Source organism: Thermobia domestica, chromosome 8 (genome assembly GCF_964235325.1).
Source record: "Thermobia domestica chromosome 8, izTheDome1.hap1.1, whole genome shotgun sequence".
NCBI lineage: Eukaryota > Metazoa > Arthropoda > Insecta > Zygentoma > Lepismatidae > Thermobia > Thermobia domestica.
The window spans coordinates 119,660,942-119,729,038 of NC_137461.1; the positions used below are offsets into that span (position 1 = coordinate 119,660,942).

Below are 68,097 nucleotides of genomic sequence, written 5' to 3' on the forward strand. Positions count from 1 at the left end.
CTCTATTTATCTATCTATCTGTATACGTATATAACGCTATTTGTGAATGCCATAACCATCCTAATTTTCAGTGGATTGAGACGAAACTTGGCACAAACATTAATTGTTGAAATATCTTGATGAGTTTGTTAACCAGAATAATCAGATGAAAATGTTAAAAATGGCGGCCCTTCAAACTCTTAAAAAGTTCCAAGGGAACCAAATTTCGCCCATAAATAGGTATTTAGAAAATTTGAGTAACTTTTCCTCTTTTACTGAAATATTTGTGTGCAGGGACTTATCCTCTTTCATTGAAATATTGGACCCGATTAACCGCCTAAAGAAGATTCACGCCTTCTCGCTACGGTCTGTTTTTTTTTTTTTTTTTTTTTTTTTGCAGGAGGAGGGTTATTTTCGTATCGGAACAAGATGATTGTTAGTGATGATATGAAATTACACGTTGAAAGTGAAGTAAGTAGTGAAACGTGTTATTTGAAAGAATAATATAATAAATGTGCTTTCCCCTAACAGAGAACTGTAAATCATGTATTTCGCGTTCGGGAGCGTGAATGCGAGGAGTATTATTTGATTTGCTTTTTAGTAACACATTGCATTGCAAATAAAGGTAGGCAAAATTAATGGTAAGTAAAATAATAATAATAATAATAATAATAATAATAATAGGTGTGGTTTGTGGCAAGGGAATATCCTCATCAATTCTTCTTCAAACGTAATGATTGTAACGCCATATCTCCCTTACAAACAAAATATTAGCAATTTATATCGAGAGAACGGGAAACTGTAGAGTGATGGGAGCAACGTTGGACAGTATGCGCTCATAGTACTCAGAAAAATAATCGATTTCAATGCAAAATGAACAAAGAGTCATTGTCATGGGGAGTGATAGGGCCACGGCAGAGCCCTCTTTAGGAAAAATGTCGATAACTTATATCGAGAGAACAGGAGGTGATCGTGGGATGGGACCAACGTTGGACACCGTGCACCCATAAGGCGCATCGAAAAAATTAGGGGGGGGGGGCGCCAGCTAGCCTTACTTATTTTTACATAATAATATAAAATTATATTGTCCAAATACACACGCGAGTTAGCTAGTAATATTTCATATTATTATTATTATTATTATTATTATTATTATTATCAACAGCGTCTTTTCATTATGTGTGCATGTTTGACATGAAACCAAAGAGAAGATCCATCATTCGTAAAAAGAATAAGAATAGCCAGTTACTTTAACTGTGAAGGACGGCGAAAAATACAAAAAGAGTGTAGGGAAAAGATCTGTAGCGAAAACAAACAATACTTTCTTTCAAATGGATAAAAAATCAAGGCGAGATAGATTCGAACTCGCATGGACGGCACGAAAAGCCAGTGCTTTGTCCACTATTTTTTTGGACTGACTCACCGAACGTGTTTCAGTAACTTACTTATTGCTAATTTTACTTGCTTGTGCTTTAACTTGCTTTTTCTAATAACTTATAACGAACGGGACACGAACACAGAAACATCGAGGAGTTAAAAATCATAAATACTCTCCCGCGGAGAATCGAACCCAAATTCGCACGTGCTAGCCACCAGACCAGCGGGGAGGGCAACGCTCACCACCTCTGTCGTTAGGGATTACGACCACTGTATTGCCAGCTATCACTTCTGTGGGTTGTATACTATGATCCCATGTTCCTTCTTTGCTGGAAGAGTTAAACCTACATTCTATGTAATACATGAGGTATTTAGACCTACATGCTCTTCATATATAATGTAATAAAAGGGCCATGCTGGGAATAAGAAAAAGAACATTCCTTGGACAAGACGGAAACTATTGGCATCAGAAATATTTATCTACGAGGCATGCGCAGTAGTATATTTCAGAATAGTTACTGTTTAGTTCAGTAAACGAAGAAAGGGGTATAAAAAAGCAAATATGTCGCGTCAACGAGATCGACCAGAGTTGACAGAGGCGGAAGCAGATGTGTAGTAATACAATAACTTGGTTAAATTGATAATTGGTTCTGTATCCTGTAGTAGATTGTATCACAACTTTACGGGAGAGCAGAGAAAGACTCACTAACTAACACTATCATACAGTAAGCTTTAGTAACACGATCATATAGACACAAATGGATGTAGTTGTGAGTACTACAACTTGGATTTAATGAAAGCCGTTTAGATATTCAGTGGTTTGCAGGGTTGTATAAGACACAAAAAGATAAGACACAATACAATTCTTCATACCTTAGCTTCCAGTAGCTAGATACATGCAATTTCTGATTAGATACTGAAACTCCTGTCGGATTTTAATACATGACGTATTGCAGGATACAAACTGCTTTGCATTACTTGTTCGTTTGTAGACCGCTACTAGCTTAGTGTTCTGAAAGGTTGTGTATAAACTAGGGATAGCCAATTCCGGAATTATTACTTTCCGTACTCCCGAAAGTAAAACCGGACAAATTCCGGAATTCGGAAAATTCCGATTTTGGAATAATTCCGGAATTCGGAATCAGAAATTTCTGATTTCGTTAACATTCCGGAATTCGGAAAATTTCGACACCGAAAGAGAAATCCAGAAACAGCAGGTAAACGGAGAAAAAAGAGTAGAAATTGTTAAAGTGGAAACAAAATACAAATACGAATAGGGATGAGCACGAGTCGAGCCAAAATTCGACTCGACTCGAGTTCAATTCGAGTCGAGTCAAAGGTAATTTTCTTGACTTGAGTTCCGAGCCAAGTCGCTGTTTTCGAGGTCGAGTTTCGAGTTGAGTCAAGTTTGATAATGACTCGCTCGCTCGTTCAGCTCGTTTTGAAATAATGACATGATTAGAGTGGAAAGCGAAAGCCATAAGAAATGTAAGCAGTAATGTGGAATACTTTCAGTCTTGCTCACGACAGGGGTGAATCTCGTCTCGTGATTTTAGTGCATCTCGTGAGGCAATTTTAGTGTATCTCGTCTCGTCTAGATAACGAGAAGACAAGAATTTTTTTTATTATTATTACGAGACAGCCTCAAATGTCGTAACCACCAATATAAGTATATACTGTAGTTCTTAAAATCAAGGCTGAGACCTGCACGGTCGTATTCTTGAGCCCAAGCAGAAGACCAACTCGGGTAGTGATATCAACCAGCTCGGCTCGTATCAACTGAGCGAACAGCTCCAGTCGGATCGGCCCAATTGAGCCGATAACCTGAGCCGGCTCAGTTGGAACGAGCCATCGACTCAGCTTAATTAAACCGATGGCTCGAGCTTTCTCGGTTGGGATGGGTCACCTACTCGGCTCATGAGAACCGGTTCGAGCCAGCTAAGTTGAAACTAGTCCATCGGCACGGTTCGACTCAGCTCAACTAATCCGATGGCTCAAAATTGGCTCGGTTGGGTGAGCTGTTGGCTCGGCTCACTTTTCGGTTCGGTTCGATAGTGAATGAGCTGTAAGCCGAGCCGCCCGAGCCGTTGAGAAGCCTAAACCCGGTCCCAGCTGTTTTGAACATGTTTGGCTGAAGCCTATAACTTTTAACAATTTTTGGCTCGAGCCCGCATACTTGCCCTTTCGGAACTCAAACCCAGAACGTGACCGGTCCTTGCCTCCTGAAGACTTCTCGACGACCGAGATCGACAGTCAATTATCTTTTACTATTCAGATATAAACTACATATCTTTTAAAGATTGTATACGGTGTTGATATAATAATAATAATAATAATAATAATAATAATGGCATTAAAAGTTTTAAACTTGCCCTAAAATTTGGCAAAACTTACTTAAAATTAGAGATTTCGGGGAAAGGGTTCCGCACCTTCAAGACACCTCTGCAACTACCCGAATTTTAAAGTCGAACGTTCCATTCAAGTTTCATGTAACAGTATTCTACTGTGTTTTAAGGAAAATAACTGTAATAAATATAACTGAATATCACGCAACAGTAAGGCATATAATAAACTATTTTTTAGGATATGCAGAGGTAAATATAAAAGCTTTGCTACAAAAATACCTACACAGACCATAATTCAATGATCTCTGAAATACAATGTAACGAAATAGCCTATGAGATTCAGCCTACAGAGCAATTGCTACTTAAAGAATGGACATACACTATTTCGAGAATCGAGACAAGACGGGAAATGTTTACGATACTTTTCGTCTCGTCTCGATTCTCATCTCCAAAGCGAGACGAAAATTTTGAGTTAGCCTTATCCCGTCTCGAATGTAAAATGTTAATTCTCAGGTTATTTTGTTTGTTTTAGAAACCAGATGAGAAATTCCTCTTCTCGTGGACATTAAACCAAACCGAAATATTCTTTCCAAATGTCACGTTTCTGCTTGTAATGGTATGACCTGAGCGATAATTGGCTCCTAGCTTTTAATCTTCTACGAGATAATAATAATTATTAGTTTATTATTATTACTATTATTATTCCTGAAGATTTGATAGTTCAAGTATTGAAACATCCGAGTATTCAAATATCTGAATATAATAAAACGTATGTCATCACCGATCAATCGCCATCAAAAATCCTAAAGTAACAAAACAAAAACAAACAAAAAAATGCGACGTGCATTCGCACAAGCACCTTGACCACTTTTTTTAAAAAAAAAAAAAAAAAGTTAACTGAGCCACCGAACGTGCCTCAGCAACTTACTTGACCTAACTACACTTGATTTGCTTTACGTGCTTTACTCGGTTAACTGGCTTTACCTAGGAACGAAGGGAAACGAACACAGAAATATCGAGGACAATTAAAATCACAAAGGCTCTCCCACCAGGAATCGAACCAGGGGTCCCGTAGACCACTGAACCGCGATCGCTAGGCGGCAAACCAATCGTCTTTAGTCTGGTTACGTTAGGTTTCTTTGTCTCCGCTTCCAAACTTGTATGTCATATTTCTTCGATTCAAAATGTCTTTCGTATTTCTTTTATGATGTCGGCAAAGTTTACATTAATAGCTTGAGTTGTTCTTAAACCGTTGGTTCACAAGTTTGTTTTTTTCTCCACACGAAACTGCAGATATGACAGATTGAATTCTCATACTCTCCATTTCTTTCAAAGCAGTCGCCATTACCTGGTCAAAGTTATTTCCGCCACGGAATTCAGTTAAATTCCGGAATTCAGAAGAATTCCGGAAGTCGGAAACAATCCGGAATTTAGAAAATTCCTGAATTGAGAAAAACTCCGGATTTCGAAAAATCCGGATTTTTCCGAATTCCGGAATATTAACGAAATCAGAAATTTCTAAATTCCAGATTTTTCCGAATTCCGGAATTATTCCAAAATCGGAATTTTCCGAATTCCGGAATTTGTCCGGTTTTACTTTCGGGAGTACGGAAAGTAAAAGTTCCGGAATTGGCTATCCCTAGTTTATACACAACCTTTCAGAACACTAAGCTAGTAGCTGTCTACAAACTAGTGCTCTCAAACGGGTCGGGTCAGGTCAACTCGGATCGGGTTGTCGGGTCGGGTCAGCTCGGGTTGTCGTGTCAGGCTACTCGGGTTGGGTTGTCGGGTCGGGTCAGCTCGGGTCGGGTTGTCAGGTCGGGTCAATCGGGTCAGCTCGGGTCGGGTTAGTCGGGTCAGCTCACGTTGGTCAACTGAGTTTAGGTTGAGCTTAAACTCGGCTGGAGTCGAAAGCTGCTGTTTTTCACTAGCTGCCTAATTAAAAATAGCAATTTTCAATTGATTTTATAGAAGCCGCAAATCTATTTTGAACACTTGCAGCTAGTGTTTTAATGGTAAATGCTTATTTCTGTACTTGTGTGTACTTTAATTTGTAAATGTGGAAGATTGATTTTACCAATCGACTGTAATATTAATATCTACGCCAATATGGAGTCTGGATTTAGAACAAAACTAGAAGTTGTTTAACACGTTGCTGCCAAGGGTGAATTTTGTTGTTCACCGGTAGAGTGCCAAGCGTACTTACTTACATTATTCTTGTTTTGATCATATTTTTAAACATAATATTAATATTGAAACATAATCTAAGGCATGATAGTGAATCCGCGTGCATAAAAGTTGGGGATCCGATCGGACCTACGTGTGTATATTTTGTTTATGGGCAAGGGGATAAATTAGAGTTGAACTGGCAACTCTATTAGAAAGTTATTTGTTTATTACTACATGTGCAGAAGTGAGAAGTGTGGATATATTCATCTTGCTTTTAGTGCTAATAAGTAATATCTTTGTGCAATGAAAAACGAAGAAATATGCGCAGAACTCGATCTCATTAGTAATAGCAGTGTAGTGATCTAGACTTTTCTGAAAATTCAGCAAATGACAGGGACACTGACATCTTGTGAAAATAAATTAGAATAAATAATGAATCCATTGTTAAACTTTTTAACGTCACTGAAAAAGCAAAACATACGTACGATCGGGTCTACAAAAGCAACAAATGGTTGTTACTTGGTATTTAGCGCCCCTAGCGGTGTTAATAATCAATATCAAAGACCAAAACCTACATGTGTAATAAAAACACTACAGTTCAATAACAGTAGAGACAGGATTTAACAATACAAGTACTCTAACGTCAATTCGACGAATTAGAAATTATGGGTCCGACCGGACCTACAAGAACATTTTCTTAGATCACTCCAGTAGGTCCCCGATCGGACCCACATTGCAACTAACGTGTTAAGCAAGGCTAAAAGAAAGATTGGATATCGACGACCAAGCCCAAGCAGGGCTGCGGTGGCTCAGTGATAGAGAGTTCATCTCTGGTGCATGGTGTCCATGGTTTGATCCCAGCTTGTGCTAAGTAGGCTTTGTGGTGGAGAAACGCCGTGTAGTGGGTTTTCTCGGGGTTCTGTTTCCTCCCACTTTCTTTATTCCACCATTTCATTCATTTCTCATGCTCACCGTATCCCTTAGCCTCGGTAGCCCAAGGACATCGATACAAGAACAAGATAAAGATTGGATATGCAAGACGAATTGCATAGTAATCTTGCTCCTGGCCTTGTTTTCGTGATCACCAAGTAGCGATAAGCATATTTTCTTGCTTTCCGTATAGTATGAAAGACTATAATCAAAATCACACTTGGTCTTCATTTGTACCGATGAGCCGAGCATTCCTGGCTCTTGTATAGCATGAAAGACCACCAAAACTACGAAATGCAGGACCAAGAATGCAGTTCTTTGACTGCAAGACAAAGAATAAGACGCAGTATTGATGACCAAGACCCAGGGAGCGAATTGTTTGAATTTCATTTGTTGGGCTGAAAGTGATGAAATAAAATTAGTACTTTGTAATTAAATATCATACTGTATTTTTAAGTTTTAAATTACAAAATTCATATTATGTATCTTCTTACGTGGAATTATATATACTGTAAAATACGTTTTAAGAAAGGAAAATCAAAGTGGCACGGCTCCCGAAATCATAAGAACCTATTTTGAATGAAAGTTGAAGGCTTGGAAAAAATCACAGGTGTTCTCCTGTTTCCTCAACCCTTATCATTGTAGTTAAACGATTTCCTTTTGTCTCCTTCAAGAGACTCTTGCTATTGCCTTCCGAGAAAAACCCCCTGCCGTCCAAGCAGGTGAGAACACTGACCTTGAATAAAAATTTCGTCACATAGAACTAAAGCAAGAAAAAAAATAAACTTCTCCCACGTCGGTCATTGGTATCAGTTATAAAAAGAAATAACCAAACCCCAAAAGTGCCAAATATTCATTAAGATGCATATACAAATTCACCGCTTGATCTAGCTAGTGGTTAACGTGTAAGACTTCGGTACACGTGGTCCGGGTTTAATTCCCAATGGGAGTGCATTTTGGCGTTCACCCAGTGTCGTGACCATAGTGCTCTGAAACGGATCGGGTAAATCGGGTCGGGTCAATCGGGTCAGCTCGGGTCGGGTCAATCCGGTCAGCTTGGGTCGGGTTGTCGGGTCAGGTCAATGTCGGATCATGGTTCGGGTCAGTTGGGTCGGGTCGGGTCGGTCTTCAGCCCGACCCGACCCGACCCGTTGAGAGCACTACTACAAAGAAACAAGTAATGCAAAGCATTTTGTATCCTGCAATACGTCATGTATTAAAATTAATGGTGGGCACAAAAACCGGTTTTTCGGTTTTTAGAAAAACCGAAACCGGGTTTTGAAAATTTTCAAAAACCGGTTTCGGTTTTCTTTTTTTTACCGAAACCGGTTATCGGTTTTCTCCAAAACCGGTTCGGTTTTTTTACCTGGTCCGGTTTCGGTTTTCTTCAAAACCGATTCCGTTTTTTTTTTCAAAATTTGTTCTATTTCTGACCAGAATGGTGCTTCGTTGTTCTCCGGAAACCGAATCCATTTCCACAGAAATAGTTTTATGTGTTTTTCGAAAAGTTTTCACTGAAACCAGTTTCGGTGAAAACCGAACCGGTTTTGGAAAAAACCGAAATGTCGGTTTTTCGGGTTTCGGTTTTTATAGAAACCGGTTTTGCCCGTCCCTAATTAAAATCCGACAGGAGTTTCAGTATCTAACCAGAAATTGCATGTATCTAGCTACTGGAAGCTAAGGTATGAAGAATTGTATTGTGTCTTATCTTTTTGTGCCTTATACAACCCTGCAAACCACTGAATATCTAAACGGCTTTCGTTAAATCCAAGTTGTAGTACTCACAACTACATCCATTTGTGTCTATATGATCGTGTTACTAAAGCTTACTGTATGATAGTTAGTGAGTCTTTCTCTGCTCTCCCGTAAAGTTGTGATACAATCTACTACAGGATACAGAACCAATTATCAATTTAACCAAGTTGTTGTATTACTACACATCTGCTTCCGCCTCTGTCAACTCTGGTCGATCTCGTTGACGCGACATATTTGCTTTTTTATACCCCTTTCTTCGTTTACTGAACTAAACAGTAACTATTCTGAAATATACTACTGCGCATGCCTCGTAGATAAATATTTCTGATGCCAATAGTTTCCGTTTTGTCCAAGGAATGTTCTTTTTCTTATTCCCAGCATGGCCCTTTTATTACATTATATATGAAGAGCATGTAGGTCTAAATACCTCATGTATTACATAGAATGTAGGTTTAACTCTTCCAGCAAAGAAGGAACATGGGATCATAGTATACAACCCACAGAAGTGATAGCTGGCAATACAGTGGTCGTAATCCCTAACGACAGAGGTGGTGAGCGTTGCCCTCCCCGCTGGTCTAGTGGCTAGCACGTGCGAATTTGGTGTATGGTGTCCCGGGTTCGATTCTCGGCGGGAGAGTATTTATGATTTTTAACTATCTTCGATGTTTCTGTGTTCGTGTCCCGTTCGTTATAAGTTATTAGAAAAAGCAAGTTAAAGCACAAGCAAGTAAAATTAGCAATAAGTAAGTTACTGAAACACGTTCGGTGAGTCAGTCAAAAAAAATAGTGGACAAAGCACTGGCTTTTCGCGCCGTCCATGCGAGTTCGAATCTATCTCGCCTTGATTTTTTATCCATTTGAAAGAAAGTATTGTTTCTTTTCGCTACAGGTCTTTTCGCTACACTCTTTTCGTATTTTTCGCCGTCCTTCACAGTTAAAGTAACTGGCTATTCTTATTCTTTTCACGAATGATGGATCTTCTCTTTGGTTTCATGTCAAACATGCACACGTGATGAAAAGACGCTGTTGATAATAATAATAATAATATGAAATATTACTAGCTAACTCGCGTGTGTATTTGGACAATATAATTTTATATTATGTAAAAATAATTAAGGCTGGCTGGCGCCCCCCTAATTTTTTCGATGCGCCTTATGGGTGCACGGTGTCCAACGTTGGTCCCATCCCACGATCACCTCCTGTTCTCTCGATATAAGTTATCGACATTTTTCCTAAGGAGGGCTCTGCCGTGGCCCCATGACTCCCCATGACAATGACTCTTCGTTCATTTTCCATTGAAATCGATTATTTTTCTGAGTACTATGAGTGCATACTGTCCAACGTTGCTCCCATCACTCCACAATTTCCCGTTCACTCGATATAAATTGCTAATATTTTGTTTCTAAGGGAGATATGGCGTTACAATCATTACGTTTGAAGAAGAATTAAGGAAGATATTGCCTTGCCACAAACAACACCTATTATTATTATTATTGTTTTACTTACCATTAATGTTGCCTACCTTTATTTGCAATGCAATGTGTTACTAAAAAGCAAATCAAATAATACTCCTCGCATTCACGCTCCCGAACGCGAAATACATGATTTACAGTTCTCTGTTAGGGGAAAGCACATTTATTATATTATTCTTTCAAATAACACGTTTCACTACTTACTTCACTTTCAACGTGTAATTTCATATCATCACTAACAATCATCTTGTTCCGATACGAAAATAACCCTCCTCCTGCAAAAAAAAAAAAAAAAAAAAAAAAAGCCTGACCCTAGCGAAAGGGCGTGAATCTTCTTTAGGTGGTTAATCGGGTCCAATATTTCAATAAAAGAGGAGAAGTATCTGCACACAAATATTTCAGTAAAAGAGAAAAAGTTACTCAAACGTTCTGAGTACCTATTTATGGGCGAAATTTGGTTCCCTTGGAACTTTTTAAGAGTTTGAAGGGCCGCCATTTTGAACATTTTCATCAGATTATTCTGGTTAACGAACTCATCAAGATATTTCAACAATTAATGTTTGTGCCAAGTTTCGTCTCAATCCGCTTAAAATTAGGATGGTTATGGCATTCACAAATAGCGTTATATACGTATACAGATAGATAGATAAATAGAGACAGAGGGAGAGAGAGAAGGTGTTTTGCTCCCTTCTCGCACCTGTGCTGCGTCAGAACTAAACCGGGCCTCTTTGCAAAATGTATGACCAGCCTAACCTAAACACAAGCCTTTTACTTGCTAACGTAGAAACGTGGTCGAGAAGTGTAAGATATGTAGAAATTGTATTTTAATAACCTTGAGTATGGATTCGAACCCCTCCAGTTCCATGTTTTTTTTTTTTTACTCTTTACAGCTACGTGGAAACGTTCAATTTTTATTCTTCACTAATTGCAAATGGTGTTTACATTCAAAATAAGAGGAATTTTGGTGGCATTTTTTCGGATATTCTTCTCTTTGGAAATGAAGAAAAGAATAAAAGCAATACGCAAAGACAAAAAGTATTATCAGTACTAAACATTACCAATAATAGTTGCCACGAAAAACTAAATACGACCTCTTTTACCATCTCTCATGAGCTGTATGTGTTATTAAGAAAAAAAATTAAAACTACCTTGCCAGAGGTTCGAACTGGCGTCCTTTGCATTTGTGAGCCAGCACCTTAACCACTACACTAAGATCAGGGCGTGGTGAAAGTTTAGTTGTCGGCGTATTTATTGTATATGTGTTTTATGTTCCCACTTCGACAATTCTTTCTCTTTTTTCTGCGTTTAACAGCTGTTTCTGGCTTTCTCTTTCGGTGTCGTACTTTATTTACACTATGCACTATTCGTATTCACAGCTTGTGCCCCTCTGCAATGTCTTATTCAAGTTAAACTTTTCTCTTTGCCCCTCTGTAAACATTTGATTGATTTAATTCTCATACTCTCCACTAATGGAGCGCAGGAATGCCAGAATCGAAAAATAGGTGTACATTTACTTTCCTGACAGATAATACATGGAAAAAGAGATGCAGATTTATTAATTGCACAGACTGCGGTGGAAGTTGCTTGCGAGAAGGATGTTATTGTTGTTGTTGATGATACCGATGTACTGATTCTTCTTTGTCACCACACACATGCTGCCTGTAAGAATATATATATATATATATATATTTTAATTCCAGAACAAGAAAGGGAATGCGCAGTCCATATCAGTGGAATATTCAAGCAATCTAAAGCACCTTGGGAGTCGACGTCATTCAAAATCTTCTGTTTGTACATGCCTTTCAAGGTTGTGACTCTACGTCTGTTTCAGTCCCGGGTTCGATTCCCAGTGGAGCACTCGGTCGAAAGATGTAAGACCAGCCATCCTGAATGAAGTTTTCCTAGATTTGCCTCATTCACACCAGGTAAATGCCGGGATGGTACCTAACATATAGGTCCTACGCCGCTACCTTCCTTGCCCGTCCTTTCTTCCTTCCCTTTCCCCGGATAGTTTGCTCGCCGAGGGACGTCATCCCTCAAAACGTGACGGGCTAAATGACCATAGATGCCAAAAGCCCAGAAATCTAAATCCTAAATCTATATATCAGTCTTTCGGCGCGGGCAAGGGGAAAGGTCCGAAAATGTTAATGAAAGGGACAGCTTTATGCAAAGGTACAGATGTTTTTAATGATCCATCAGCAACTACCAAAGATGTAGCAGCAGGTGAGAAAGCAATAGTTGCAATGTACAACGGTTCAGAATCAGACACTCTTGATGTGCTCCGATTTAAATGTTTTAGCGAAAAAGTTGTAAGAAATACTTTTTAATTAAGCCGCAGTCCCTTCCACCAAGGTCTGCAGCAGCCAAGTTCCACAGTATGATAGCTCACTACTAAACTCAAGTATGGAGGGGAAATGATCGGCTGCTACCAACAGAATGCGGATGGTCCATTGACGATAGACAACTACTCCCAATACTAATAGATTTACCTCCTGCACCTAAGGATGTATTGGAAATGGTCCGTTGTAACTGTAAGACAGACTGTCAATCAGGTCGCTGTTCTTGCCAAAGCCATAATCTGGACTTTTCACCTGCATGTGGAGAATGTTAGGGTTCAGCGTGCTCGAACAGCACACATGAATACGACATTCCGCATGAGTTCGAAGATGAAAATCAAAGTGACGATGATTTCCAGTAAGGATGAGAACATATTAAATAATGAACGTTTATTATTTACTGATAATATTCTAATCATACACTACTGTATATACACCAACTGATCATTTTTTAATTCCTAGTATCTCTTTCTTTTCTGTTAATCTCATTGGCAGTGGCGTATTTAGGGGGTGGTTATCGGGCTCAAGGCCCCCGAAATAAATTTGTTATATGCACAACTTAATTAAAATTTGTCGGCCCACAAAAGGAAAAATATAAGTGCTTATTCACGTTTTGTGCATAGTCCCTCCCGTAGCAAAATCCTAAATACGCCACTGTTCATTAGCATTCAGTAGACTTCGTTGATTCGATACTGTGCATTATATATATAGTTGTGTGAAATTCTTAACTTGTTGATTTCATTTGAAACACTGTACAGAAGAATACTGTGAACAATACAACCACTAATATTTTTACTATATTTATCGCTACCTTTCATTATAATGACACTTTCGTCACATAACATGGTCTAGCTCGCTTAGTTTCTAAGACAACGATACCATTTGAAAAAAAAATGAAATCTGAGAGTTTTACGTCCCACGATTATGCCGGTTACGCTAAAGGAGACGGTGATGATGAGTAATGAATGAAATGAAGAAAGTGGGAGGAAACGGGAGAACCCCGAGAAAACCCACGCACACGGTGTTTGTTTACCACAAAGTTCACTTGGCGGGGGCTGGGATCGAACCCGGGACCCCAAGCACCAGAGGTGAACGCTCTACCACTGAGCCACCGCGGCCCCAACGAAACCATTTGAATATCAATAGAAAGAGCAGATTCTACTCTACAACTTTTATTAAGGATGAGTTTTTGGTATCTACAACGGTTTCATAGTTATGTGCAATTTCTATAGGTAACAAACTGAATGTAACGAAATTTTGAGAACAGCCGCCATATTTAAGTATGGCGGCGTCATTGTAGGACTTTACCAACTTTCTTCACTTTTATGATCTATTACCATCAATTTGACGTAAGAACGAAGTTCCTATCTTAATTCTGTGAGAAGATATACCTGCTGTTTCAAAGCAAACTGTTCAGTTCCAATATCCAATATGGCGGCTCAAAATGGCAGAAAAATACACGTGAGATTTTGCTACACTTTTGATATGTTGTTTAGATTGCTTTTCTCTACCATAAAATCGAAACAGAGTCTCTGTTACAATTTGTTCTGGGTCAAATCATATTTTGACTGGACTAGTAAGATTATCGTTACAGTAATCTCCTGACCTGACCATCAATACATGAGGATAGCATATGGAGAAAAGTACATGTCACTTGCATGGTGTTGACAGTTAATTCTTTTATTTTTTCAATATAAGTTCTACAAGTAGTCCAACCTTCGATTACGACACTTTCTCGCAAGTTAATTGATATGCATTTAAACAATACAATAAACACTAAAGACAAGAAAAAAAAAAAAAAGACAAAATAAATTGTAGATCACTACATTGAATTGCTGTAGCCACGAGAAAATAAAACATTCACACGGGAAGAAAATAGCCTTCTGAATGGGGAGCACTTTTGACAATTTTTTTTTCTTTGGCAGATTTTTTTTTTACAAAAATAAAATAAAAATAAACATATGTTTAAAACAAGCCATAAAAATACACATGTTTAAAATGTATATAAAATCTGTTTTAAACAAAACAACTCTGATCATAACTGATATAACACAGATCCATTGCACCAAGTAATACTTTGAAAACATTCAAGAAATAATTCATTTTTGTGTTGTAAAAGACTATCTACGAACTATTTTCCCTCCCTCAGTTGGGTCAGAGATTAATATCGTTGATGGATAAATAAATGTTAAAGCCAATCTGACTAGATGATTTAATACACCTGGTTTAAGTAATAGTTATGAATGTTTGTATCCGAAGGGAAGAGACTCAAAGTAATCATCAATTCGTCTTCGTTTGTTGACTACGAGTTGATGGCAAATATCTTGCGGTGCGCACAACCTTATTTCCTCACGATCTTCCTAGGATTGTATGAAACTATTTTGCTCAATACGATTTGTTTGAAATGATCGTAATTAATAATTTGCTTATTTCTAAAATTAAATGTGAACCCCCTCACCTTACAAATAACTTTTGTTTCCCCATTGCTTAAACTTTTCATTCGACAGCAACAATTCTTTGCGCCAAAAGAGAGAAACAAGTCAATTACCCAATCTTCAGAAATCTCATTGGTTAATTCCCCGAGGTACGAATGTGTAGATAACGGGAAAGGTTCAGTTTTCTTCCAAACAAAAAAATACGCTATCTGTATCACAGTACAGTAAACGACCTTGTCCAACTTGCTTCATGGTCTTATACAAATCAATACATGCGTATGCCGTAATAAAAGCTGCCAGTTCAATGTTAGATGTGCGACTGGGCTTACGATTGCGATTTCTAAATTATGATAAGTTGTGCCTATAAGATCAGCCATTGGTAGAAGAGAATGAACTTCGTACTGTGGCCCAAACATTTAGTTATCATACTTTTTAACCTTACGCACAGTCTCCAACAGATCTGTTCCTTGTGCAAATTTGCCGTAGAGACTGTTTAGTAGGAACTTACTTATAAACCTCTATCCGGAATTGTTCTATTTGTCTGGATCTAATTGAATATTTTTATACTCCTTGTATGCAGCTACTGTGTGCGCAAGAAAAGATGGCTTCCGACAGTTGGGTAGAGCACGTGGATTATTGGAGGCGCTGTTGCCAGAGGCTCTCAACAGAGACAGCAGCTCTGGCGACAAACTTAAAACGTTTAACAAGTCTCAACTACTGTCAATAGCGCGGTCAGTGACCTTCGTTGTCTAGAAACAGCGTGAAAGAATATTTCTGTGATTGGCAAACAATCCTCTCTCTCTAGTTTTGTTTACAACAACATGTGCAGCTATCTGTCAGAGGCCAGCTTTCACTAACTCGATAATATATATCGTTTTTCCCCAATGTCAGAAAAAGTTTGAGGTGTACCCGCTGCTTTCTTGCATTATTTTTAGGAAACAATTTACGCAATTTTCAAAACACTTTCTGACATATTAAGGACATATTTGGCCATCTTAAAATCCCACACTTCATAAATACATTGCATTTTTACCCCTTGTCCAGTGCTAACGAGTTCCTCACTAACCCATGTTCCGTGCAGGAGCCTTTCTTTTGTGTGGGAACATTCTTGATTTTGGTTCTCCATGCACGTACGGCATAGTCCAAACATGAGTTTCTTGTTAGTGCTACATTGCACGACTGGTAACTACAAATGACGCGGTGGAAGATAGACCATTTGACAAGATCGTTCACTTCTTGTAAATTTGGAAAATCTTTCGTATAGATTTTTAGATATCTGATAGGTAAAGCTTTTGATTTAATTTATGAGTATAGGGATGTGAAATCAAGGTATTTTATGTACGTATCCTCATTTCCCAAGGAAGCAGCATCACAGAATAAGCGGAAAGCTTCACAGCGACCACCTCGAAATGCACCTTTGGGAATCAGAGGATCTACAAAATTCGCACATTTATTGCGAATGAGCGCAACTAAATGTGGATTTGTTCGTACATCGTTTTTGAATTTACATTCCCATTTCTTCACATATTTTAAATTTCTTAGGTACCTCGTTATTCCTATCGTGCGCTCATGTCTCACCAGTTCCATCCATTAACACTTGATTTTTTAATCCATCAACATAGTTCAAATTACCACGCCAATATCAACCATGAAAAAAGAATATGGTAATAGTTGAAGAGTCAAACCCATCAACCTTAATACCAGCGATTCTTGCTTTATTTCCGTTACTAGTATGTTGTAGTGGATTTTCCAGGTTTTTTTTCCAAAGCAACTTCTGTAAAGTCACTACACTGTTTCTTGACGGCGAAAACCATATGACGGTATAATCGCCAGCTGGTTTTCGTGCAAATTGTGTTCTGAAGATTAAACTTGCGAGTGATGCAGGAATCCAACATTGAAGAAATGGCTGCACAGCGCTCACAATTTGAGTCAGCTCTGTACACTTTTCTATGTCGAAATCAAAATTAATAGATCATTCATATAATAATCTACTAAATCCTTTTGGAAGTCGAAAAGAACATTCTCTTTTACACACTGTGTACGTCATTTCAATAACTCTTCCCGATCTTTTTTCCGACCTACCGTCAGGATCATAAAAGTGTAACGAAGGCATTTCTCCGCGGTAATTTTGAAGCTCACTGGTATTCATTAAATGTGGGAAATCACTCTTCCGCAAAAAAGTTTTGGCAAATCTGCCAATTTTAAGGGTGTATAATTAAAATGTGTCCCTGAAAATTTTTCTATACTTGATTTTCAACTTAGTTGGTTACCTTGGAAAATTACCTTCAGAATAATCTTACACTTTACCAGGAGGTAACGCGAAACGAAGAGGCTGTCAAAACGTACTCCGTAATGCGAAAAAAATTTCCATCGTTGTTTAGGCACGGCTTTAGCGCATATGTTACGAACTCACCAATAGCGACGAAGATATGAGTTTGTTTGTTAAGGTCTTACAGTGCTCCAAATCAGAATTAATTATCCATGAAAAACATCACTGGATCGCAATGCATACATTTACTTCATGATCTTTTACATTTGGGTTAACTGTATCTACCAGCATGGTTTCTACGTCATATTTTATTATTATTATTATTATTACTTTGGTTGCCCTTTATTTGGATGTAACATTGGTGTTCCTGGTTTACATTGATTACGCAATTTACAAAATCTTCCGGAGCACGTGTGAGCAGTTTTACGACGTCGAGAGTCGACTGCTTTAAAACAGTGTTCATACTATTTCACCTGCTCACAGAGGGATTCGGAGCATGAACTACTTTGTGTATGCCTATCGAAACAACCTTGACCCGCAAATCGTCTGTGACAATCATCGCAATACAAAATCGTTATATCCTTTTCTTCTGGGTGTGTGTGATTTGTCACAGGAAGAACACTAGATTTTACGTATCTGGCTTTTTACATTATCAAACCCCACCACACAATATTGACGAATTTTGTAGAAACTCCTCAATAATAATAAGGTAATGATGGTTGTTATGAAAGAGAAACAATTGATTGTGAGAAAATTGTTCCCCTTTGTAGCAAATGTTCATTATTTTCTTTGTCTTCTCGTCCTCTTCATTACCTACAATTTAACAATATTATCAAGTATTCCTTCCCTTTTTGACAAATTAACATCAGTTTTCTCACACAATTTCTCAGCGGCAGCTCGTTGGTACTCTTCGTTTCGTCCTATTTTATTCCTTTCGTTAACTGTCCATGCACCTGCACACATTTGGGCCACAACTAATGCACGTGCAAAGACACAGATTATCTTAATCTTACATACTAATTTCTTATATATACGATTAATATCCCTTTCACCAGACGATCAATACGAGAACGTGTTCTTGTACCTCTACGAGGATTGAGTTTGTAAATTTTGAAGGTAATTTCTGGGCCAAAAAAGAATAGTTCGTTTGAAATTAATACTCGTTCAATATGATGAAAAATGACTTACAAGTTAATATCTCTCTTCTCGCTAAAGGGAACGTAAATTGGATTAAAAATCAGGAAGATTATTATAAATCATTCTACCGCTCGCATCCTCATCTGTGTTTCTCAGTACATTTTGTGACCAAAATCTACAGGATTTCGAACCATTCGTTCGGGGTCTAACCTAACAGGGAAATATGCGCAGCCCTTCTATACGGATGAAACTGTCTCTCTTCTTCGAGTACAAGTTTAAATGAACCTGCATTACCTTTACCCTGGCCACGCTGAATACGATGATGACGTTGAAGTTATTCATGAAATGTTAGTGTTTCATCCAGAAATGCTGCTAACTTTTGCTGAAAATTTGCATTATTTGCAGCAGCATCTTCGCGAAATATTTCCACAAATTTGTCATGTGCTGCAACACGTGCGTTCACATCTTCAAAAAGCCCTAACTCAAAATTAATTAAAATTTGTAAAACATTATTACATCGATCCAAGATTTGACTCCAATGTTGCCTGAACTAGTGAATAAATACACCATACGACAGAAATGGTCGCACACCCACTGATATAATTCCACATATCTCTCATATATAATGACAATCCTGCGGCGAGGACCACCAAAATTATAAAACGAAATCCCCAGTTCATATAAATTTATATAACTATAAGGCTACTGATTTTCATCAAAAACCATTTACATACGACATCATGATATTACCTTTTATTGTAGGATGTCACACTAATTTTTTTACACATCTTAAAAATTATACATGTAGTTTACGCAAGATGAATCCGAAATTATTATTTTTATTTTTCCATCGTTATCATGACAACTATATTACATCGTCGAATTACTATTTTTTAACAAAACAGCAACGTATATCAACTGAAAAGAAAATACATCTATATCCCTCTTTTATATATATATATATTCTTCCTTTCTGGAGCAGCTTGTGCATGATTTAAAAGTACTTCGCCCACAAATACAAATAAAGATATAAAAAAGAGTGATGAAATACAAGTATTGTTATATATGGCGCCTTGAACTATAGGACCTTTAAAAAAAGAGAGAGAGAAATCCTGGACCGTTAACTATTACATACTAGTTACTTGAGTTTTTGAATGACCCTCATATATATATATATAAGAATTACAATTCATATAAACATATATTATATTTCACTTTTATAGTAATATTATTTTTATATTTTATCTTAACTTCTTAATTAATTTTATTTCAAATATATATATATCAACGTCGATAATATAACGGAACATTCGGATTACGGCGTAGATGTTAATTAATTTTAAGGTCCTTTTATGGCCATTGGTACATAATATAAGTTGTAGTTTAACAAAATTTGTATTATTTTAGCGGGCAGAAAAAAAATTGCGAAAAGGATATTACATTTAAATAGTTGCTATTTTACACAAGAAAGGATCAAATGCAGGATATAGTCAAACGAAATATAAATTAAGATTAAAATATCGACAATATTCAGACCATAACACAATAATTAACATTACAACAAAAACTATGTTACGGTTTGAACAAAATAAGTTCTTATCAAGATAATAAATGTACGAATTGTTCCATTTGTTGATTTGATAATTATCTTCATAAAATTCAAATGAAATGCAAATAACAAGCAAAATCAGAACAGTATTTACAGTGAAATAAAACAAAAATCAATTGAATATATTCCTTTGGAAGCCACAACATTAGCTTAAGTTACATGACCAATGAATTCGTGTAAGTTGCATTGAAAGTCATAAACCGGAATATAGTCTTGCGCGTTACTTGTACAGTTCTTTGTTTCTTACTTTGAGAATTTGTACTATCTATGGAATTTCTACGAAATCCAATTCGAGGGAAACTAGATATAGTGATTACATGCTGCTTAAGTGTAAGTAATCGTACTAAACTAGTAGGTTCGGTTACGCAATTACTATTACTGTTACTACTAAGGTTAGGTTCGGTTATCTTACCGGTAAAATTAGATTCAGTTCTCATTCGTTTTACTGGTGGCGAGATGTCGAGTCTCCTAACAGATCTGTACCTATTCTTTCCACAATATTCACGGTAATTTGTTCTACCACGGTTTTTGTTTCCTCTGTAATTAGGTTCGGTTACATTACCGGTATACGTGAATTTATCATCACCTTTTACATTGGGATCACACTTTAATCTCACATGAAAATGTCGAACTTGGTTTCGATTAAGGTTCAGGTTAGTACTGTACTGTACCATTGATGGATTTTTAAAATTTTGCAATGCCATACTAGATGATTGAAATCAACGCACTGCATCACGTTCTGTAAAGGCACCATTATCATTTTGGTCTTTTCGTTCAGTGAATATTTCGACAGATTCAACTCAATCGGCCAATCACTACAAACCTTGGTGGGAAGACACGTTTTCTTTCTGAATTTCACGAATATTGGAATCAACTTTCTTCCTGCTACATGAAGCAATGTCGTGTACATATCATTAAACGGTTCTATTACCATTACTTCATTTCCGGGATTAATATTATGTTGAATATATTGTGAATACAAGCAGTCAATAGCATTCAATACACGAAGATAACCTAACTTTTCACGTATTGATGCAAACTAAAATCTTCATTACACACAGCATCAGTAAGGCAATCAAAAACATTCGAATGAAGAGAGAAGTCGAGATAATCTGATCCAACCAATACCGCATTATGTTTTTGCGAAAACTCAGTAAATTTCACCAATGCAAACTCAGGATTTGCATTTTCTGTTGTTTCTATGGAAGGTTCAAGTTCATTTGGAGCATTCATGTTAACTTGTGATGACATTTTTTCAGTGAAACTACGTAGTATTTGTTCCATTTTAAGGTCGCTTTGTTCAATTCGTAGATTCGTCTGGTCGATTTTATCATCAAGTTGTTTCATTTGTTCCATTTGTTGGTTCATTCGATCACCAAAATCCTGCTTTAATTGGTTCATTCGTTCCGTTTGTTGTTTCATTTGTTCCGCTTGTTGATCCATTCGATTACCAAAATCTTGTCTTAATTGTCCCATCTGTTGATTCATTTGTTCCATATGTTGTTTAAAGAGATTGACTAAGGTACATTCAGAGAAGTTCATTTCCCTGTTATCATTTGATTCGGTTGTATTTCCCATATCCGGAAGACTCATTTTGATATTTCTGAAGATTTTTATGCCACTCCTTAACAAAGTATACTCTGATTTGGCATTTCTTTTAACCAAATCACTACGTAGCCATAAAATAAATCTGCACTCCTGAAGTTTATTATTTAAGAGATTGTCTACTTAACTTCGTACAAATCATCTAAAGTCCTGGCGACAAACCACCAAAATTATATAACGACAATCCTGCGGCGAGGACCACCAAAATTATAAAACGAAATCCCCAGTTCATATAAATTTATATAACTATAAGGCTACTGATTTTCAACAAAAACCATTTACATACGGGATCATGATATTACCTTTTATTGTAGGGTGTCATACATGAATCTTTTTACTCACTTTAAAAACTGTACATGTAGTTTACCCAAGATGGATCCGAAATTATTATTTTTATTTTTTCCATCGTTATCATGACAACTATATTACATCGTCAAATTACTATTTTTTTTTAACAAAACAGCAACGTATATCAACTGAAAAGAAAATACATCTACTCGTATATCTCTCTTATATATATATATATATATATATATATATATATATATATATATATATATATATATATATATATATATATATATATATATTCTTCTTCCTTTCTGGTGCAGCTTGTGCATAATTTAAAAGTACTTCTGCCCACAATTACAAATAAAGATATAATAAAGAGTGATGAAATACAAGTATTGTTATAAGCAATAAGGCAATGTAAAATATTTCCAAATAAATGATTGTAGTATAGCATCCAAAGTGTTACCTGGCTGCTGTTGTGCATTATGTTGCTGTCAATGGTGCTCCAACTCTGTACAAATATCATGTGGCGGGGTTCTGCACTGTAGAAGTTCTTAGTATTCAAAAAACCTCTAAGAACAATAGAATAATTAGGAATCATAAAGAACAAAACAGTCACAAAATATTCCTAATTTTCACGTAAATATTAATTTCAAAAATAATAGTTCTTTTTAACGAGTTTAAATCATAGTTTACATTAATAAATAGCAATAACAATATCTTACTCTAAAGCCTGGCCTTAATGTCCCCAGCAAATTCTAGGAACAGTAAGCAGTAGTTTTGTGAAGGCCTCGAAAAAACCGAAAAATTTGGATAAAACTAGTCTTTTACGGGTCTCTCCCTCCTCCCCCCCCCGCGAGCTCGGACAAAATTGAAATTTTCGAACATTTTACTATATTATGCTTTTAAAATGAAAACTATATTTACTAGTTTACAGATAACATCATTGAGTACTAATATTTCTTGTATTAGAATGGGGAAATGTTGTGGCTACAAATACATGTGCACCACTCATGCAAACTCTTTAAATGAATAGAATAGAGTAATGGCTACAAATGAAACTAAAATATAATCCTAGTTGGATTAATTAATATAGACATTTAAATTATCTTAAACAATCTTATGAAGTTCCCGCTTGATGGTAGGGAAGTTTTAAAATAACGGGGCCAGAATCAATTTAGTTAATGTGTTAAAATCAAATATATCTATTTTATAGAGATATCTTCCTTGTGTTGTGTAAAATTTCCGTAATTTTGAACCCATTCGAAAACAATCTTTTGTTCGGAATTACTGTATTGGCGAAAACCGGAAAATACAATTTAAAAACTGTTTCTTCGCCTGATGCTAATCTTACTTGCTGTAGCCTGTCTATAGCATATATACAATGTATTTCGATAGAAGGAAAAATAAATACTTAAAGCAAGAGGTTTTAATTTTACTTTCTAGTTTTCTGATTTTTGGTAAAAAATATCCCTCTTTATTATTTGTATATTTTTCAAACAACTCAAAAAGAGAGAAATCTTATTTACACATACACACATTCACCGCAAAAGTGAGTACATCTGAGCAACGAAAAATATATTAAAAAGGTTGAATATATGAAACTTATGTTCATTATTACTACAGACTTGCAGAATGGCCGTTCTTCGCACGGGGATAAAACATTTCATTTTGGACATAAAGGGCACCAAAACTGTCACCAATTAACTTATGGACTCCAAGAACTATGAATTCAACAATAATATAAGTTATTTTCAATTACTTTTAAATGTCACCATCCCCCATAAGAGTACTGATGGGAGCTGAATTTGGATTCAAACGGCATCGGAAGTGTAACTGTTCAACTCAGCGACTCCGAAAACTATGGATTCGGCACTAATATCGGCCATTTTCGATCACTTTATGTCTCCCCCTTCCCCTAAGTTGCGGGGCTCAATTTGGATTTAAACAGTATCGGAAGTGTCATTGTTTATCTCAGTAATCTCGAAAACTATGGATTCACACTAATATCGGTCATTTTCGATCTGCCCCCTCCTCTTCACGCAAGTTGCACCTGGAAAGTGAAATGATAAAAACCATCCCAGGCCCGAACTTCATCTATGGTCAAAACTGTATCGAGAATGGTCTGGTGGTTCAAGAGTTATTAAGTTACACACGTAGTAATTTTCATCTTTATATATATAGATAATTTGTCGCATTAGAAAACCGTTATTTGTTTACATACAAGATTTTTGTACATAAAGTTTATATAAAAGTCTATATTAGAATATTAAATAATAGTAATTATACGTTTTAGTGCATAAGTATTAGTAAAATGCACCTACTGTTCTCTCTTTTAAGAGATAATTTAAGAGGCCTATTTGTTGCAAGAGAAAAGCTTCATGATGGTAGACTTGTACGTAACTATAAAAGTTCTGTAATTAATGCGCATCCGCGAATGAACAACTAAAAAGCACATAAAAAAATAAGTGCAGACTCTTAATTTTCAAGAATAATTGCAACAGTTTTACTTTCGAGGGTTTTTTTTTTTAATATTCACAATATTGAAATTTCTCACTTTTACATTTTCACGCGTTCGCAAAATAAATAAATAAATAAATAAATAAAATAAAATAAAATAAAAAAATAAAATCCGTTACTAGTAAACTTAACCCAATACATTTTTTGTTCTTTTTCCAATTTTTCTGGAAAGAAATCGGAAAAAACGGTTTTTTACCAACAGGTTCAAAATTTCCGGAAATTTTACAATAGGTAGTACTCGCATGTAAAAAACTAACTTCAAAAATAATAGTTCTTTCTAACGCGTCTAAACTATGATTTACATTAATAATTAGCAATAACTATGTTTTACTCCGAAAGGATGGTCTTGCCCCCCCTTCCCCCGAAACATGGATATTTCATACATGTTTTCTTCATAATTAGCAATAAGAAATGTACTACTTAAGACTGGTGTTGGTGCTCTTACCAAAACAGGTATTTTGATACTTACGTGTTTTCTTCTTGTTCTTTCTCTTCCATTTTGTCACTTTGTCTGCTACCGCATTGCCTTCTTCCTTCCCAAATGCTTGAGTAATTGAAAAGCTCCAGCTGTAGGAAAGTGATGGTTGAGGACCTTGTTGCAACAAGGATTCTAAGGACCTATCATTAAGAAAAAGTAATTTATTAAAATTTAAGAAATAAACTGTCTACATTTGCACATATATATATAAAAAGGTAGAACAAACTTTATCTATTTTCAATGTACAATTACGTTTTTAAATATTATTTCAATGAACTAATAAAAAATAAAACTTCAATGTTATATACTTACATGTTTTCTTCTTCTTGTCCTTTTTCCTCTAGACCACCTACAGTTGAAACTTTGCCAAACGCTTGCGTTAGCGAGCAGTTCCAATTGGCGGACGACGATGATGTGGAACTTCCATTAACAAGAATTCCAGAGACCTATAATAATAATAATAATAAATCATTTCCCGTTTATAAACTCCGTACTTTAAAACATCAAAGGTGCTACATTATTTTTTACAACTCAGTTTTATTACAGAGCATTGTACTTGAACAGCCTGTTCACAAGTGTGGCTATATGTAACGCAGATCTGCAGTTTAAGGTGCAATCCCAACCACCATAATCGTTCAAATTTTTGAAAACTCTTCCACCAGTTGTCGAACTAAGGACTCATACATTAATTATCCCTATCGTTTACCGTACAGAGTATATTTATAAAATGTTGAAAGATTTAATATTTTCTCCAAGTTCTTCCAATCTCGTTTAAACACTACTTCCTTTATCATATAACTTCAGTGCACTTACTTCGCCTCCCTGTTCGTTCTCATTATGCCAAAAACAGAAAATACTATCATCTGGGTCATTCCATGTGCAATCAACACATTTGTTCCCTCACATTTTCGGATTTTGATTATTTTTACGTTACATGAAGATATCATAGCAAGATTGAAAAATACCAAATGTCAACCTTCTAGGTTGATTAGTTTTCGAAATTTCCAATTTTGGTCCAAAATTTGCATATATTAGCTTTTTAAATTTTATATATCTCGGCTCCTAATTAACATACCGAACTAAGACTTACGTCATTGCAAAGCCATTGTTTCAAGCTTTTTTAGATATATAAATCAATGGGGTGTACTAAAAAGAATTATCGAAAATTCGAATTTCTCGAAAAAGGGCAATTTAAAATTTGTGAAAAAAATCTTATATGTAGGATAGGCCTTTGTGAAGATATGGTCAAAATATATGTTGGGATCGTGATGGTATCGCGAGATACAAATAATAGAAACGAATCGGCTGAAATTCTTCCACCAGAAAACACCCAGGCAGTCAAGGAATTCTTCCAAATTGCTGACATTTCTAAGATTATGCCAGGCATAAAAGACCGTCTTTCAGTAAGAGACAGCAGTGGGAAGAAAGTTAAAAATTCTAAACGTCTTTTGTAAAATTTTCGGGAGTTATATTAGTTGTTTAAAGAGCGGTTTGTTTATATGAGCATAGGGTTTTCCAAATTTGCAGAGCTTTGCCCAAAAAATGTTGTCTTAGCTGGAGCTAAGGGAACGCGCACTGTTTGCGTTTGTACGACACATCCGAACGTGAAGTTAATGATAGAAAACGCCAAGTTACAAACTCTCGCCAGTGGTTCCATAATTGGTCGATTGCTCATGTGGTTCAGATTCCATGTTAATCAGTAAATCCATGTCTCATATAGCCTCGCTGCTGAACAAGACGTTAAAATCAACTAAAAATCAACTCAATGGTTCCATAATAACTTACAAGGACTGCCTAAATCTCATAACGTGTGAACCTGTCTGCGGACTGTTCTATAGGAACTTGCTCTTCTTGCCCTGGAACTGACGTCATCAAAACCCTACAGGAAAACGTAACCGAAACTGCCACTTTCCGTCAATGGTTGTCTGTTGATAGATATACATTACAAACTCTTCAGAAGCCATCATCAGAATTTATTGAACTTTTTTGTCAAAAATTAAATTATCTTTATCATAACTTCATACGGAAGCAACAACGTTTATTTTTCAACCATGTTAAAGGAAAAAATTCTGAAAGTAAATTTGTTGTTTGTGACTTAGTGGAAAATTATGACTTTCTTGTAAAAGATGAGGCACAATCATTTCACTGGAATGCCAACCAAGCTACAGTCCACCCCTTCCTATTTTATCACCTAAAATGTAACAAAAACGACCACTATAACGTGGTTATAATATCTGACTGTCCTTAGCACAATTCCATGGGATTCTACTCTTTTCAGAAGAAGCTTGTGGAATTCCTTCGAAGCAAACATAGTATCCCCCTGAGAAAATTTTATATTTTTCGGATGATTCAGCTGCACAGTATATAAACCGCAAGAACTTTCTAAACTTACGCTTACACCAACAAGACTTAGGAATACAGGCTGAGTGGCACTTTTTGCAACATCCATGGTAAAGGCCCATGCGATGGTATAGGAACTACTGTGAAGAGACTAGCAAAAAAGTAAGACTCCAGCGTCCATTCTCAGATCAAATTTTGAAACCATTAGAACTTTATGATTGGGCAAAGAAGAGTGTCTCAGGGATTGAGTTCATATTTGTTATTCACTCAGAATATGCTGCGACTGATGAATTTCTTAAAAAACGTTTCGAAAATATTCACGGAATTTTAGGGACATGAAGACTCAATGCCTTTGTATCCCGTGATAGAATGTATGTAGTGACTAAGCCCTTCTCCTTTTCTTCAACATCCAGCATGCACGAGCTGGACACTTAGGACGCTTCCATTAGGTGAAATTCATGAATATGTGACTACAGTTTACGAAGGAAATTGGTGGCTCGGACATGTCGTCACTTCTAATCAAGAAGATAGCCAGCTGAAGGTAATATTTTTGCATCCTGCTGGACCATCACTTTCATGTCTTCATCCAAATAAGACGGACGTATCGTGGGTTCAGTCACGAGACATTCTATACAAAGAGAGCACATTGACATCTACTGATCGTGTTTACCGTATTCCTGAAGATGACGGCAAAACAACTACCAGAGCTTTCCAGAAATACATCTCTTCAAAAGACTTTAGCTAAAGGTTAGACTCTGTTTATAAATGGGCTACAGTTGAATAGTTTGAATAATTGCCAAATGTTACAGCGCAAGGAAAGTTCAGTGAACACTATACAAATCATGTAATAGTCGGGAGGCACAACACATGATTATTAGGTTTCGTTCAACCCGAGAGAGTAAAAGCAACCAGTGGTTCTAAATCATCAAGTTCACTAACCTGCTCATTTCTAGACCACCGGTCGCTTGATACGAACGGAAGTTCCCCCGTACACCCCGTCCCCCCTCTACTGAAGCTAGAAAATGAGCGTTTTTAATAAAAGGCCATATCTCCAAAACGAATGAAGATATTAATGAATTTCTTTTTCCCGTTTTATCTGTAAGGTGTGCTTTACGATTTTGTCTATTCATGCTTTGGATAGACCCAACGGTTTTTCGGAAAATTTAACATAAACATTAAAAACTGACTTATTTTGACCTTAATATTTTGTTTTTTGCTCAGTATCTCCCCAATGAGTTGAGATATGGAAAGAACATCCCTAATTAAATTTGTAGAGCATTAAATTATCTTTCCAACGGTACCAATATTGTTAGGTTTACTTTTAGAAATAGCCCTACAGCGAGGTAAGTTTGAAGGCAAGTGCGCTTTGATTCCAATGCTGATACTCCGAATGGCAACACTGAATTTCAGCTCATGTCAGTCAATGAAGGTTTTGTTTCCGAGATAAAAGCTGATTCTTTTCCAATATTTGAAGACAGTTCTCACCCTTCTCCCTTGAGCTCTCCTGCGCTGTCATCATCATTTCTAGATCTCTGGTCAATTGATACGACCGCGCGTTAAGGATTACAAAATTTTGAGATAAAGATGTCTTTCATAGTGTTAAAATCCATTTACAGTTGATATTCAGGATAATTCCGATTTCTCAACTCGATTTGTGTGCGACATTTCCACCGGTCGTTGAAAATAATTGCTTATTTCTTTTAACTAAAATATTTATCTTACCATACTGAAAAAGCAGAAAATAAAAATAATGTAAGAACATATGTAAAGATGGCTTTAGTGGGATGGGCAAACACCACTTAGAGGGATATACAGGGTGATTGATAACATCATTGTACACCTGCAGGGTATTTCTAAAATCATGAATGGGCCTATATTCTCTCAATGGTCACTTTAAAAATGTTTTTGCAGAAACCTCAATAACTATATTTGTATGTAATTTTTGAGAGTATTATATCGAGCTTGATTAAATACTTACTAATTACTGAAAACAAGCAGAACTATAATATTCTATATTATCATATCAAATCTGCGCAAAATATTTGCAAAATTACATATTTCTTTAGTCTTTTGAATACGATTAGATGAATCATTTTCTGATACGTGTTTGTAAGTGTATTATAACACTTGTTCCCATTACAGCTACAGGTTTTCATGCTGTACAGCTACTGAAGCCCACACACACTTGCATTTATTTGTGTAGCACATAAGTTTACACGTACAAGATTTTAACTCTGGTCAACTTTTAAGCATAGATTCCTGAGTGTCCATTTTCCTCTACGGTCTATGGAACCCAGAGATTCAATGCCGCGTTAACAAAAGCTCTTCATTGACTTCTGCGTTCAGCCAATTGGATCCAGTTTCTACCTTCTAATTCTATTTCTGCTTATATTTTTATATTCCTTTTATATATATGGACAATTAATTGTCTTTTCACTTGTTTTAAATAAAATACATAGTAAATGTGGATTTTTTTTTAAAGCTTGAGGTGCATCACACTATATGATATGATAGTTCAATCAACATTATATAGGAAAACAAAACGTTCTGTAATATACAAGTGAACGCTATAGATCGAGAGGGAAAAGCGATACTTACTGAGTATCTTATATCTGTTTTCACGATGAAGATTTTTTTTTAACGAAATGCTAACATGTTTTATGACAATGACAAGTCTGTGTATGCAAGCATAAAGAGAACAAGAGAAAAAAAGATAAATTATTTGCTTTTCCCGTAACACTACTATTAAATCTTCCTTTAAGCAGCGGGTCCACAACATGGGAAAAGTATGGAGCTGAAGGAGCAGCTTCAGTGAAATTTATTTGATCACTTTTCATATGTACGTTCTTTGCTTTCCTCTCAGTTACAAATATAGCTGCCGGTCACGCGAGTGGATAGTGGTGGAAGATAATGTCGATTACAGCAACTGATATCTCAAACCGTTCCGGAAACAAGATAAACATTGATTAATATCTCGCGACGGTTTGAGGTATCATATTGTTGTAAACGGCATTATGGTCTTTGCGTCTTTTGAAAGCTAGCAACGTGATTGGATGGTACTAAGCACTTTCTCGAAATAAAACCTTTTTAAAAAAGTCAATTTTTCAATTCCTTGTAATTCCTCTTGTTTCGCCTTGCTGTTATTATGCAACAGGGTTATGCTGGAAGGGGTCGCATAAGCTTAAAGCGGAATCCAAACGGCTTCTCGGCTTACATCCGAGAGAAATTGTCCTTCATTTGGACTCGAAACCGCGAGTAATTGGCCACAAATGCAATGATTCTGCCGACTCACTCACGATGGACTCCTGATAAAAATACGTTGTACTGATCTTTACATATTTGTTAATATGATTGTCAAGAGTCATTTCAAGACCAAAATAATAATAATAATAATAATAATAATAATGAAATAAAATAAATAAATAAAAATAAATAAATAGTTGCACAAGTGAAATCATTATACAGAATTACATATAAATCGGGAAACTCCCTCTTTGGCCATTGGGAAAATCCTGTTATCACTTTAAATGCAAAGCAAATCCCGTTATTGCTTTGGATGTAAAATTTTAAGGTCAACGTATACTCAGTACGCTAAAACTGAGGTATTAAATTACAAATTTAGTATGTAGATATCATTCAATAAAATTAAAACAAAGTCCAATCCAAGCTAATGTTGGAAGCTACGTAGGCAGTCGATAAATTTTGCCAATGTCTATCAATATATTTAGGCAATCTTTGCTTCTTTATAAAACAACAAGCATTCAGGCAAGCAAAAATATACAATTTGGCTTCGTTTAGGCTTAACATCTTTATGTAATACCGAAATTATCAAGAAGACTTTCGCTTTAAAGTGACATCCAAACCGCTACTTGCTTTACACATGTAAGAAGGGTTGTGGTTCGACCGAGAATTGAACATGGGGCACCTTAATTAAAAAGTGAAAAGGAGATAAAACTAATGCAGATGGTTTGATATGTGGAAACGTCACCATGAAGTTCACACGATTTAAAGCATTTTTCGTTCTTTTTTCATTTTGGTTTAAACCAGCCAATCCTGCCTTGAGCACTGTTCTTCTCGGAGCACCTAACGAACTAGAAGATTTGGCAACACTTGCTTCGACTAATCTTGCGCCTACAATAAAAAATCTAAAAACTTTTTCCAATTTGAACAAACAACGTCTGACCTCTGCAGGAATCTTTGGTGTGGTCCTGTAATTTACACGATGGCCTCTACACCCATCAACTGCACTGGATTCAATCCTTGGTTGCAATGTTGCCAACCCGAGCAACAATTCGCTAAATCTAGCTAATTTGGAGAGATAGTGACAATACTGGAGAATCCTTTTAGCACTTTGCTTTTCTTATAATTTTGATGTTACTTACAGAGCGATTACACTAGTTAACAAATTTAAACTTTTTGTTTGTTACATGAGAAAAATCACCTGATCTTAAAGGAACTTTTTGCGCTGAATTCGAATATGCACTCGGTTTCTCTCCATCACGTAGTTTTCCCGTAACAGAGGGATTTTCGGGAAATTCCCTCAAAAATTTCCCTTTTTCAGATATTTTATTCCCCTAGCTCCTGTCCCCGTACATATAGTAACATAGAAATTATACCTAAGTATACCTTGATTTATATTTAATAAACCCTAAAAGTTTCGTAAAAATCGCTTTGTTCTTTATAGAGAAATAAATATATTTGTATGTATACTGTGTGCACTGTTTATTGCACCTGATAGTAATGCTTTCAGATCTCCTGAGTTGGGGTAAAAACGATTTGCTTTATTACTACAAACACAGACATAAAAATGAATATTTACAATAGTCAACAACACACTTGTATTGCTCTCTGTAAATTAGAAACGTGTATAAAAATAGAATGTACTTCCAACGTATATTTTTTTTTAAACGTACAGTATATGTATATCTTAATACATATATATACAATTCTCCAAGTTTTTTCGTTTTGTTCATGAAATGGTTATCAATATTTGTTATCAAATGTAACAGAATGCAAAAGAACTTCCACTTCCCGAGCCCCCTACCAACTGGGAAGAGATACGGCCAAAAGACTCTGATGATGATCATGACCTTGATGAACCATTGACATCAACATGTACATCCAAGGATCCAACGTTCATCCCTGACTGTGTTCGCGAGCCACATTTCATCCGGCAATGTGAACTTAATGACCTAGTCCGTGATTTGCACCTGACAAAACAAGAGGCGGAACTTCTGGGATCAAGGCTCCAGCAGTGGAACTTATTGGATGCAGAAACGAACATATCAGTGTACAGGAAAAGGCATGTTCAATTTTCAAGCTATTTCTCAATGCAAGATAATGTGTGCGTATGTACGGATATAAATGGGTTGATGGCGGAGCTAGGAATTCCTTACGTTCCAGAAGAATGGAGGTTATTTATCGACGCGTCAAAGGTCAGCCTTAAAGCTGTCCTTTTACATAATGGAAATAAAAAACCTTCTATACCACTTGCGCACTCAGTGAAGATTAAGGAATCCTATGACACCATGTCAACTTTGCTAAATCTTATAAATTACAAGGACCATTGTTGGCAAATATGTTGTGATCTCAAGGTAGTTGGTATTTTATTAGGACTGCAGCCGGTTACACGAAGTACCAATGTTTTTTATGTTTATGGGATAGCCGAGCTGATGACAAACATTATGAAGTGAAGGAATGGGAACCTAGAGTGAATTACGTACCTGGAGAATGCAACGGCAAATACGCTCCTTTGGTAGATCCTAATAAGATATTACTACCGCCACTTCATATCAAGTTAGGACTTATGAAAAACTTTGTCAAAGCCATGGACACATCTGGTGAAGGTTTCAAGTATTTGCGAGATAAGTTCCCTAACCTGAGTGATGCTAAGATTTCAGCGGGAGTGTTTATTGGTCCCCAATTTAGGAAATTAATGCTTGATGATAGCTTTGACAGCAAGTTAAACAGTGCTGAGCTAGCTGCCTGGACAGCATTTAAGTGTGTTGTGCGCAACTTTCTGGGCAATAACAAAGCTGAGAGTTACACAGAAATCGTACAGGACATGATACAGAAATACAAAGAGTTGGGTTGTAGGGTGTCTTTAGAAATCAACTTTTTGCACTTCCACCTCAACTTCTTTCCTGCTAACCTAGGTGCTCTCAGCGACGAACAAGGGGAAAGATTCCACCAAGATATAATGGCAATGGAGAAAAGGTACCAGGGACGATGGGATCCTTCAATGATGGGGGACTATTGTTGGAATCTTGTTAGAGAATGCAACATTTCTTACAAAAGAAGGAAGTAGTGTACGTTTTTGTAACCCAATGGAAGTTTCATATATTGTGATAGTTTTGATTGTCTTTTCATGACCTTTTGGTACATTTGTATTATTGTTTATTGTAAATTGTCACACTTGTAAATTATATTGTATTATATTTTATATATGTGTTTGTGGTAATAAAGCAAAACGTTTTACCTCAACTTAAGAGATCTGAAAGCATTACTATAAGGTGCAATAAACAGTACACACAGTATACATACAAACATATTTATTTCTCTAGAAAGAATAAAGCGATTATTACGAAACTTGGAGGGTTTGTTAAATATGAATCAAAGTATACTTAGGTATAATTTCTATGTTAGTATATGCAAGGGGACAAGATCTTGGGGTGTAAAATAAACGAAAAGGGAAATTTTTGAAGGATTTTCCCGAAAATCCCTCTGTTACGGGAAAATCGTACGTGATGGAGAAAAACCGAGTGCATATTCGAATTCAGCGCAAAAAGTTCCTTTAAGAACAGGTATTTCCTTTTATGTAACAAAACCTTTGTTAACTAGTGTTATCAAGAGCTTTGTGAATAAAACGAACACGAATTATGAGAGTGCCACTGAGAACAAGTAGGGAATAAGCTGTGTGGTTTATGACGCCAGCACCTAAATACACAATGTGTGACAAATTCTAAAATTCGTTTGTGGCTTGTTACAACTGACGACATAATCTCTTGGCAACGGCAGTGGTGCGTCGAGTCAATTGACTCCTGACAGTTCGGAACAGGGTGAGGAAAAAAATATTTGCGGGCGATTACTGGACATTCTTTTCCAAACAGAAAAATGAACTTGACAGTGATAAGCAAACTTTTCTATAAGAAGGGCAAAGAAAAAAGGAAAAACTTAAAGCAGGCCAACATAATTTCTGAAAATAAGAATTGTACATTTGACATAATTCTTGTACTATTACACCCTATTAAGGAATAAGATTTATCAATATGGTTCGAACTGGGATGCAGTGATTCTCAGAAGTAAAATTAATTGCTCTGTTTCGGAAAGGACCTTTCAGGGGATTGTATCTGGCCCGCGGGCCATAATTTGCCCGTCACTGAACTAAAGCATTTCGAATTATTATTATTATTTTTACTATATCTAATTTTAGTGTGTACTATGTAATGCATAGTGTTGTGTAACTGATAAATTAAATTGACTAAAATGTGCGATCTGTGTATTTTATTCCTCCTTAAAAGTGCCGTATTTTTAAAATTAAGGATAGTACACTCCAAGGAGGAGACTTTTTTTTTTGTGTGTGTGTGGGTATGGGTGTGTGTTGTGAGAGAGAGAGAGAATAGATGAGTACAGGGTCTTTCAAAAGTCCTGCAAAAAAGTAAAAAGCTGTAACTTTGTAATCGTGTATTGTATTTGTACAAAACTTTTAGTGGACTTGTAAGAAAGTCTGAAATTTTATTTCCAAGCATTTTTTCAACGCCAAACCTCCAGCTGAGCACCATTTACGTCCAAACATTGCTGAAGTCTTTTCGGGAATCCAAGAATGGAATTTCGACGTGCTTCATCCGTAAATCTCCCAATCACATCACGTATCTTCTTCCGGAGGTCCTGAACATCTTTCGGTTTTTGCTCGTAAACTTCTGTCTTCACATGTCCCCAAAGCCAGTAGTCACAAGGAGTGAGATCTGACGATCTCGCAGGCAATTGATTACTCCTCTTCGGCCGATCCATTTGTTGGGAAATTGCTTATCAAGGAATTCTCGCACGTCTCGGGGAAAATGCGGAGGGGCTCCATCCTGTTATAGGTGGACCTCATTGATGATGCCTAACTTCCGAAGCTCCGGAACAAGAAAGTTTGTTAGCATATCGAGGTAGTTGGCGCCATTCACCGTGTCTTCATTAAAGAAGAAAGGTCCGATGCAGTGTTTCACTGAAACGGCACACCACACATTTAACTTTGGAGAATCACGAACATGTGTCTCAAATTCGTGTGGATTCTCAATTCCTGATATCTCTTGATACTTGAACCTGCAGGTGGTTGTTTCTGATATTTTTGTCGGAATTTCCTTCTCGCCAATACTAGATTTTAACTCACAAAACCATGCCACACACTGCGCTTTTCCTTGGGTAGACGCCATCTTTGTCACGTGATTTGCGGTTATGATGTCAACGTTTACATCCGCTCACTGTTGCCAACAAAAATTTTAACATTTCCACTAAACATTACAAACAAAATATAAAATTGTAAGTAGTACTTTCAAAGTTACAGCTTTTTACTTTTTTTGCAGGACTTTTGGAAGACTCTGTATTTTACATGGTTTCTATTTTTTACTGATTATGTTTACCTTAATTTGATTTTCAGTTTAGCATCCCTTTCAGCAGAGGGACTTTATGAGACGTGGACAACGTAGGATTTGAACCTCATGAGCTCTCGCCGGGAATCGAACTTGGGTCTCTACGCCAAACAGAGTTATGCTAATCGCTTAGCTACGAGGTAGCTCTGCTTATGTTTACGTGCGATATACATGTTTACTTTATGCTGTTTCGCAAAAATAAATAAATAAATAAATAAATAAATAAATAAACAAATAAATAAAATAAAAAAAGAAAAAAAGAAAACAAAAAAACACCGTTTTTAGGCTTAAATCCGACAAATATCTGTTTTAGCGACTTCTGGAGCTGAATTTAGCGACACTTTGCTAATAAGAATTGGCAACAGTGCCCGGTTAGTGTTTTGGAGTCCATGTTAATAGTAGGTTTTGTCCTTCTGGATGTTGCATAAGAACAAGTTATGCAATCTGGATGTTGCATATAAGAATGTGAAACACAAAATTTAACTCAAAATTTGACCTACCGCACCCACGAATACCTACGATACCAACCGGTGTAAAAAATGAAATAAAATCTTTAAGTTTTACGTCCCACGATTATGCCGGTTGGGCTAAAGGAGACGGTGATGATGAGAGATGAGTAAAAATGGTGGAATGAAAGTGGGGAGAAACGGGAGAACCCTGAGAAAACCCACGAGCATGGTGTTACCGACCGGTCTACTGCTTCATCCAAACACAACAATAACATACAAAATGTTCCATTGTGCAATTGTTCACCATTACTAACTCACCACAACTCAGAGTACCGAAGTCGCATAATTTGTTAGAGTGTGAAAGGAGATTACCCATCGTATCTATAAGGAAAGTCTGTGTGAACACAAAATGACGTTAGAACGACGGTCGCAAAAACATCAACCAGAAAGACCTCCAACGAGTTTCGCAGCTGGGCAAAGAAAATCGTCAGAAATTGTTGCTATCCGTGAATACAGATCCAACCAAAAAATTTTCAAAAGACACGAAAGAAGACACTTTTGACCTGCGGAGCACAAAGCTTCACATATTCAATGGGCTCACTATTACAGACCCTGGATTACAGCAGACTGGAAACGGAAAATGTGATCAGACGAGTCTCATTTTCGTCTATATTCCAATGATACAAGTCCTCCAGTACACCGAAAGCCCAATGAAGCATCGCATCTGCAATGTGTAGATTGTGGTTCAAACTGGAAGAGATCTTGTGATTGGTGTGGGAATATTTTTCGCCATCATTACTTTGATCCATTCATATAGGTGAATGCCAACATGAACAAACATATTTATTTGAACACGCTCAGTGGCCAGGTACTGCCAATTTGATAACATCTTAATGATAAATACACAGTGCACACTCCTAACTTCCAGGAAGACAACTGCTGTGTTTAAAGCCCCTGTACATAGTTTGCAGGACATTCAGATACCGGCCACTGTCGCAACTGTTGTGACATGCCAAGTTTTCAGATTTAAATTCAGTTGAATCTGTGGGATTATTTGGTGCAGTAGGTGAACGCAAAAATACCACTACCTTGCTGAACTACGGATCTACTGATGTATAGGTGCAATACATCATGCAGTCGCTTCAAAATACAATCCAGGTAGAAGCAGTGTTACCCGGTATTAGGTAAGTTATAAGTGGCAACTTTTGCCCGGTGCGCTTATACAGTGTGTTCAAAAAGTATCTCTGCTTTGGATTATGGCAAAGATATACATGGAAACACTAGTTACAATTCGACACATACTGTCTTTATTGCGCAGTATAGTATCTTTGTTGAATTGAAGATTAAAGTCTAGCTTCGTACATTTGCATAACATGGCATACACATACCCACAGACAAAAATATATGTTCCAATACTTTTCTTACAGTAACAAGTGCCAACGACTGCGGAGTGGCTTTTTGAACGAATTGTATAAAGAAATGTAGTTATTCAAACAAAGAAATATACGTGCAACAAGCTACATGGTATTATCTGTATACTCTTAATAAGGTTTCTGCGTCATAAGTACTTTACTAGTTGAAACATACTCAATATATAACCTAGTCTCTACTGAGTGTATCAAATTAACTATTATGTTGAAATATATCATCATCACCATTTAAACTTTCTTTGGCAATTTTAAAATCCATATTTCTGTTTATTATTGCACAAGTACTACCCCTGAAGATTAACTACAAATCAGCAAGGCTTAGGCTTGTGCTAAAGCTCTAAATTCTACGTTTGTATCATTTGTGTACTGTTAAGCAAGATTTGTGGTATATGTCACGTTAAATTTTTCAAACAATACATCAAATAGACGAAACATACGTTCTTGGATGACTAAGGAATCAAATGTTTATCTTTAACTAGTTTTGACGTCAAACACATCAATTAAACTATTTACATGGCATTTTAAATTACTAGTTTGGACCAAATCAAAAGATTTTGGAAACTATATTTAATTGAATTTTAAAGAAAACAGTTTTTATTTCAATTACAATAAATCACGACTAAAAGTACACCTTTCTTAGTCTTTTTTTGCGATCAAAATAAGGAAAGGATATAATACTGGTATATTTACAAAATTTTACATTAAGTTCTTTCGTTTGGAAGTGCATCAAAGTACAAAAGAACTGTGATTTTCAACATACCAAATGTGATTTCACATGAGTTGTGCTCTCCCACTACCTACATTTATCATACATATTGTTTGCATTAAGAAGAAAGAGAGAAATAAATAAATATTCATCCAGAGTTTTATTCAGATTGGTTTAGAAAAGCCAATGGAGTCAAGACAAATATCATTGGGCAATGTCACTATCATTTTTCTTTGCGTTTCTCATCACTCTTTCCAAAGTCCGTCAATTATGGAAACACAACTGATAGTGACAAAATTTGATAGTGGACTCCTAATACATTGGAAATGATGAGAGAGTAAAGTGAAAGATTAATTGCAGTAGTTTAGGTACCTAAGAAACAGTTACAGGCTGCGTAGCTACTGAACTACACGGAAGTCTAAATTTGCTACTCAGGGGCTTGAATTTTTCAGGTTGTAATATATTTCGTGCCTTCTCTAGTTTTGACAAACATTCTAAACAAACATAGAAGGAGTTTAAGATCCCCAGAAGCTTTTTGGATTCCATTATTCGTCACAAAAGCAAAGATATCAAGCACCAAATTATCATAAAATTATAAAACTTCTGTCGTTATCACACATTTTTATTTCTTCATGTCAATTTCAAAATATCAAATAGATGTGTATTTAATAAAATTTATTTTATTTTGAGTTTTTGTGTTTATCAGTCTGAGATAACAGTATGAAAGTATTGTAGTGACCCGCCAAATTCGGATTTGATTTTTTTTAAAACTGCATTTGGATATTCTTTTCATACGGTGATTAGTAACATTAAAAATATTATTCTATCCGAACAATATTCTGTTTTAGAATCCCATCATCTTGACCTCTAGCATTTTCTTTCGGAAGACAGACCGTCTCATGTGAACAGAAGAGCTCGTTAATCTTGAACTATGCCCGTTGACCTTTCCTGAACCTTAAGATACACTTCTTCCTTCATCACCCCTTCATATAATTAAAATACTGGAAGACTCACAAGAATATATCTATACGAATGTCTCTATGGCAACTATATTATTATTATTATTATTATTATTGCAGTACTGTAATTCTTAAAAAGGGTGTTTATCTTACTCTGGGTTTTGTGTCTGGTTTCTTTTAAAACAAATGAAATGATTTCATCAGCGTATGTTTTTCTTAAAGGATAACATAATATATTTACATTTCTTTTGCTTGTGTAACCAAGTAAGTAGAGATGCAAGGGCACGAAAAAAAAAAAACGGCTGTTTTGGAAAAAACTCGGTTTTTTCTGCTTCGTTTTTTTGCTTGGGAAATTTTGGTCTTTTTTCAAAATTCTGTTTTAAATTGATAAAGTAGACTTTGTTTCGCTTCTCTATAACACAAAAACTCATTTAATTAGTGGTTGATGCCGATAATAATATAAAACAGGGTTTGAAAAAACCCGGGTTTTTTTGAAAAAGCCCAACCCACCTGGGCCCATATGGGTTTTTTCGGGTATTTTCGGGTTTAATTGGGTTTTTTCGAAATATTTCAATATCTTTGGGGTAAAACTGTTAAAATGTGATTTATATTTGTGATTTATATTTCAAGATTGCCATTGTCACAACTTGCAACAATTTTCTACTTACTGTTGTTTTGAAAAAAAAAAGGCCGCCATTTTGTAATTTCACATTCGATCGCCGAGAAAATCTATGCAGCAAATTTAGCATATCTCGTGCTTTCACCGTCAAAATTTCAACTTAAAAGACTGAAAATTGCGCTTCGTAGCGTGGATACTCGCTGTTTTGAAAAAAATACCTCCATTTTGACATTTTACGTTGGTATGCCGCCAAAATCTATACAGGAAATTTAGTGTGTCTCGTGCTTATATTCTGAAAATTTTAACTTAAAAGGCCAAAAGTTGTACCCTCTGGTGTGTGTGGTAGAGGCAGACAAACGAGCTGAGTTGATTTTGTGTTTGTCTCTTTCAGCAGCGAGGCTATATGACACGGGGCCTACTGATTAACGTGGAATCCAAACAACACGAGCTCCCTCCGGGAGGCAAACCCGGGTCCCACGCCGAAGACGCGTACACTAACCGCATAGCCATGAAGGAGCTCGGCAGACAAACGAACAAATGCAGATCAAGTCATCCAGAAGCCTGACTGACGTTCGCCAAATATGAATACCAAAAGGGGTCTATTAATTTAAAACAAAGGTACAATTCCTGTTGTATGAAATAAATAAATGTTTTAAAATGTCTTATATGAAATTAACATCTTCCAGCGTAAATAAACCTGCCATATTTTCTCCATGAGAATACGGGACACCTCAGATCTCCCCTTCCTCAACTTTCCAACACAATGCAATGAACTGTAGTCTGGTTATGAACAAAAGTATAATAGGCCGCGGTGGCTCAGCGGTAGAGCGTTCACCTCAAGTTCATGGGGTTCCTCGTTCGATCCTAGCTCGCGCCAAGTGAGCTTTGTGGTGGACAAACACCCTGTGCGTGGATTTTCTCGAGATTCTCACGTTTCCTCCCATTTTCTTCATTCTGTCATTTCATTCATTTCTCATCATCACCATCACCTTGAGCATAGCAGGCATAACCGTGAGACTAAAACTAAAAGATTTTTTTTTCAATAATATAATAGGCGAAAGTTCACTAAGCAGCAGCTGCTTTTCTGTGTTCGTACCCTGCAATTAATTGTATAGACTGAAGATGCCTAAAAACTTAAGATGTGCTATAAAAATGCTTTACAGGAAAACAATATGCAAATTATTTAAATCAGTGGTACAATCTACTTTCAATATTTTTCGCGCGTTTAGCAACATTTATTTACATGGCTGTATCTGCCAAAATTACGTTGTCAGTTCAATCTGATGAGAAGCTGATTTTTCTCCTTGTATCGTGTGTAATTGTCAGGATCGGATTTACATTTTTCTAAGACCTGGGCCAAAGCACAATTCTGTGCCCCTAGCCTCTGAAAATGATTATAATTCTTGTAAACTTATCTAATGTGTTGCTGAAGAAAAGGTTAGTCATCTTCCCTGTGTTTGTAAATGTAGAAATCAAGTGCAATGAAAAAAGTAGCATTGCAAATTTCGCTCGCTATCAAGTCGAACAGGGTGGTGTTATAACTTCCTCGAAACTGTTACATGCAACAGCGTACTGTTCATTCACTAATTACCGGATTCCCAGCCAATGTCAGAATTTTTGTTTTTCACTTTTCGAATAAGCTGATATTGATAGCAGAAATGGAACGGAGTTAAAATACGGGACAATTCCCTGTCCCGACTAAATTTACGGGGACGCAGGACACACTCGTTTTTTAAGGGACGTATGGCAGGCTTAAACGTGAAATAAATAGTTTTATTGTTGAAGTATTCATTTCCGATCCTTCTGCGTTTAATTCGGGAATTTCCCGAGCACTTCTTTCACGGCGTGTACATCAAAACTTCCACTAGTACGGAAATTTGAACTCAGGACTTGAAATAGTAAGCGTTAAATAGTCTTCGGAACCCCGAGCATTAAGCTTCTTAAATTTGACAAGAATTTTTACGCTATTGCTGGTGTTGATTCTACAGAATGCTTATTTGAAGAGTAGCAACAAATAACTGAATTAAACTGTTATTGTTGGAAAACCAAATTTCAGTTGAAGAACCTTGTGTTTTACATCAAAGGTAAGAAATAATACTAATAGTTTTACTAATGTATTTACATATATGCTATTAGTACCGGCACCTATGACCTTAAACCCGTCAAACTTATGAGTGATAATGTCCCTCGGTGTCACCAATTCGACGAGCATACTATTCACGGAAAATATTTTCTAAAGTACAATTTTGCTTATTTTACTTCAAATAGGCTATAAGCATAAGCCATACATTAATTTGTTCTATAATTATCTTAAGCTAAGGTAATGTTTTTAAAAATTCATTTAGTGCATTCAGAACTTTATAAAGGTCTTATGTTAAATGTTGTTGTATACCTCAACGTGAAAGCCTCTAATTCGCCCAAGGAAAGTCTAAAATCTGATAAAAATTACTTACAATGTGATCACCTTAGTTGTATCAATAATATATTAACAAATAGGTTAAAAACCCAGGTGGGTTTGAAAGTGGGTTTTTTCAGGTGGGTCCAACCCGAAAAAACCCACCGGGTTTTTTCGGGCTGGGCCCACTTGGGCAAACCCTGATATAAAACCTTGAAAATAAACCATGAATTTCGAAAAGATATTTCAAACAATTTAAATTTTTAACATATTTGCATTATGAATCACAAAGGATTAACCAATGTATATAATAAGAATTTTTTAACCTCTTATATACAAAAGTAAGCAGGGTTGGCAAGAACCATGGTTGTTTTTGAAAAAGCCAAAAACCCTCTTTTGGGGGAGGGGTTAAACCATTTATTTTTTTTTTGTTTAAACTGGGTTTTTGGGTTTAAGTATTTTGCTGTATGTATTTATATTACATATTGACAGAAAGAAGTTTATTTCGCCTTAGTGTTATTATGCAACAACAGGGTTATGCTGGAAGGGGTCACATAAACTTAAAGAAATCCGGTCAGTAAATTTCTTAAATTGGGAAACTCCCGCCTTAGCCATCGGGAAAATCCCGTCATTACTTTAAATGTAAAACATTAACGGGAAAATCCTGTTATTGCCTTTGCATATAAAATTTAAGGTTAATGTGTCATAATCAGTACGCTAAAACTGAGGTATTAAATTACAAATTTAGTATGTAGATATCATGACTGAACACCTGGAGTCATGTTCAGAATACGAATGATCGTTACTTTCCCAGTTCAGTTGATTTTCGGTTTAAAGTCCCGTTCAGCAGCGAGGCCATATGAGACGTGGACCTACTGATTAACGTGCAATCCGAACATGAGCTCCCGCCGCGAAACGAACCCGGGTCTCCCACTTCAAAGACGCGTACGCTAAGCGCTTAGCCACGGAGATCAACGTTACTTTTCCACAATCCAAATATGCGATAATCTTGCGCGAAGTAGGTCCCTGCGCTTGCCACATAGCATAGCGGGAAGGCTCTAGAACACAGGTCCCCCATAAAGATTAGTAACAAGGTTGGTTTCTTCTTGTACCAAAGTTTAACATTTAATTCACATAATATAGCCGAACGAGCGTAAGCGATTGAAGGCGGGTTAGAGCTCCGCAGGGCACGTTGCTTTCTGTCTTAATGCAGTTCAATGGGAAGGGGGACCTGTATTCTAGAACCTTGCCCAAATAGTTTCACGTTTATAGCCGCTTATAAAGAAAAATAAACACAACTTCCGTTCTCCTTACATATTATCACGCACACAAACGAGCAAATTATCCATTTCTTCTAGGTAAATTTTCAAAACTTTGCTAGAAACGGACGACCAACTTTCTAACGATATAGAATACATGAAGCTGCATCAGTTCCCGAAGGAGCAGGACGCTCATACTTTTAGGGATTATTCATTATGTACGAACTTACAAAGGGGGTAACTAAGCGACTTTTATTTACTTATTGATTGATACGAAAATAATAAAAAAACGTACCTGTACTTTATATCTGCATGTGTAGTGCCCTTGTACTTTATCTATGACTGTGTGTGTGTGGGGGGGGGATTTAACGCATACCGCATGTCTTGTGCACATGGATACTTCTTAGTATTGCACTACGTAGAAAATTTATGGTATTTCATGTAGAAGTGGTAACAGAACACAGAAGAAACGCAGATCAGGGGGTTCTCATGTATACTATTACCATTTAACTTAACCCCCAACATTATGTTATTCATAAGCCGGTGTGATATAATTAAATACAAATGAGTACTCGAATCTCACCCTGAATCTTTACGTTACCTACTATATTATAAGATAAATATTATCACTAAACCATTATTACTTTCTGTCATTTAGTAAATCAATTTTTGTTTTGAATAGAGATACCATCATTCCTCTACTTCTTCTTAGCGCCAACATGAGCGATCAGTATTGCCAATTCCAGTTTCCCCCACAGAAAAAAAAAAATCTCCAAAAATTCAAATATCCCTACACTGCGTGTGGTGGAAAGACTGTGCACATAGATAGGACATCATTCCATAACAACGCCGCAAAAATTGCGGATCGCAACGCAATACTAATAAGGGAAAAACAATTATAGAAAAAGACGTTTCGCGTTATCGAACAGGACTCGCAAAAATTTCCGTTAAAGACAGGTTTCTGACTAACGAAGGTAGAAATTTTCAAAAACAATGCATGCATATAATGGTTACCGAGATAGAATAAGATGCTGTACGTACTTAATCAATTCACAGTATTTAACTCTATTACGAATTAACACATATACAAAACTTACAATAAACAGAAAAAATACTGTACATACGTTAACTTTACTTTTTTTCAACTGTCAGAGGAGTTTTAGATTACTTCTTTTCTGCTCGACTTTCCATAAAGATATTATTCTGAGAAACCATACTAATCACTAATCAAACTTAAAGAAATCCGGTCAGTAAATTTCTTAAATTGGGAAACTCCCGCCTTAGCCATCGGGAAAATCCTGTTATTGCCTTTGCATGTAAAATTTAAGGTTAATGTGTCATAGTCAGTACGCTAAAACTGAGGTATTAAATTACAAATTTAGTATGTAGATATCATTGAAAGTCCAATCCAAGCTAATGTTGGAAGCTACGTAGGCAGTCGATAAATTTTGCCAATTTCTATCAATATATTTAAAACCCTGGCTTCTTTATAAAACAGCAGGCATTCAGGCATGCAGAAATTTCGTTTCGTATGCTTAAGCTTAACAACCTTACGTAATACCGAGGTTATCAAGAAGATTTTCGCTTAAAGTGACATCCGAACCGCTACTTGGTTTGTTCGACCGAGAATTGAACACGAAACGAAACACCTTGATTAAAACTGAAAAGGAGATAAAACTAATGCAGATGGTTTGATATTTAGAAACGTCACCGTGAAGTTCACACGATTCACATTTTTCGTTCTTCTTAATTTTTTGGTTTGAACCATTTTTTTAAACCAGATGGTGTAAACCAGCCAATCCTGAAAGTAAATACTTCTTTTTTTTTTAAAAAAAAAAAAATACACAAATAACTGGCAAAATTTTATGTAGTATTTTTAGTTCAAAATATTCCATACTTTTTTTTTTTTAAACAAAATAAAATTAAAATAAAACATATGGTGGATTCCAAATGCAGACAGGCAGGGGGTGTCAAGATGATGTCACAAATATCCATCATACTGAAATATAATGTTCTAGATACAAAATTATGAGACCCATATTTTTTTGTTTCGGAGAAAAAAAATGTTGAGCCGACTTAGGCTGCTTCAAAGTTCGAGGGCCATTTTGTCATAAGTTTTGGCGCCAAAAAATATAAATGCCTGTTTCTCAGGAACTATGAAAGATATTTTAGTCGGGTTTTTGTATTTGAAAGGTAATGGAAAGGCCTTTCAAATGCATGTACAACAAACCTCATATGCAGCGTTTGGGATGTGCTATTAATGAAAATACAGAAAAATAGCCCCCTTTTGGAGCCCCAAAATCTCGAAAAGGCCACCCTCAAAAATTATGTAATTTGCAGGACAGTTACAGCAATACCTCACGTTGAACATCTATAAATTACAGAGGGTGTATATTCCTGGTTTCAGTTTTACAAACGATTTGCATGAGTACATTTACAAGCTGAAACGTAAACAGAATCACAATTTGTCAGCACGCGATTGCAGCAGATTGTTAATGGATAAACAATACCCGAAGTGAAAATTCAAACCAAACAAAATGTAAAGAACAGCATTATATAGATTATAAGAACCCATAACGAAAAAACAATCATAGATGCTTATGTAACATGCTAGTTGGTGGAAAAATAATTGTGGTTTCTTGGTAATGTGGCGAATGTCCCAGGAGTGCTGGAATCACGTTAGAGTCTTTGGGATTACCTGATGAAGAGGACAGTGAAGATATATCGTTTGCAATCTGGGAGAATGGGGACCTAATCAAAAAGACAGTTCCAGTAGGTCTGTTCATTCGCGACATTGCTAAATGGACAGTCAAAGCTATTCCACACTTGCATGTGAAATACATTCAAAGAAAAGCAGTGACAGAAGGAAAAAAACAGAGCAAAGAGAGACAGTCAACACGTAGTGCTTCACGTTGATTTCGCTGAAAACTGGGCAGTTCTCCTACAAAAGGACATTCAAAGCTACCACTGGAAAAACGACCAGGTGTCTATATTCACTGCAGTAGCATATAAGGGAGACTGTACAAAAAGTTTTGCTATTGTCAGTGATGACAGCACCCATGACTCTGCGCATGCTCTTCTGGCTATTAAGAAAATCATTAGTTGCATTACTGAGAATGGAGGTGCAATTGCAGCACTAACGGTTATATCAGATGGAGCTGCAAGTCACTTTAAAAATCGTTACCAACTCCATGAACTTGGAACATTCAACATTCCAATCAGGAAATGGATTTTCACAGCCACTGGGCATGGAAAATCAGCATGTGACGGTGTTGGCGGTACAGTTAAACACCTTGGTACACGAAACAATTTATCAACTGGGCATATGAAGTGCATTCAGACTGCAGCAGAATTTCAGACTGTTGTTCAGACATATACATCAGGTATTACACTGCTCTACATTCCATTTGCAGACATTCAAACATTCCGTGACGAAAAGCACATAGAGTGGGAACATGTTCCGCCAGTGAAAATGATTTAAAAAAAGTCATGTATGGCATGCAGAGGGAACTGACAATGATGTTGTGGTTTCCGTTGCAAGAACTGCCCATCATGAGAAACAACAGGTGAAAATTACTATTGGCAAGAGCACTCGTGTTGTGCGGCACTGTCGACTTCGCGACGTAAAGGTGGGAACGTTTCTGGCTGTTATTTATGACGACTGCTGGTGGGTTGCAAAAGCAAATGCAATTTACTTCGAGACACAGGAAGTGCATGTAAATTTTATGCTTCCACATGGACCCGCAAAGGGCTATAAATTTCCTGATACGAGGATCACTACGAAAGTTTGGAGATGTGAAATAACTTACATACTTAAAATCAATTTAACACTTACATTTCTCAAAGTATTCACCATTATACTGTACACACTTTTGCATCCTCGAAAACCACTTTTGGAAGCAGTGCTGCCAGTCTTTTTCTTCAAGTGTTGAAAGTTCATTCTCGTAAGCCAGTACAGCTTCTTCAGGGCTGCAAAATCTCTTGCCACGTATGCGATCTTTGATCCTAGAGAACAGAAAAAATCACACGGGGCCAGGTCAGGGCTATACGGCGGATTAGCCATAAGTTTGACCTCCGTAGATTCTAAAAACTGAATTGTGATGTTGGCCGTGTGTGCGGACGCGTCATTGTGAAGCAGGATCCCACGCAATCCAGTTCTTGGACGCCGTTCCCGAAGCCTCTGGAACACTTTTGTTAGGCAAACAGTGGTGTACCACTGAGTAATAACAGTCCTTTGTTCTTCAAGCAAAACAGTTACAACATGGCCAGATTTGGAGAAGAAAGTTGCGACCATCTTCTTCCCCACACTTCGCCGTCGCTTCATTTTCGTGGGTGGATTTTCGTCTGGAAAGATCCAAACTGTAAACTGGCGTTTATTTTCAGGGTCAAATTAATAGATCCACGTCTCATCACCAGTAACAATGTCAGAGACGCGTCGAGAATTGCCTCCATCAAATATTGCAAGCATTTCTTCACACCATTCCACACGCATGCGCTTCTGCTGTTCAGTCAAAGTGTGAGGCACCCAACAAGATGAAACCTTTCTGAGCCGAAGATGATCATGAAGAATTTTTGTTACTGCTGGCGATCCAATGTTCACTGTAGATTCAATGTCCTTGAAAGTTGTTCGAGGATTTTCTCGAATCATTTGTTCCACAGCGGCAATGTTTTCATCTGACACAGCTGTTGCTGGACGTAGAGCTTACTCTTCATCTTTAAGCGATACCCGGCCTCTTCTGAATTCACCAAACCACCGAAAAATTGCAGCACGGGAAGGAGTAAGTTCCCCAAAGCCCCCTGTAAATGGTCAAAGCTTTGTGTTCCACTTTTGAAACCGTAAAGGATCAATGCCCGAAAATGTTCCCTTTCGAGCTCCATTCTAGACAGCCGACTATTGCTCACATCAACAAACAAGTGAAGGAGATACGGCCACACCGATAAGCGAGGCGAGTTGAAACTTGCTTCGCTTCTTCGCTCTGGATACCACTACCGAACGCAATTGTTGGAATTCAAATACTGTGCCACAACAATGCGCATCTCAAAACTTTCGTAGTGACCCTCGTAGAATTCAGCAACATGAACAACAGTGCGTCATACCTTTGCGAAATATTCTGCAAGTTCTTTCTCCACCACATCCTCTTGGACAATCTGGAAGACTTCATGCTGTCCGTGATACTGAAACAGCCAGTGTAGAGGAAGCTTTCATGCACAGAACACACATATGAAATACCGATACTGCTAGTTCATATTGTCTATCTTGCACATCAAATGTGAGGATCACGTTTTCAGCTTGTAAATTTGCTTACGCAGATCATTTGTAAAATTGAAACCAGGAATATACACCCTCTGTAATTTATAGATGTTCAACGTGAGGTATTGCTGTAGCTGTCCTGCAAATTACATAATTTTTTAGGGTGGCCCTTTCGAGATTTTGGGGCTCCAAAAGAGGGCTATTTTTCTGTATTTTCATTAATAGCACATCCCAAACGCTGCATATGAGGTTTGTTGTACATGCATTTGAAAGGCCTTTCCATTACCTTTCAAATACAAAAAACCCGACTAAAATATCTTCCATAGTTCCTGAGAAACAGGCATTTATATTTTTTGGCGCCAAAACTTATGACAAAATGGCCCTCGAACTTTGAAGCAGCCTAAGTCGGCTCAACATTTTTTTTTCTCCGAAACAAAAAAAATATGGGTCTCATCATTTTGTATCTAGAACATTATATTACAGTATAATGAATATCTGTGACATCACCCTGACAGATTTTCTAAAATCTGCCTGAATTGAAATGGACAGGGCCATACGAGAAATACTTACATTTATATGATACGCTTAAAGGTCGCATATCTAGAGTTTTGTTTTGGGTGGTTCTGTATATTCTTGAAATTCTACAGTCAAGTTTTATATAACCACCATTATGGTTTACCCAGTCCTCAAAGTTTCTGAATTTTTAACAAGAATAATTCACCATATGAAGGGTATGAGGCAAGAACATGGTAACCCACAATTTTACTATTTTAAGAAATTAGAGCTTTTCTGATGCACAATTCATTTTCAAGGTCGGAAAGTTGATTTTTCACGTAAGATTATACATGAAGGATTAAACGAAGCGGTATGCGTTGCTCTCTATCTGGTGCTGCATAACTCAACATTGTTCGTTACCATGTTCTTACCTCAGACCCTTCATATCTTTACGGAACCATACCCCCCCAAAAAAAACTACGGAATATATTTAAGTTAAGCCAAACACAACTGCGCAACAAACATGACTCAGTGAACGAAATATCTATTAGTTATGCCTTTACTCACAAACTTTAAGCTTCCCTCAAATAAAAATTAGGACATTTTAGAAAAACTAAATAATAGAAAGAAAAACCCTTCCCAAAATACTTTTCTAAATCCGCTACTGATTCTCAGTGTAAAATAATCTTCAAGGTTGTAGCCGGAAGATTATTGCTAAATATATAAACAAAACGAAATATTAGTTACCGGTACTCATAAACTTCAAGCTCCTCCCAAATAAGAATTAAGGATTTTTTTAAAAAACGAAACAATCAGAGAAACCCCTCCCAAAGTACTTTTCTAAATCCGTTACTGATTATTTGTATAAAATGGTATTCAAGGTTGTATCCGGAAAATTATTCCTAAATCATTGCACAGCTACAGTATAACTGAAATGTAGAAGTACGGTTTGACGAATATATTGAAAAACGTACGCTTGGACGGATATATAGAAAAACATAAGTTTAACTTTTGCGCTAGAAGCTAGATTACTAAGCTCTTAGAAATGAAACACGGATGACAAATTGAAATTATCCACAGAAGAAAAAATGTTGATAACTCAAAAGTTAAAATAAAGTTAAATAGCCTCTAAAATTGCCCTCAAATACTACATTCTTTATGTTTGCTTTAATTTGTAAAATGTGCACCATCCATCTTGGTGGTGAATTCCAGAGTCAAATATGGCATTTAGGTCATGGAAATCTTATCTAACTATAGAGTATACCATAAGAAAGCTATTTAGATAGAAAAATCATGAAAACGAAAAAAGCCAAAATTTCCAAAATTCTCGTTTTTTCCCCAAAAAAACCGGTTTTTTATGTGAAAAAGAAAACATCAATTCAAAAAAAGCCGGCTTTTTTGCATCTCTACAAGTAAGTGCATATTTTATATAACTATTATAATATTCAATATATGAAAATTATCCGAAAGGATGAACACACAAATATATGGACAACATCACTACTAGTCCTGATAGCACAGCTGTTACTAGTCCTGATAGCACAATCCTACATGTTCTTATGATGTGTTCCAATCAATAGGTATCAAAAGTTCCCTTTTCGAAGATACCCAAAAGAACTTTTTTCAGTTCGGTTCACTTCACATCCAATCAGAATTACCTCACAGATAGTCACTCCTTCTTCAGTATCTTCAAAGGAGTTCCCACTTAGAACCATGCTCGACCCCTGAACATTTGCACTAAGAGTATGCACACAGACCGTGGACCATGGATTTGTACTGTGTGCCTCTTTGCACACGACAATGTCTGGACTCTTTAAATACGCAGCCCCTAGACTAGCTCCTCGGCGTTTGTACAGGAGTAGTGAATACGGCCGACTTGTAAAGAGTATGCAATTTGTTAACTACCAATAATCCCAGGTGTTTTTGGATCTGATTCATGTTTAAAAAAAGTTTCTTGATATATCTTACAGATTCTGCTATACCTATCTACAGATAAAATGAAATGATGCACTTATATACCCGTTCCATAAGACTTCTCATCCTCAGACATAGCATAGTTTAAAAGTATAAAAATGCACATATGAGCTGCACTTACACAGACTACATGTTGTTTTACTTCAAATGGATTTGATGTCATATAAAAGGTAGCAAATGCTTTTTAACAACCCCAAGTACTCTATTGTAGTAGAATGGAGTGAATGCTATTATTATCAGTGTAATTGATATGGATAGTCCAAGTCAGAACAAAATAATATATTCATGACGAATTCTCACCTATATCGTTGGCCCCACTTTTGCCCCAGTCCCGCAAATCGACGGAACAGCATATGCACAAGGACGCAGAGATGTCCACCCTCGCGAGGGTGGCCCTCTCGAGGGCGTCCTCACCCTTAAATTCCCTCGCCCAGAATGATGAGAGGGTGAGGACATGTTTTGACAGCGATGGCGAGGGTACGCGAGGGCGCGGACAAGTTTCGACAGCGATGGCGAGGGTGCGCAAGGGCGCGGACAAGTTTCGACAGCGAAGGGGAGGTTAAGTCTTCAACACGAGGGCGATGGACAACTCCCTTCGCGATGGCGAGGGTGAACGAAGGCACGCAAGGGAGGAGGACAAGCTTCCTTAACAACTATTTTGAATTTGGTGTTTGACCATTTTTGGAGGAATATAATATTTAAAATAAGATTTGCCATGTCCCTTAGATGAAAAGTTGATGTCATAGCAAGATTATAGATTGGTCATATTTTTCCATTTATTTAATTGCAGTAGACAATTTCTCTTGTGTATTCCCACATAATTATTAAAAATAATAATGAAAATGAATATAATATTTGCATGTTTCTCATGAAAGTTTCCGGACAGAAATAGCTCTACGTTTAGAAGCAAGTGTGCCTCATTGTTGCCCTGTCTGTAGTGGAGATTTTTTTGGATAAAAAGTGTCTACACTGTCATGTTTAAAGCCAGATTTAAAAAGACTTGACGGAATGACTTTTTTCATAGATGGCCAGTTTGCACTGGGTTCGCCCTCACTTCTCTCAACTGAGCTCGCATACACTCGGGCTCAGGCACATTTCTTTGAACTGGGCTCGTGCTCGGGCTCAGTTCTCTCAGTTTGGCTTTCGCTCGCATGCGCTCGGGCTCGCGCTTAATTATTAAATGAATAGTTTGTATTAAGTTTCTGGAACCAAGCAATATGTTCTGAAGTTAATCGAGTACTAGTTTATTTCTTTACGTTCCCAACTTCTGTTGTAAAAATAGATATGAAATGATATGATACATCCACGAACACCCGGATGGTAAATTTCTTTGTGTTTTTTTATCTTCTCCCACCCAAAACCAAGTTTTATATGCTCAAAGAGACACACACACACACACACACACACACACATATATATATATATATATATATATATATATATATATATATATATATATATATATATATATATATGCAGATTAGTTGGGAACCTGGACGATCCATCGCGAGGGCGAGGGCCAACTTTCACTGCGAAGGAGAGGGTGAGTCAGGTCGGAGTAAAATGAACATTTATGCAAGGAAAAGCGGATGAAAAACCGAGCAGTTATCGAACATATCTACACGAAGGAAACTGCCCAAAACAATCCATCTTGATATGTGTTCATCACTGAAGAATCTTCCAACTTCTAATGCTACTATGAGAAACTGAGTTGAAGATTTCCAAAAGTGTTAGACGTCCATTGATAATGAACTTCACTCCAGTGTACCTTATCCATGACATGGTATTGCACCATCTAACACCTCGGGTGTATTACAAAAACTATTGGAATTTCGTATAAACGGTTACAACACTCTCTGACTAAGTGTTGAGCATACAGATCCGTGGCAGAGGATGAGGGAAATATCGGTGGTCAGATAGATTTTCAAATGTCTGAATGCTGAACACAGTTGGTAGCGAGTCCAGTGTTCTTTCCAGGTATTCTTCTTGTCCTCACTCCTTCCTCGGAGTTGAAACACTGTCCTACGCCGGAGCTAAGTTATATCAAATAGTGCCCAATTAAGCCCCAATTCATTTTGGCTTCTCCCTGGACAAACTTTTCTGGAAAACTGGGTGAGTGCTCGCTTTAAGCACATAATTTATCTTTATAAAAAGGATACATATTTTAACTAAAGATTCGTAATTCAGGCTATGACTTGCATCCACTACTTTGAACCTGAGATAAGACACGTTTGAAAACACTTGAGGGTATACATCTCCACTCCCAAAATACTTATGTGAGACTGTTCGGGGCTTTGGCGAGGGTCAAAGTTTTATGGAACTGTTAGGGTATGGTGGGCTGTGAACAGACAGCACCACAAAAAATTGTACGAGACTTTGTCACTAAAATGACTAAAACACATTGTTTTGCAGGTGCATAGGCAACCCAACTTACGTACTCGACTGATTAGTTACGTCTGGTTTTCAATTCTGCCCGCTCCACTGGCCCTTGCCTCATCTAAAGTAGTCTTCGGCAACTCATCGCTACTGTACGTAATATACTCTTTGTGTTTAGATAGAAATTCGTCTGGAGATATTTTTGAATCGAGCATTACAAATTAATGTAACTAAATATAAAGTGATTTTGTCATGTTTGAGAAGCTGTTTCGTAACGAAGCAGTTTTGTTCTCAAGAAGACAACTTTTCTGAGACTAAATTCGAAAAAATGAACCTAGATCCTTATGTCTCCCGGATCTACACAATCTAAAATCTATTTTCCTTCTATTCCGCCACGTATTTTTACGAGGTAAATAGTCAATCTGAATACTGCTGCCAACTAAATATATAATTGCCATATAGAAACAGTCATAAAATATGACAAAAAGTACATAAAAATGTCACATTTGGTAAAGCATGATTCATGTAGGGGAGAGGGGACAGAAGATATAACTAGAGAAAGATTAAAGTCATGTCTCTATGGTATAGTGGTTAGCGTAAAATACAGGGCGGCCCAAAAGTAGGTATACAGTCCCGTACTGATGAACTGATTGCTTTTTGTATCATTCAGGGTTTGCCCAAGTGGACCCACCTGGGTTTTTGACCTATTTGTTAGTATATTATTTATACAACTAAGGCGATCACATTGTAAGTGATTTTTATCAGATTTTAGACTTTCCTTGGGCGAATTAGAGGCTTTCATGTTAAGGTATACAACAACATTCAACATAAGACCTTTATAAAGTTCTGAATGCACTAAATGAATTAATTAAAAAAAAAAACTTACCTTAGCTTGAGATACTTATAGAACAAATTAATGTATGGATTATGCTTATAGCCTATTTGAAGTAAAATAAGCAATTTTGTACTTTAGAAAATATTTTCCGTGAATAGTATGCTCGTCGATTTGGCGACATCGAGGGACATTATCACTCATACGTTTGACGGGTTTAAGGTCATAGGTGCCGGTACTAATAGTACATATGTAAATACATTAGTACAACTATTAGTATTATTTCTTACCTTTGATGTAAAACACAAGGTTCTTCAACTAAAATTTGGTTTTCCAACAATAACAGTTTAATTCAGTCATTCGTTGCTACTCTTCAAATAAACATTCTGTAGAATCAATACCAGCAATAGCGTAAAAATTCTTGTCAAAGTTAAGAAGCTTAATGCTCGGGGTTCCGAAGACTATGTAACGCTTGCTATTTCAAGTGCTGAGTTCAAATTTCCGTACTAGTGAAAGTTTTGATGTACACGCCGTGAAAGAAGTGCTCGGTAAATTCCCGAATTAAACGCAGAAGGATCGGAAATGAATACTTCAACAGTAAAACTATTTATTTTACCTTTAAGCCTGCCATACGTCCCGTAAAAAACGGGAGTATCCTGTTTTTGGGCCCGAGTGTCCCGCGTCCCTGTAAATTTAGTCGGGACAGGGAAATGTCCCGTATTTTAACTCCGTTCCATTTCTGTTATCAATATCAGCTTATTCGAACAGTGAAAAACAAAAAATTTTGACATTGGCTGGGAATCCTGTAATTAGTGAATGAACAGTACGCTGTTGCATGTAACAGTTTCGAGGAAGTTATAACACCACCCTGTTCGACTTGATAGCGAGCGAACTTTGCAATGCTACTTTTTCCATTGCACTTGATGGAAACTCGGATACTTTCCGAAACATTAAAAAAGGCTTTGAGTGTTTCTACATTTACAAACACAGGGAAGATGACTAACCTTTTCTTCAGCAACACATTAGGTAAGTTAACAAGAATTATAATCTTTTTCAGAGGCTAGGGGCACAGAATTGTGCTTTGGTCCAGGTCTTAGAAAAATGTAAATCTGGTCCTGACAATTACACACGACACAAGGAGAAAAATCAGCTTTTCATCAGATTAAACTGACAACGTAATTTTGGCAGATACAGCCATGTAAATAAAAATATTGCTAAACGCGCGAAAAATATTGAAAGTAGATTGTACCACTGATTTAAATAATTTGCATATTGTTTTCCTGTAAAGCATTTTTATAGCACATCTGAAGTTTTTAGGCATCTTAAGTCTATACAATTAATTGCAGTGTACGAACAGAGAAAAGCAGCTGCTGCTTTGAACTTTCGCCTATTATATTATTGAAAAAGAAATAAATAAAATGAAATCTTTTAGTTTTAGTCTCACGGTTATGCCTGTTATGGTCAAGGTGACGATGATGATGAGGAATGAATGAAATAACGGAATGAAGAAAATGGGAGGAAACGTGACAATCTCGAGAAAACCCACGCATAAGGTGTTTGTCCACCACAAAGCTCACTTGGAGCGAGCTAGGATCGAACTAAAAACCACATGCACTAGAGGTGAACGCTCTACCAGTGAGCCACCATGGGCTATTATACTTCTGTTCATAACCAGACTACAGTTCATTGCATTGTGTTGGAAAGTTGAGAAAGGGAGGATCTGAGGTGTCCCGTATTCTCATGGAGAAAATATGGCAGGTTTGTTTACGCTGGAAGATGTTAATTTCATATAAGACATTTTAAAACATTTATTTATTTCATACAACATGAATTGTATCTTTGTTTTAAATTAATAGACCCCTTTAGGTATTCATATTTGGCGAACGTCAGTCAGGCTTTTGGATGACTTGATCTACATTTGTTCGTTTGTCTGCCGAGCAACTTCATGGCTATGCGGTTAGTGTACGCGTCTTCGGCGTGGGACCCGGGTTTGCTTCCCGGAGGGAGCTCATGTGGTTTGGATTCCACGTTAATCAGTAAGTCCCGTCTTATATAGCCTCGCTGCTGAAAGGGACGTTAAACACTAAATCAACTCAACTCGTTTGTCTGCCTCTACCACACACACTACTGGGTACAACTTTTGGCCTCTTAAGTTAAAATTTTCAGAATACAAGCACGAGACATTCTAAGTTTCCTGTATAGATTTTGGCGGCATACCAACGTAAAATATCAAAATGGCGGCCATTTTTTCAAAACAGCGGGTATCCACGCTACGAAGCGCAATTTTCAGTCTTAAGTTGAAATTTTGACGGTGGAAGCACGAGATATGCTAAATTTGATGTATAGATTTTCTCGGCGATCGCATGTAAAATTTCAAAATGGCGGCCATTTTTTTCAAAACAGCAGTAAGTAGAAAATTGTTGCAAGTTGTGACAATGACAATCTTGAAGTATAAAGCACAAATATAAATCGCATTTTAACACTTTTACCCCAAAGACATTGAAATATTTCGAAAAACCCGATTAAACCCGAAAAAACCCATATGGGCCCAGGTGGGTTTAAAAAAAGCCCGAGTTCTTTCAAACCCTGGTATCATTTCTTATTGTTATCCATCAAATAGACTTAGTTTCTTTATTATTTGTTCTTAATGTCTTTTTACTTATATCTTAAGCATGGAACAGCCGAAGCAAAAAAACCTGTAAGTTAGAATGATATACTTGATCAATGTACGGGTGTATACCTACTTTTGGGCCACCCTATACATTTGTAACAAGTGATCATTTAAGCATGTTTCGAATCCTGTTTACCATTTTTTTAAAATAAAGAATCAGCGTCCTATTACAAGGAATATAGATGTGGCAAACATATCCATATGACAACTATGTAATAAAGTCCATTAAATCATATATCTTAAATCAAAGCAAAAACCCTTATTCTTTTGACCAATTTATAGGCAAGATTCTAGATTACTGGTCCCCCTTCCCATCCAGCAGTAATAAAGACAGAAAACAACGTGCCTCGCTAACGCTCGCACGGCAATACTGTGTAAATTAAATGTATAAACTTTAGTACAGAAAGAAACCATCCCAGCTCCTAACCTACATGGGGGACCAGTAATCTAGAGCCTTCCCCAATTTATATTCTTTTGAGCTAAAAGCGATACAGAAAGATGTTCATCTAATTTTTTAGCTCTTCACTCAAGGGGGAATCATTACGTAAGAACACTGGTGAGTTTCGTTTCACAGTAAAAACACAATAGACTTCTGAATTCAATACTGAAACAGACCTGTAACTTCCGGCTGCAATGGAGAAATAATATGAGACACGGAGCTTGTTACCTGACGATGAATCTATTTTTTTAAAAAAGTTTCTTGCTACGTATTACATTTAGGAATCAACACTGAAACCGAAAATTAAACTATTTCTTACTACTTCCGGCTATAGTAGAATAAAACTGAGATCAAATATGCTTTTCCGATAGTGAATTCGTATATAAAATCATTTCTCGCCTTCTCTGAACGTTCTTGCTGTATAGATATCAATATTAAAATCGTTGTGCCTAACACTACATTTAATACATTGCAATAAATAAGTAGTCGCGCTCTATGTGATAGCTCTAGCAAGTGTGTCTGCACTATCCTCCACTATAGGGGGCGCGGTGGCTCAGTGGTAGAGCGTTCACCTCCGGTGCTTGGGGTCCCTGGTTCGATTCCAGCTCGCGCCGTGTGGACCTTATGGTGGACAAACACCGTGGTCGTGGGTTTTCTCGGGGTTCTCCCGTTTCCTCCCACTTTCTTCATTCCACCATTTCATTCATCTCTCATCATCACCGTCTCCTTTGGCCTACCCGGCATAAACGTGGGACGTAAAACTTAAATAAGTTGTTTCATTTTTTGTCCTCCATTATACGCATACACTCCATTCGTGACGCGCCCGTTCCTTACACACGCACCCCCGCGTACGCTCCTTGCTGCGCTTCTGGCCTCACTCGGTTAACTTTTCGTGGCCATCTATAACAAATTGGACTGTACTTTTTGCACAGTCATTTTTATGGCATATTTCTAGAACACAGGTCCCCCTTCCTATTGAGCTGTATTAAGGACAGAAACCGTGCCCTGTGGGGCTTTAACCCGCCTTCACTCGCTAATGCTCGATCGGCAATACTAGGTGAATTAAACATTAAACTTTGATACAGAAAGGAACCAACCGACCTACAAATCTATATGGGGCACCTATGTTTCAGAACTTTTCCGTCCCAACGCGCATTTGAATCAGTAATGGGAAGTTATCGTAATAGCGAATGCAGCTTTTACACTAAGGAAAACTTCTAAGACTGCGAGTCAATTTCGTAGTCAAATAATTGCATATAATAGGATAGTAGCTACTAGATAGTCATTTCCAGGGCATACCACATTGGAAGCATATTATCGATCTATATACTATTGCTTGGACATGTCCCACGGCAATAAAAGTTGCAGAACGTCTCAGGGAATCATTTAAAGCAAGTGTAAAGAAACTTTTTAAAAATTATTTATTTAAATCACGGGCTATTTTTACTTTGCACCTATTTGTCCAAACTTACTCCCAGCAAAGTATCTATTATCTTTTACATGTCTGGTTTTCCATGCTATATTATTTTAGGCATTTATTCCGAAGTTAGTCATCCGTCTAGTTCTCGACAAGAAGCATAATAACAGCTATGAACATTTAAAAATCATCAATTTTTACGACCACTTTAAAAGTACAGTAGAGTAGAGCAAGGAAGGATTAAGTAGGGTAGGGTAGGGTTAGCTTAGGGAAATTTGGACCCATTTTGTTAAAATTAATAAGAGTGTAATTTTTCGTATTTGCGTAAGACTACCAATTGGAGTGTCTCTGTACACTGGAGTCATGTTCAGAATACGAATGATCGTTACTTTTCCAGTTCAGTTGATTTTGAGTTTCACGTCCCGTTCAGCAGCGAGGCCATATGAGACGTGGACCTACTGATTAACGTGCAATCCAAACATGAGCTCCCGCCGCGAAACGAACCCAGGTCTTCCACTCCAAAGGCGCGTACGCTAAGCGCTTAGCCACGGAGCTCAACGTTATAATAATAATAAATTTTATTGTCGAATCAGCTACATAGCCATAGACAACGTCAAATTATAACTTACTACAATAATGTACAGCAATAGTGATTGTTCATTATCTACAATAAGTGCTAAAGTACTAAAGTTCACCACAATAACATATCTTAAATATTATTACCTTACAAAAATTAAATATTATCGTATTCAAAAAACTCATCTATTGAATAAAATGGTGTTTTTACTAACCAAGAATATAATCTATTTTTGAAGCTACCCATAGGTAGTTGTGTCAGTTCTATAGGTAATTTATTATATAACCTCACACTCATGGCTTCATAGCTATTTTGTGATTTTGTTAATCTCAAATATGGTACGTTGACACGTCTATTATTCCTAGTGTTGTATGAGTGTATGTCATGCCTATAGTGTATTTCCGACGTTTTGCCCTTTATGTACATCAACACATTGTATATATATAAATTGATTACCGTCATTATTTTTAATCTTATGAATAATGGTTTACAATGACACGTATTCTCTGCATTCATCATTATTCTCACAACTTTTTTCTGTAACAAAAGAACGTCCTTCACATGGCTACCATTTCCCCATAACAGTATACCATATAGTAAGATACTTTGAAAAAACGCAAAACATGCGGATCTTACATAGTTTTGTGGTACCTGATTCCTCAAATTTTTTATCAAATATATAACTCTTGAAAGTCTTCCTGTAATATATTGAATATGAGAGTCCCATGATAATTTGTTATCAATAATAATGCCCAAAAATTTTACACTGTCCAAATTGTTCTCGGTTGCCATACCTCTTAAACTGAAGTTTAAATGTTTCGTTTTACTTTCATTAAGGAAAAAACCATTCGTCTTAAACCACGATCCAGCTTCAGATAATGTTCTTTCTGTGATTTCTTCTAATTTTTCCAAGTCGTGGCTAACACTGAGAAATGTTGTGTCATCTGCATATAAAATTGAGTGACTAGTTACACAATTTGGTAAATCATTAACCATTATAGTAAAAAGCAAAGGTCCAAGTACTGAGCCTTGCGGTACACCATATACAACCTGTGCAACTTGTGACTTTTCCCTTCCCACACATACCACTTGCCTACGATCCTTAAGGTAAGTCCTGAATAAATTTAGACCAGTATTTCCTACACCATAATACGCCAGTTTATTTAATAATAGATTATGGTCAACACAGTCGAAAGCCTTGCTCAGGTCACAGAATGTGGCCCTTGCAAAACCCCTGGACTCAAAAACTTGTAAAACCTTGCTTACTAATGAGTCTATAGCATCAACCGTAGATCTTCCTGCCCTAAATCCAAACTGTGAATCACTAATTATATTAAGTTGTTCCAAATGATCACATAACTGCATTTTTATAATGTATTCGATAATTTTTGAAAAGATAGGAACCAGCGAAACAGGGCGATAGCTAGCTGTACAATGTTTGTCTCCCTTTTTATAAATTGGAACAACCCTAGACAGCTTTAGTACGTCAGGAAAAGTACCTTCATTTATACATCTATTTATGCAATATGTAAGTGGACTTACAATGCAATCAATTACTTTTTGAATTAGAGTTGTTGATAAATCATAAATATCAACACTATCCGAGGACTTCATTCTTTTAACAATATCTAAAACTACTGCGGTTGTTACCCCGGTAAAAACTAAATTATTCTGTACCCATTTATTAGAATGCGGTTCAGTTATGTCAGAGACCCCTATATTTGTATTTTTACGTATTTCCTTAATCGATTTAATAAAGAATGTGTTAAGTTCATCAGGGGAAATGGGTATACTATCCCTATTACCAACTTTAGCTACCTCGTTAATTAATTTCCAAGCCTCTTTACATTTATTGGGTGCTGCCTCAATTTTTGCTACATTATATAATTTTTTTGTTTGATTTAACGCTAATTTATAATCCTTTTTTGCTTTCAAATACTTTTCTTTGTTGTTTTCACTTTTATCCCATCTGTATAATGCCAATAATGACATAACTGTACATTTCATAGTTGCAAGTTGGGTAGTATACCAATTTGTATTACCATTTATTTTTTTTACATTATTTTTGTTAGTTTTAACTTTAACTTTCCTTTGAGGAATAGATGTATTAAACACATTCAGAAAAACCTGCATGAAACGCTCAAACGTATTATTAGCTGATTTCATAGATGTAGGTCCAGTTAACACATTCAACCAATTTATATTATTCAATGAATTTCTAAAATGTAAAATTCTTTCGTCGGATATTGGTCTTGTAATTATTATTTTACTCTCCTCAATTACACATTTCCTAGCAATAACGGAACCTACTTTAATCCAGACAGAGTCATGATCTGCTAATGGAAAAATTGTTACATCACTAGATATACGATCTTTTGTTATATTTGTAAATATATTGTCAAGACAGGCTAATCCTCTAGTTGGTTTGTCATTCGTATAGCAGAAGTTGTACTCTCTAAGTAAGTTACATAATTCGGATACACTGCGTTTGACCTGCCTTACATCAAAGTGGGAGTTTACATCACCCCCAACAACAATACTAAAATACTTCCACCTAGGTCTACTTAAAAATTTAAATATTTTCTCAAGATTTTCTAGGAAAATAACGGGGTTTCCGTCAGGTGACCTATAAATAGATACTATAACTAACTTAAGCTCTTCAATACAGATACCTGTAACCTCAAAATGTAGTTCATTACATAAATAGTTTAAGTCTAATATACTACATTTCATCATATAGGACTTTTTTACATAAATTGCTACACCTCCGCGTTTATGTTTTTCTCTACTATAACTATTGGCTACATAATAATCATCCATCACAATATATGGTATTTCATTTTCATGACACCAATGTTCACTTACACCAAGAACGTCAAACATATTATCTTTAGCATAAACGTTTACAGCAAGCTGTTTGTTATTTAAACCTTGTACATTAAGAAAACCTATTTTTAGGTCAAAATTCATATTATCTTCACTCAAGTCAGTCATAGACGTAGTATTATTATTGTTAGTATATTGTTCTCTGGTATGATTTCTAATATTGTTGTTATTTAGCTTGTACGAAACCGGCCAAACTTCATCTTGAATCAGCTTGGCCTTTAATTCACGTTTCCCTGTTCATTACTCAGCGTGATAATTTTATGATTCATATTCCAGTACCTGTTTTCAATAACTTTACCTATAGACTCACACAACTTCCTTTTACCATAAACATTAAAATGCTGACCGTGTCTAGTATGAAGCATTCTGTCAGCCTTATTGATATTTACCACCGTTACATTCTTAAAACGTTTACATATCTTACCGTACACAATGTTTGCTTTTTCTACTTCTTTATTAACAATTGACCAGTCTACAAGATCATGTCTATGTGGAATACCCATAACGATTACGTTCGTGTGTGTTAGACCTGCCAAAGTTTTCCGTAGTGTAGCAGCGGCGGCTTCTGTCTCGTTACTAGCAACATCATTCGCACCTCCCATGAGTACAACAAAGTCTTTATCCGTTAGCTTAGCACAATTGTTCCTTACCTCTGTCACAATTTTATCGAATTTCGCCCCTGGTTTCACCCATGCTTCTGTATCAAACTTATCATGGTTCATATCTCTTAATATTGTAGAAATTCCACGACCATAACTATCTGCATAGATCTTGATTTTATTATTTCTTACATCCGTCCTATTATCCTTGCACTTTAACTTGATCACTGTGTCGCCTTGCACTACCGGCACTGAGTTTTCTTCGTCTACATCTTCTATTTCGGTTAGTACGGAATATCTATTCGATGTAAGAACACTAATGCAAGGCTCATTGTTTGAAATTTCTATATGCCTAGATCTACGCGGTTTTGTTTTTTGCCACTCGGTCTCTACTACCATATTATCCACATCCACATTCGTTTTCCGGTTACTCACACCATGCCTAACTTGCCTCTCTTCCACAGAAGTATATTCTTGTTTGATTTTCACAATATCACCTTTCAAAATATTAATAACTTCTTTCAAAGACATAATTTCATCTAATAGCTCACTTACCAGATCCCTATTATCACATTCACAGTTCGATTTTCTTTTGTTTTCACACCTTTGAGTAGACGCCATTGTCGTTTGTAAGCATCCTTCACAATGCCAGTCATTTTTTGGAATATTATCCGCTCTAACTTCACAACATTTATCAAAATGATACCATCTATCACAGTTATCACATATAATTCCGTTTCTAACTATTTTGTAGCATTTCGCACAACTAGCATTCCTTATAACTCTGTCTTTTTGCGAACGCGATCTTGACACTACTGCACTATACGACGTTACTTTCCCACAATCCAAATATGCGATAATCTTGCGCGAAGTAGGTCCCTGCGCTTGCCACATAGCATAGCGGGAAGGTTCTAGAACACAGGTCCCCCATAAAGATTAGTAACAAGGTTGGTTTCTTCTTGTACCAAAGTTTAACATTTAATTCACATAATATAGCCGAACGAGCGTAAGCGATTGAAGACGGGTTAGAGCTCCGCAGGGCACGTTGCTTTCTGTCTTTATTGCAGTTCAATGGGAAGGGGGGACCTGTATTCTAGAACCTTGCCCAAATAGTTCTACGTTTATAACCGCTTATAAAGAAAAATAAACACAACTTCCGTTCTCCTTACATATTATCACGCACACAAACGAGCAAATTATCCATTTCTTCCAGGTAAATTTTCAAAACTTTGCTAGAAACGGACGACCAACTTTCTAACGATATAGAATACATGAAGCTGCATCAGTTCCCGAAGGAGCAGGACGCTCATACTTTTAGGGATTATTCATTGAGTATGTACGAACTTACAAAGGGGGTAACAAAGCGACTTTTACTTACTTATCGACTGATACGAAAAAAAAAAAAAACGTACCTGTACTTTATATCTGCATGTGTAGTGCCCTTGTACTTTATGACTATGTGTGTGGGGGGGATTTAACGCATACCGCATGTCTTGTGCACATGGATACTTCTTAGTATTGCACTACGTAGAAAATTTATGGTATTTCATGTAGAAGTGGTAACAGAACACAGAAGAAACGCAGATCAGGGGGTTCTCATGTATACTATTACCGAACTGCAATAAAGACAGAAAGCAACGTGCCCTGCGGAGCTCTAACCCGTCTTCAATCGCTTACGCTCGTTCGGCTATATTATGTGAATTAAATGTTAAACTTCGGTACAAGAAGAAACCAACTTTGTTATTAATCTTTATGGAGGACCTGTGTTCTAGAACCTTCCCGCTATGCTATGTGGCAAGCGCAGGGACCTACTTCGCGCAAGATTATCGCATATTTGGATTGTAATTTAATACAAATGAGTACATGAATCTCACCCTGAATCTTTACGTTACCTACTATACTATAAGATAAATATTATCACTAAACCATTATTACTTTCTGTCATTTAGTAAATCAATTTTTGTTTTGAATAGAGATACCATCATTCCTCTACTTTTTCTTAGCGCCATCATGAGTGATCAGTATTGCCAATTCCAGTTTCCCCCACAGAAAAAAAAATCTCCAAAAATTCAAATATCCCTACACTGCGTGTGGTGGAAAGACTGTGCACATAGATAGGACATCATTCCATAACAATGCCGCAAAAATTGCGGATCGCAACGCAATACTAATAACGGAAAAACAATTATAGAAAAAGATGTTTCGCGTTATCGAACAGGACTCGCAAAAATTTCCGTTAAAGACAGGTTGGAAATAGGAGACGTAAGACCGCAGTATTCCAGAAGGAGGTGGACGCTCATACTTTTACGAATTAACACACATACAAAACTTACAATAAACAGAAAAAATACTGTACATACGTTAACTTTACTTTTTTTCAACTGTCAGAGGAGTTTTAGATTACTTCTTGGCTGCTCGACTTTCCACAAAGATATTATTCTGAGAAACCATACTAATCACATCAATGTCACGTCGACGTAAGGCAAATTGTTGCAGTTCCTTTAAAATTTAAAGCATATCTTGATAAGTGTTTAGAATAGACTCTTCTTCCAACTTAAAGGCATATTCCTCTTCTGCCTCCATCTCCTTATCTCTTTCAGACTTTTCGTATAATATTAACTTCTTATAGGACGTCAAAGGAAAAAAAATGTAAATGCTGCACTCCGAAACTCGAAATTTTCTTTTAAAAGGATTATTTTGATTTCCATTGTCAGGGTAACACATTTTCCTTTTAATGAAGGGAATTTAATGTTTTCCCCCCAACATTCCAGAGACATTGAAATATTTCGTTCAAGACAAATTTTCGTTTTATGAAGGGTCCGTTGCAAGCAGGTTTTACTGCAGAACTACTATGTTGATTATCGCAAACGAAAACACGATAGTTACATTGCGTTGACAGTAACCGTAATGAAATGAGGCCCAGAGTGGTTGTCAAATGTGCTGTACGTTATCGTATCAATGAATACATCAACACGGACAGATATTATGGCGTGTGATCAGTGTTCAGTCAAAAATACCCAAGCCTCCTTCTCGGAAACTTGTTCCCCAGTGGCCCTCTACTAACAAGAGACTGCTTGTTGCTACTAAGTATCTATGGCTATCCAAAGGGTACTCCCGTTTCCTCCCACATTCTCATTCCACCGATTCTTCCATCATAATTCGCTTGAATTAATCATCCATCTCCCTTAGCCTAAAGGGCGTATATAATAATGGGATCTTAATTTTTTTTGATACTACTCAAATATTCAGAAACGTAGTACTAATTAATAATTACTTTGCTCTTTCAATTGCACGGATGCAACATGTGCATCATCTGTATAAATGCACGCCTGTACATGTGATGCACTTAAGCGTCACAGGTCCTAGTCAACATCTTCACGTGCGCAGTACATGTGCAATGCACACGTCCTCCACAAGTGATTTACACCTACCGCACAGTTGATTTACACGTAGCACGTACTCGATTTACATGTAGTGAACAGGTAATTTACATGTAGGACAGAGGTGATTTACACGTAGCACACAGGTGATTTACACGCAGTACGCAGGTGATTTACATGTAGGACAGATGATTTACACGTAGCACGTAGGTGATTTACACGAAGTACCCAGATGACTTACATGTAAGACACAGGTGATGTAAAAGCATATTCGAGATGCAACGAAGAAAGTTTATATATATATATATATATATATATATATATATATATATATATATATATATATATATATATATATATATATATATATATATATGGCGTAACTGTTCTTCGGGGCCGCAACTGTCGCTGGTTCCATGCTGGTCATCTGGGGTGTTCAGGGGCGAGGTATCCTGTACAAATGTCTTCTTGGTTCTTTGGAGGCGATGTTCTCAATGTGTGGGTATGCAGAACTTCTGACCTGGCGCCAAAAGGAAGGTGATTGTTGTTGTCGGACCTCATTCAGCGTCGCCAAGTTGAGATCTTCATGAAGTTGAGCCACCCTGGTGTCCCACGAGTGTGCTGTGATTGCTCTCGCAGTTTTGTTCTGAACCATTTGCAGCTGGCGGAGATGTGTGTGTGGTACGTGGCCCCAGACTTGGTGGGCGTACAGCAGTACCGATCTGACGCACATCTTGTAGACGTGAAGCTTGGTTTCATGGGTGATTTGGAGGCTCAGGAAGAGCGGAAGGAGGGCTCGGAAACGTTATGTCGCCTTGTTCGCCGTTGTGGAGAGGTGGGGGATGAAGTAAAGTTTCTTGTCGAGGATGACTCCGAGGTACTTTGCTTGGGGACTGAGTGGGAGGTTGGTTTTTGTAGGGAGAGGTGGATGGGTCTCTACTTCCTGTTTTTTGTAAAGTCCACCAGGGTGGTCTTGTTGGAATTTATCTTGATTCGCCAATTCCGTGTCCAGTTTTCCAACATGTGTATGTGTCGCTGCAAATTGACTTCTGCATAACGGTATTTCAGATGGCTGACAAACAGTGCGGTGTCATCGGCATATGTGGCAGTGGTGGTATTGGCGGTCTGAGGGATGTCGCTGGTATATACGTTGTAGAGAGTAGGGGAGAGGCAGGAACCTTCCGGAACTCCTGCTCTAATATTTCTTGACGTGGTGGTGTGGCCTGCATGGTGTACATGGAATCTCCTATTTTGCATATAGTTGTGTAACAGTTTCACGAGGTAGGTTGGAAAACTCTCTTGCATGAGTTTATGAATGAGACCTTCGTGTCACATTTTGTCAAAGGCCTTTTCTATGTCCAAGAAAAGCCTAAAGTGTGCCCACGTTCGTTAAATCTGAAAGTGATGTCATCTGCCACTCGCACCAATTAGACTGTCGTGCCTTGTCCTGGTCGAAAACCAAATTGATGCGGCGGGAGGATGTCCTGGGCTGTGATATGCTGCTGCAGCCACCGTTGGACGACCCTTTCCACAAGTTTGCTGAGGTGAAATAACAAACTGATGGGGCGGTGGTTTTTGAGTTCAGATCTGTTCCCCAGCATCTTAGGGATGAGTGTGACTCTTGCGTCCTTCCACGCTGGAGGAAAGTGGCTGGTGTTGAAGATGGCGTTGATCAAACGGCAAAGGAGCACTATGACTTTCCT

The 68,097-nt window shown here is 36.9% G+C and overlaps 1 protein-coding gene across 1 annotated transcript; it reads right to left on the reverse strand.

Moving 5' to 3' along the window:
- Positions 1 to 21,978: 21,978 nt before the first annotated feature.
- LOC145691823 (uncharacterized) lies at positions 21,979 to 44,207 on the reverse strand. Its single transcript, XM_081767135.1, has 4 exons — positions 43,793 to 44,207; positions 25,020 to 25,153; positions 24,699 to 24,847; positions 21,979 to 22,281 (listed from the first exon to the last, which is right to left on the reverse strand). The coding sequence occupies exons 1-4, from the start codon at positions 43,889 to 43,891 to the stop codon at positions 22,271 to 22,273; spliced, it is 393 nt and encodes a 130-aa protein (XP_081623261.1). The 5' UTR covers positions 43,892 to 44,207; the 3' UTR covers positions 21,979 to 22,270.
- Positions 44,208 to 68,097: the final 23,890 nt, after the last annotated feature.

Coding starts and splice junctions, on each gene's coding strand:
- LOC145691823 (XM_081767135.1), bottom strand. CDS start 43,891: ATGTGCACAAGACATGCGGTATGCGTTAAATCCCCCCCCCACACACAC. Junction 25,154..43,792: donor CATGCAGATATAAAGTACAG/GTACGTTTTTTT, acceptor TTATTATTATAG/GTCTCTGGAATTCTTGTTAA. Junction 24,848..25,019: donor GGACAAGAAGAAGAAAACAT/GTAAGTATATAA, acceptor TCTTAATGATAG/GTCCTTAGAATCCTTGTTGC.